Raw genomic sequence first — 72,089 nt, forward strand, 5'->3', positions numbered from 1 at the left:
TCTTACCCGTTTTCACTGGACCAAAGATCGATTTTTTTTTGTCAGTGGAAACGGGGTCTTACTTTTCGTACACAAAGTTTAGTGAAGCAGTTGGTAGCATTTACGTACTATTCAACATGTTAAGCGAAAATTTAGAATTGTAAGCCTGGCAAATGTTCTAAATTAATAATTTCTATGCTAACAAACATACATATTACCTATGTATTTCGTAATGTAAAACATTGGAACATAATTTTTATTTTGATATCGAACGGGATGCATGTTTTTTTCGTTTTTGTGAGAGTTGTTCAGGTACGTTTGTCTCACTTGTGAACATGTTTTCTTATTTGCTGGCAGGAAGGTTTTGAATTTTGAAAACAAAATATTTAAACTATGCAAATTGCAAAAATGGACGCGCACCTTTTTTTTTAAATTTGAATCCTGATTTATGCATCTTATACATTTTACCTCGTTTTTCGCAGTCGGTGAAACATTCTTGTTTGGTTTTGAAGTTGTTTTCGTTGCCGTCACAGCCGCCATAGAAAAACTGTTTACACTCCCCAGAATCTACGTCATAATGATATCTACTCATCCGGGCATTACATGGACCGACATCTTTCTTTAGGTCGCATACATTGTCTACTAGTTGTGCATCACTTATTTGCTAAATCAAAAATAAAGACGATTAAACCATTTATTTAACTTACGTATACCTTATAGATGGTGGTGATTTATATTAATTTTCCATTGTGATCAATTGTTATAATAACATTTAATCGTTAATATCAATTTTGAATATTTTCCGCCTTCTTTCAGATCTTGCTGGAGACTTCGAACTTGAAAAGCGTCTTGCTAAAACCTGATTGAATAAGCAATACCTGAACACGATTCTTTGTCTACCTTCATTAGAAACACTCAAAGCCAAATGGCTAAAAGTTGACGACGCGGGAGTATCTACAAAGTTGAAGAAGACCTAAACATATGTAAGGTCTGGTTCGTTTGAACCAATATCTTGTTCAATAAACAAAATGACCTTAAAATATAAATAGCTGGATGCATTAAACCACACTGTTTGATTCACATCAGTTGAAAAACTATATCAATATTCTGCAATTGTACACAAGTCTGCAATACACATGTTAAATTCATGCTCTAAAAAGTACATAAATCGACCATGAGGTACTATGAATTCTCTCATGCAAATAACAAAAGAACGAATTGTGGTATGCCGTCAAAATTAAACCACTGCTTACTACGTCGCTATAGATCAAATGAATGCTGCTTTCTTGGTAAATCCATCTATCGTTTGGAATATATAAAGAATTTATTAAACTATATGTTATGGACATTGACAACACCTATACTCATTGATGGCATTTATCAATTAGCTTCCGTCTTATCGTCTGGTTATTCATTCTAGATTTTATTATAAATTGCAGTACATTTTTCTTCCATGAAAAGGAGTTTATTTAAAAGTCCTTCTATATTTCAGTCGCTATGCATATTTGTTATTACACCTAATGCAGTTAAACATCTTTAAATTTTGACAGAATACAATAAAAACAACTTAAGCTACGTTAGGGTTGACGAAAATATGTTCTTGTTAACAGGTAAATTATGTAAAAACTGTAAAAAACTATAAATGTATCAACACATTATGCTGACATACTGTCATAAAGTTACGTTGAACGTTGCAATCACACTAAGGGGGATACTAATATTTTGGATAGTTTCAAAGTGTTAGGCTTTTTCAGAGAATATCCAGAAAACTTTATTATAGAAATTTGATCAACGAAGAACTGAGATCAAACGAACCACATGTTTATTAAATAAAGATATTCAATAGGTCAGAAAAGGTATACATCAGGAATATATTACTTTAGCTGTATTTGGCAAAAGTTTAAGGAATTTTTGTCCTCGATGGTCTTCAACTTCTTACTTTATTTGGCCTTTTTTACTTTTTAGGATAAGAGTGTCAATGATGAGTCTTTTGTAGACGAAACACGCGTCTGGCGTAAATACAAAATTCAATTCTGGTATCTATGATGAGTTTATTTGGGTTAGAATTAGATGAATTTTATTATGTCAGAGACCTTCATTATAGTACAACCTTTTATTACACATTATAATGTTGTATGATAACCTTGAAGTCGTCACAGATTTTTTAAGGTTACAAATGTAACCATACTTACATATAACTTATATTAACCAGTAGACATGTACATATTATACAAATATTATAATTTTTTTTGGAGACTTTGTTCTACTTAAAATAAATCTTATATATACTGATACAATTATTACAAATGACAATTAATGGTTAAGCCGAATCTGTCAACAAAACGATTTTCCGAATGGCTGCCTATGACCATTTTTGCGTTTTTTTAAAGTCTTGTATTTGTAGTAACTCAACACTCTAAGCACTTGCTTATCTGTGTCCCATTAAGGTCCATTTAAACTAGAGGCTCTACAGAGCCTGTGTCGCTCACCTTGGTCTATGTGAATACTAAACAAAGGACACAGATGGATTCAAGACAAAATTGTGGTTTGGTGATGGTGATGTGTTTGTAGATCTTACTTTACTGAACATTCTTGCTGCTTACAATTATCTCTATCTATAATGAACTTGACCCAGTAGTTACAGTGGAAAATGTTAGTAAAATTTTACAAATTTTGTGAAAATTGTTAAAAAAAATGACTATATAAAGGGCAATAACTCCTTAGGGGTCAATTGACCATTTTGGTCATGTTGACTTCTTTTTAGGTCTTACTTTGCTGTACATTATTGCTGTTTTCAGTTTATCTCTATCTATAATAATATTCAAGATAATAACCAAAAAACAGCAAAATTTCCTTAAAATTACCAATTCAGGGGCAGCAACCAAACAACAGGTTGTCTAATTCATTTGAAAATGTCAGGGCAGATAGATCTTGACCCGATAATTTTTTTTACCGATGTCAGATTTGCTCTAAATGCTTTGGTTTTTGAGTTATAAGCCAAAAACTGTATTTTACCCTTATGTTCTATTTTTAGGCGTGGCGGCCATCTTGGTTAGTTGGCCGGGTCACCGGACACATTTTTGAAACTAAATACCCCAATGATGATTTAGGCCAAGTCTGGATTAATTTGGCTCAGTAGTTTCAGAGGAGAAGATTTTTGTAAAAGATTACTAAGATTTACGAAAAATGGTTAAAAATTTACTATAAAGGGCAATAACTCCTAAATTGGTCAACTGACCATTTTGGTCATGTTGACTTATTTGTAAATCTTACTTTGCTGAACATTATTGCTGTTTACAGTTTATCTCTATCTATAATAATATTCAAGATAATAACCAAAAACAGTAAAATTTCCTTAAAATTACCAATTCAGTGGCAGCAACCCAACAACAGGTTGTCCAATTCATCTGAAAATTTCAGGGCAGATAGATTTTGACCTGATGAATAATTTTACTCAGATTTGCTCTAAATGCTTTGGTTTTTGAGTTATAAGCCAAAAACTGCATTTTACCCCCATGTTCTATTTTTAGCCATGGTGGCCATCTTGGTTGGTTGAACGGGTCACCGGACACATTTTTAAAACTAGATACCCCAATAATGATTGTGGCCATGTTTGGTTTAATTTGGCCCATTAGTTTCAGAGGAGAAGATTTTTCTAAAAGATGACTTAAGATTTACGAAAAATGGTTAAAAATTGACTATAAAGGGCAATAACTCCTAAAGGGGTCAATTGACCATTTCGGTCATGTTGACTTATTTGTAAATCTTACTTTGCTGAACATTATTGCTGTTTACAGTTTATCTTTATCTATAATAATATTCAAGATAATAACCAAAAACAGCAAAATTTCCTTAAAATTACATATTCAGGGGGAGCAACCCAACAACGGGTTGTCTGATTCATCTGAAAATTTCAGGGCAGATAGATCTTGACCTGATAAACAATTTTACCCATGTCAGATTTGCTCTAAATGCTTTGGTTTTTGAGTTATAAGCCAAAAACTGCATTTTACCCCTATGTTCTATTTTTAGCCATGGTGGCCATCTTGGTTAGTTGGCCGGGTCACGCCACACATTTTTTGAACAAGATACCCCAATGATGATTGTGGCCAAGTTTGGATTAATTTGGCCCAGTAGTTTCAGAGGAGAAGATTTTTGTAAAAGTTAACGACGACGGACGACGACGGACGACGACGGACGACGACGAACGACGACGGACGACGGACGCCGGACGCCGGACGCAAAGTGATGGGAAAAGCTCACTTGGCCCTTGGGGCCAGGTGAGCTAAAAAGGTAGTCAATATATATATTGTCTCCTTGGATTTATAATTGGAACATATAGGATTTTTCCACATTCATAGGAGGTCAATGACTTCTAAGTGCACGCGAAAAATTTCATAAAATCCAAAATAACCAGCCTTAAGACTATTTTAAATTTTAATATTTAGTTATATGACAGATAGCAAAAAATAGCAGAATAAAGAAAGTTAATTGTATAATTACAACAACAACACAATGATTTATGATGCGTCATATATTATTTACATGTAAGCTTACCAACGTAATGTAAATTAGAAACGCTAACGGTTTTCCTATATGCATCCTGAATGTACAAATTATATAATGGATAATTAACAATATTCAAATATGTATATTGTCTGTGCACACAATTAATCCTATTGTGCCATATGTCGAACCAATAAATGAATGCAGAAGAGGGCGTTTTTATTTTATAAATACATATTATGTTTTATATGTAATACGTAATGTGGTTAAGTAGATTAATGCGTTAATGTCATATTTTTTTCAGTGCTTCCGTGTTTAAACTTACCTAACTTAAAGTGCTGATATATTTTTTCTCAATTCCAAGGGTTTCCTTGATGGAAGTTGGCATGCAATCAGATGCTGCCATGTGATTTTTCTAAAAAGTGAAATGATATTCTTTAAAAAAAATCATTATTCCTTTTTTTGACAATTTTCAAAACTTTTTTTTTATTTTAGGAATTTGAACAGGAAAAAAATTCCCATAGACAATTTATTCAGGTTTGGTATTTGTTGTTTTTACCGCATTTGATATTGAGTTCGAATATACAGACTCGTTGTCAACAATTAGAAGGGTGAAATTAAAGAATATATGCATAGTTACAAATGTAGATATAAATATAAGTTTTGGAATTTATGTTGTGATGAATCGATTTCATTTACCTACTATAAGAAATTGAACTTCTACATTTTGCAGCTTTCGCACAATCTACAGTGGTTCACTGGTTCTACATTCCTTCATCATGTATGTTTGTTTATTTTACTGAATTTCAAAAGTGTAATTGAAATAAGGGAGTTCCATAAATTTCTGCAAAGACGAATCACTTCCGTTAGGGTTTGTTGTATTTTCTCTGTGTACTTTATCGAGAATATAAGTAATAAAAAGTATAACCTTTAGTAAATTCTTCTAACCAAGAAACAAAACATAATCAGTATTGAATTAGTCTTACTGTGTCGAATACGTGTACACATTGATATGATTGATTAATTGGTTGGTGTTTAACGCCAGTTTCGGCACTAGTGTACTTTTCCATGGTGGGAAGTGCCTATTGGAGGAGGAAGCTGGAGTGCCTGGAGAAAAAATGTCACATGTATTTATACATCAATGTTATTTGTTCTGTAGTGGATACGTGAAATTTGGTGACTTAATTGATACAAGTTAACCGCATCTATTTACTGGTGCCTGCCTTCCTTTTCTTTAGATTCAAATTCAAATACTCTCAAGTGAAGCAAAGTCTTTTAAATCAATCTAGACTATTTGCATCAGGCGATCACTATTGTGCATGAATTGTTAACTTAAAAACGTTTTTGAAAGTGTGCATAGCTTCTTTTAAGAAGACGACTTCTACAGCTTCATTTGTACAGATTACATTAATTACTTTAAAAGAGGGGCGAAATATACCAGAGGGACAGTCAAACTCATATATCGAAAATAAACCAACAATGCCATGGCTAAAAATGAAAAAAAGACAAACAGACAAATAACAGTACACATAACACAACATAAAAAACTTAAGACTAGGCAACACGAATCCAACCAAAACTGGGGTTGATCTTAAGTAATCTGGAAATAAAGTCATCATTGATACCAGGACTAAATTTAGTATATACGCCAGACGCGCGTTTCGTCTACAAAAGACTCATCAGTGACGCTCGAATCCAAAAAAGTTAAAAAGGCCAAATAAAGTACGAAGTTGAAGAGCATTGAGGGCCAAAATTCCTAAAAGTTTTGCCAAATACAGATAAGGTAATATATGCCTGGAAGGTTATCAGATCCTGCTCCACATGTGGCACCTCTTTTATTGCTCATGTTATTAAAACCTGGCAAATAGTCTAATTCGATAGGTCACATTAATGAAAAGGAAAAGGGATTGTAGTAACGATGTAAGGAACAGATCCGATATCACGTGTCAAACGGTATGACTTCCGTAAAATTTACGAAGGAATGATTGCAACTGCACCATTAGAACTCTTGGTTCAATAGCTTTCTTTAGAGCAGCAATCCTCTATCAAAGAAATCATGATAGGAAAGACAATCACGGGAATATCGTATCAATTGGGAGATATATACTCCATATGCAGGCGCTGCTGGAATGTTACTACTTAAAAATTAAAAAAATCTCAATTGGGGAGCTGGCATCATCTCTTTTGTCGTAAAGTTTTGTTTTCAACCAACCCTTATTTTCAATTTTTAGAGGTAAGTCAAGATATGATGCCGACTTAATTATAGCTGTTGTATCTTATATCTCTAGTTATATGAGATAGATGCGTTCAACATAGTCACCAAATTTTGAATTATTTAAGGTTTAGTTTGAGTGCTGTATGTTTATTGCTCCATATCACTTTCAATGACGTTGATTAGATTCATTAATATGATTACAAAAATATTGACTTAATTGTAAAGCGTTAACAAAATATGAGTGTATAACTTTTTTTATTTAATTGTCAGGGTCTACACAGAAATTCCTACACGAGAACCGGCAGCACTTCCGTTTACCTTCACACTGGGTGTCACGTTCACATTCAGATTTTCTTAGATAACATGTACGTTGTACGGTTAATTGGCCTGGATCGTTTGGACATTTTCCAGGCTTAGGATCTATGGTAAAATAACAACAACATTAAACTAAATCATTTATTTTAGAAAAATATTGAAAATCGTGTGTGTTGTGCTTGTGATTAATATTTGTGCTAGTCAGCTTTTTGTGTTTTATATTTTTATTTGATTAATATATAATTTAACATATTAAGCAGAGCCTTATCACAATGTCTTTAATTGAACAAACAACACAAACGTCGATTCATGAAAAAACTAAAACTGCTTTCTCTACCTGTGGAACTCGGCGAACCTCTAAATTTTGTTAAAAAGGGGGAAACGATGTTGTTTGTTGTCCTCACCTGCCATCACTACTGCGTTATAGTTATTGTTAAATTGCCTTGTTTTGTCCAACTGATCATTATCATCATATATCATAAATGTACGATTTATACATCTTACTGTGCATACGAAGGAGGCTAGAAACTGTAAGACACTTCACGTGTTTCTATAGAGATGTTAAATACCCTAGTCCTTCTAGCAAGCGCTGCATACGATGAACATAAATAATTAAGTGTTCAGTAATTAAAACCTACTTATTTTTATTCAATGAAAATAACATTTAATATATAATATTGTAATGTTAAATTGTTTGGCACTTGAATTTGTTGAATACACATAACTTATAATTTGTATGCTTTTTTTTTGAAAATATTCGGAATGTTGAGAAGACAAATTTGGCATAATGATTTTTTTAACGTCGTCATTTTACCGATTTGTTAGTATTTGTATTTCCCATGCAATATGAGCGAGGAAAAAACCGCTGATTTTTTTTTTCATAAATCAAGTGCGACGATATATGTGACCATGTATTTAACCTTAGTAATATCATCAAATTGTTACACATCTAAATTTTACCAGTGTATTCCCTTTTTCCGGTAATATTCATATTGTATCCCTTCCACATAAGAAAGATCTTACCTACCTATCACTGGATCTCGGCAGCATCCGGAGCAACATATTTTGTCCCCACTACATTTATCGCCTATCTCCGGAATACAAGATATACATGATTCTAATGGATCTTTCGGACAGGGTTTCTAGAAAAACAAATGCATGTCATTGACTACAAACTAACTATATCTCTCTTCAACAACTCTTTATTATAATTATAAGTCGTTTTATATAAAAATGCTAAAGGCTAGTTGTGTTTCTTTATTTTCTAGGTGGGTTATCTGATATTTAATAAAACTATTTATTAGAATTATTTGCTAAATAAAATCTATTGTTTGTTGATATTTTACTGCACCAGTGTTTCAATGCAGAGTTTCAACGTGACCACCGCTAGTAAAAACAAATCAACAGATACTGACACAAGAGACCAACTCAAAACATGTTTCTCAATGTTCAGACCGCGGTAAATTTGAGAGGATGATCAGCAGGGAACGCGTTGCTCTTGCTTTTGTTTTTATCATTTTGAGTAACGTCGGTAATTGTGTGTCATAGTTTGACACTGAACCATTTCTTTTTTAATGAAGATATTACCTGCGGGCAACCAAAACTACAACCTGATATGCATTTCACACCATTTATGATGTAATAGGTGAAACCAAAACAAGAGCCAAATGGAGGACGAGGACATGATGGTAACGGTCCACAGGGATCTTTCTCTGTAATAACAATACATAGTTTTAAAAAAGTCATTCAATATGCTGCAAGTTTTGTTATTGCATTATATATATACGTTGTTTATTTTGTCTTTAATTCTATTTAACCGTTTTCATAAAATTCAGTGTGTAAGTCCGTACAATGTTAAGCCTGTGGTATATTTGATTAGATTGGCTTATACTGTACTGATTGGATTAAAATGTCTTGCAAAACCAGAATACATGAATATTTTGACTCTTTGGCTTTATCTGTATATATCATGCATATAAAACAATTATTCAACTATATTGTGTTCAGCATTTGCTTAATAGAGGATACGCATTCACCATAAGAAGCCTATACTATTAACATTATATAAACATGAATTTAATAACACAAATATGAAAAAAAATTTAAAAGAGCATATCTAGACGAAATATGTTATGTGGTATTTTAAACTTAAACTTTCTTATTGCATTATACTAAATATTGCACAGATAGGAAGTGTTCAATGTGTTGAACTAACCTGATGGAGAATTGTCTCATTGACACTCACACCACATCTTCCTATATCTAATTATCAATTCAAATAATGTGAATTTTACATGTTTAGAACGTATGAATTATTCCAGCGTTAAAGTCTTGTTTTTTGACTTGGGACCAGAGTTTCATTTTTTTCGGAATTATGGCGGTGAACCATTGCATGAAAGCACATTTTTACACGTTTATGTACACTTTATGTATAAATTTTATGTGTGAAATAAAGAGAACAGTTATTGAATTACATAACAGTATTTGTGTACAGTGTTTACTTAAAACTAACAGAAACCCAAAAGACTTACTGACGCCGTTACATAGTCCCTCGCATTCTGTTTTTGTTTTGAAGTTATTCTTGTTACCATTCGATCCACCATATGAAAACGTTTCACACTTCATCGTGTCAGAATTGTAGAACCATCTTTGAATAGCTACTCCACCAGGCCCTTTAACATGCGGCAAAGTGCATACTTAATAAAGAATACAACATATTAGGAATAATATTGATCAAAGGTACCAGGATTATAATTTAGAACGTCAGACGCTCGTTTCGTCTACATAAAATATTTATATAGCCAAACAAGTACAAAGTGGAAGAGCATCATAATATGCGTTTGAAGCACTGTTCTGGATGTTTCTAAGCCGATCAGCCGAAAACCCTGCTTTATAAAAACACAATGATCTTTTAAATTTAACCTATTCTTTTTAGTGAACAAGGTGAGTTTTGCTATTAATACAGAAATTCATCTTACTCGTTATTTCTATTTAATCATATCCGGAGAAAATCAGATGCGTATACAACTTCCTGTAGGGATCAAGTGTTGTATACAAAATATCATCAGTAATGAGCCATGAGACGCTAAAAAACAAATATTTAAGAATTTTGATGGGCTACTAACCAGTTTGAATAAACCTATTTGTTATAGGTTGCACTTTGTAAATACAGCTGTTCCTCAAACCACGCTTCTTTTGGGGCGAAAGAGAATAATCATAGAAAATTTATTTCGTTTACGTACTGGTTACCATTTCTGATCTGTAGAATGCATACCATAGAGACATAACTTGGGAATGTTACCAGTAAATTAAATGTGAATATTGTTCATATTGAAATTTGTGTAAACCCTACAGTCGAGGTAGGGGTAGTGAAGACATTTAGTGTTAGTTTAAACTCTTAGAAGTTCGGGCATGTAAACGTTATAAATATGCCACACAGCCCTATACTTTGACCTTGGAAAACAATAGTAATGCATATAAACTTTCCATTCTGTGATATGATTTTTTTTCAAAACTTCATAGTAAAATTTGTACAGTTTTAGCCGTTAAGGGAGTTCCTATTGGAAAATGCACTGTCAATATTTACAGAAATGCAACCTTAAGGGGTAAAGTCGACCTTTCAATACCTGTGAAAAAATGCGTGCAAAAACAGGCCCCCGTTAGCTATTACTGGTTTGTTACGACATTAAATAGATGTGTCATTTCAGAACTTATCCGGATTGAAATAATAGCAATCAGACTATATATGCAATATTTGACGAAAAATGTTTCATTTTCTTAAAGCATGATATATATTCTTACTTCGTTTATTGCAGACGGTTTTACATTCTTCAATTGTTTTGAAGTTGTTTTCGTTGTCGTCACATCCACCATAGTAAAACTCTCCACAAATTCCAGAATTTACGTCAAAATAGAACCTTTTAATCCGGGCATTACATGGTCCTGCTACTTTTGGTAGGTCGCATAAATTATCTGACTGTTGTGCTTCCGCTGTCTGTTATTCAAAAAAAAAGATATAATAATGAACAAAATATAAAGTTATGAGTTTATTAATGTTTTTCTTGTCACAAGTGATTAAGCGAAACGATTCACCACTAAATAGTTATAAAAACATCCATTTATTACCTTTCACCGGCGATGTGTAATGATGTTTGCGCGCAACAAAATAGAAGTACATTACTCAGATGCATAGCGAAAACAAATTCAATAGAATTCATTGCCGACTTATGGCAAATTAGAGTATAAGCCTGGTACCTTTGAAAGACAACATACACTTCTAGGTCGAAGCCAATGCTCTTGGACGTTTCGCCCCTAAGGTTATCACCAGCCCTTCGGTGTTGATAAGAATATCAATTATATGGTCATTGTTATACTAAAATCTCATCTCAGACATACATTACCTTAGCCGTTGTAAAAGAGGGACGAAAGATACCAAAGGGACAGTCAAACTCGTAAATCTAAAACAAACTGACAACGCCATGGCTAAAAATGAAAAAGACAAACAGAAAAACAATAGTACACATGACACAACATAGAAAACTAAAGAATAAACAACACGAACCCCACCAAAAACTAGGGGTGATCTCAGGTGCTCCGGAAGGGTAAGCAGATTCTGTTCCACATGTGGCACCCGTCGTGTTGCTTATGTGATTACAAATCCGGTAAATAGTCTAATTCGGTAGGTCACATTCATGAAAGGGAAGGGGATTGTAGTTACGACGTAAGGAACATATCCGATATCATTTGTGAAACGGTTATTCCATAACGGTCAACCAACTCGTGATGCCGTCCGTAAAATTTACGAAGGGATGTAACTGATGGATGTTTTTGTACCGAGGGTTTCACCAGCTCAGTAGTCAGCACTTCGGTGTAGATATGAATATCAATTATATTGTCATTTTCATACTACATGTACGCATGTTCGTATTTAGCATAGATTTATAAGCCTGGTACCTTTGATAACTATTCATTCCACTGGGTCGATGCAACTGCTGGTGAACGTTTCGTCCCCGAGGGTATCACAAGCACAGTAGTCAGCACTTCGGTTTGACATGAATATCAATTATACCATGTGTACGGTCATTTTTATAGATTTATCGTTTGCAAATGAATGAATTACTCGAAATACTACAGATTTTCTTATCCTAGGCATTTATTACATAAGCCGTATTTGGCACAATTACTTGGAATTTTAGGTCTGTAATGTTCTTAAACACCGTACTCATTTGTCTTTTTAACTATTTTGATCTGAGAGTCAATGATTAGTCTTACTGGATGAAGACAAAACGCGCGTATGTCGTATTTAATTTTAAAGAAGCCTGGTACCTTTGATAACTTATACATTTTACCGCTATTTTGTTCAATCCTAGAAAAAAGTAATTAAGACAACTTCCTGTTTGAATCCACAGGCCCCCACAAAAAAAGGGTATCAGTAACGAGCTGAAGGAGGCGAAAATTAGAAAGTGATCACTAGGAAGCTTTGATAGATTATAATATACTTTCAAAAATCGAATTATAGTCAAAAAATATTTTGTTTGAAGTATTTACGATGATTTAAACGGGACTCATTACTAAGTATCATGAATGGTGCATTGTTTGAACAGGGCCCCAGATAGAATAAACGGGATGCTAAAGTTGTGAAATTTTAGAACTAACTTACCTTGTATGGAATAAATAGCGATAAGGTGTATTACAGTCTTATGAAACTTCAAAGTTAAAAACATAGTTAAACATGATTAATATACTTGGATTTATTAACGCTACAAAAAAGAGAACGCGAACTTTAAAAAAAAATCCTTTATTTTATTAAAATTTTCATAAATGTACCGATATTTAATTATGAAATTCTCAGAGACTTTGTCTTCAGGACATATAGTTAAAACTTCGAGCACCGCAGGGCGCTACCAACGCATAATTAAGCTTGTCAAAACATGATGTAAACTACAATAGTATAGTTACGCCTGAATCAGATGTCCAATTTTATAATTACGCTTTGTTTTTTCACCCAAAATGTGTTTACATTGACAAGGTATGAATATCATTTACATTATGATGAAAATCATACAAAGACAGCTTTGCAACGTTTAAACTTACCAGAGCTAGGAGCAGGACGATCATTAATGATCCAATATACATTCCTGATAGACCAATATACAATACCAATTCAAAATTTATATTCACGTGCACGTTATAACAAACTTCTTAATAATCAATTTTACACAAAGTTAATCCCTTTTGCAATGTGTTGTGCCAATATGAATAAGTTAAACAACTAATGTGTATTTGTAATTATTACGTATTTGTTTGTGTTTGTACGTAGTAGTGGTTGTATAGATTGATGATCTCAGTTTTTTAATGGTTTTATTGTTTTGTTTCTGTTTATTAACCATAACTTCAATTGTAATTTGACGTAACGACAATAAGTAAAGATACTTTCAAATAAATAAATAGATGTTTAATAAGCTGTGATTTTTTATTGTATATAGACGATTGAAGATATTTATGAAATATTTATGTTTTAGGGGACTTTTAATTGTTTCTATTTAATTTTTATAGACTCTAGCCGGACTTAATCGTGACATGTTGTATACTTATTGACTGGGTATGCGTTGAATAGTAAGTGTATTGTCCTGAGGAGCAACTATCGTCCTGAGGCATAGCCGAGGGCAATAGTGGTATTTCGAGGGATAATTAACTTACTATTCCACGAATATTCAGTCAGTAAGTGTTTTATTATATCACAAAAGACAACAGACAGTAAATGGCAGTGATAAATAAACTATCGTAAAAAAAAAGCAGATACCCACACCATAACGTTGACTTTATGAATATGCTCAAATGCTAAGGCTACGTCTTGCACTGACGTCAATTCCAGATAAAAAAAAGTAAACACGACGTTGTTACTCTCGCGGTATTTTCAAAATCATCCAATCGTGTGGCTGCATTGAAAATTCTGCGAAATATAATGACACGTGCGGTCAAATAGTTTCATCGAGGTCCAATAGTTTGAAACTATTGACCGGTCCAAAAGTTCAACGCTTACAATTTGAAAAAAAAAGTTGTCAAAACATTGTATACTTATTTTATATAGAAAATGATAACTGAGGTATAATAATGCAAACTTTAAGATGACTGTCTATCGTATGTATGTTTTCATAAGACTGAGATTGCCTATTCTTAATAATGAGTCATAACATGGTTATTTTTCGAAGTATGTTTATGCGTTAACCAGTATTTTGAAATTTATTAAGTTTTTTATTTGAGTAGAACTAGCTAACACACCAAATAACTCATTAGAAGCTATAATTATGAAATCAATCTATATTTGATATATGTAAAAACAAAACCATAAAGAACAGCAATGTGATTTGGTGTCTGTTGGAAATATTTCTCAATGGCAATCATATCATTCCTTCTATGTTGTCATTTTTTTTTATCTGAAAGCAATTTGGAAGCCTTTTCATAACTCGACATATGAGCCGAAGTTTTTTGAAAAGTATTGACTACATCGTTATCAGAGATTTAACAGAATGTTGAATTATCATGTTTAGAGAAAATAAACGACAAGACTCCATTACATAGAAGTCACAATGGATTGTCTACAACGTGTAAAAGCTGTATACCTCCACCATGAAACAGTGTAGACATTTTTTGAGCTGTGTAATGGAAGAAGGGAAATGAGAACATCCAGTTACAAAATGTAAGCTGTGGTGAATGAATAGATATCACACATCCTGTTATCTGATAACTGTGTGCATTTTCAACAGCATACAAGGTGTAAAGGACATTGACGAAACATATGACATATTCAATATGCATTTTAATGCTGTTTTTATTTGTAAATTAAAGAAAATTGACTGGTACTGTTCGATATTTTATTATATTTCTTTTCTGCCTCGTACATTTTAATTTGTTGTTTGTGTCTCTATAAAGGAAACATTAGTATACCACTGTTCGAAATTCATAAATCGATTGAATAAAAACCAAATCCTCGTTACAAATTAAAACTGAGGGAAACTCATGCAGTTATAATCCAGTTTCGACAATTGGGATTATAGGAAGGAAACGGAAACAAACTTTATCACTAATAATTGAATACAAAGTACTAATTCGTTAACGTAGAGTGAAGCATAAACAAATTAACATAACTAACCATACAACAAGACAACAACCCACGATGTGTATCACACACATTAACCACTTTAAAAGAGGGCCAAAAGATACCAGAGGGACAGTCAAACTCATAAATAGAAAAAAAAACTGACAACGCCATGGCTAAAAATGAAAAGGACAAACAAATAATAGTACACACGACACAACATAGAAAACTAAAGAATAAACAACACGAACCCCACCAAAAACTAGGGGTGATCTCAGGTGCTCCGGAAGGGTTAGCAGATCCTGCTCCACATGTGGCACCCGTCGTGTTGCTTATGAGATAACGATTCGCTCCTCAAATTTTGAATTTCAAAATGGATTATGATGTGTGTATATGTGGTTTTGACAAAAACTTTTAGTTCATTCTGGTGGAAAATAAAAAGACAGTCTTTATGAATCCAAAGAAAGGTGATAAACCAAAAAGGAAAAGGAATAAATCAAACAGACAGAACACAAGTGGTGATATCTAATCGTTTGATGTGTTTTAGCTTTTGTTTTGACATTTGACAAAGGGACTTTTTGTTTTTAATTTTCCTCAGCGTTCGGTATTTTTGTGATTTACTTTTTGTAGAACATAGTTTATAAAGAGATATGTTTATTTTACTTTGTATTCAACATGTTCAAACCAAGTATTTTTCAGGGATTCTGTCCGAAAGATCCACAAGTAACATGTGCATCTAAGTGCATTAGTGACAGAGATTGTAATGGAAAAAAACTGTGTTGCTCTAAATGTTGCCGAGATCCAGCAGGTAATTAATATCTTCCTTATGACGAATAGAAAATCAACATGAACCACTTACAAACAAAACTACAGTTGACTTCTAATAATATGGGAAAATAAGCAACTCCTGTTCCACATTGGCTGGTGGTGTTGTTATTGCATTGTGGGTGGTGGTGCTATTACATTGCGGGTGCAGTGCAGATGATGATTCTTCGTTTTTAATGGCGTCTTACATTATAATCCTGGTACCTTTGATAACTATATAGGTCAAAGTACAGCCTTCAGTATCGAACAGAAAGCTATAAAGCACCCCACAATGACGAGTGTTTTTCGTGTATTGATTGCTTAAAACAAACAGAAACAAAGAACAGACTTACTGACGCCTTTACATAGTCGCTCGCATTCTGTTTTTGTTTTGAAGTTATTCATGTTACCATTCAATCCACCATATGTAAACGTTTCACACTTCATAGTGTCAGAATTGTAGAACCATCTTTAGATAACTACTCCACCTGCTGGTCCTCCAACTTGCGGCAAAGTGCATATATACTTAGTAAATGAAAACAAAACATTTTAAATCCAATGCATTTGAAGTGCTTTTAAAGGTTAATCTCCATGATGAACATTCCAAGCCAAATAGTATACTCTTTCCCTGGTACAACTTACCGGTGAAGTATTTTGTTTATTAGACATATTTTATGGCATTAAGTCTTGTTTCATCGTCATTCGATGGCTAACAGATGTGGTAAAAGCTAAAATTATCTTAGAATACTAGCAATGTGATTTAATGTGTATCAAAAAATATTTTCTAAGGATGCCATGCATATCAAAAAATATTTTCTAAGGATGCCATGCATATCAAAAAATATTTTCTGAGGATGCCATGCATATCAAAAAATATTTTCTAAGGATGCCATGCAGTTGTGTAGGGGTATGCTGAACTATAAACCCAATGCGGAACGATTGCGTGTTTGAATATCAATGCCGGAATATGAAAAATTATTTCCTATAATAAATGTATTTTACTGAACTTTCCTTTCAATTGCAAAACCACGAAATAGGTTTGTTTGTTTTACAAAAGAATTTGTGTGCCCAATTGCCCCCCTCTTTTTTCCTGTGTAACATTTGGATTCGGACCAGGGTACACCATATCAGATTATATTTGGTAATTCAGTGAATTTACCTTGTAAAGAACACATTTGGTTTACTGCTTTTTTTAAAAAGATTTAGACAAAAAAAACCAGATTTTTTATTCATTTAAAATTGCCACCTCTATTCTTTTAAAAACTACCATAAAATTAAAAGGATTTTATAAAATTAACAAATATGACTTTTGAAACTATATGCAATAAAATATTTGTAAAATGTTTAAAAGAAAAGTAAGGGATATCGGGCAAATTGTTTGCATGGCAATACATGGATAAAACCAGAGGATTCCGAATTTCTGGCAAAAATTCAAAAAACAAGAAGAGCGAACTTCCTTAAGGTGTTAACGATGGCTTAAAAGTATCTCATTGAAAATTTTTATAATATTATACACAAAACATTGTTCAAACAGGGCCCTATATATCTATAATTGGTTTATTACAAATGTACGTCATGAAAAAGTTGTGTAATCTCAAAACTTATCCGGACTTGAATGATTAGCAAACATCGCGGTCTATACACAATATTTCAATTGTAACGACACAAAATATAATATATTTATACTAACCTCGTTTATTGCAGACGGTTTTACATTCTTCTTTCGTTCTGAATTTATTTTTATTGCCGTCACATCCGTTATAGTAAAACGTGCCAGAATGTACGTCATAATGGAATCTTTTAATCCTGGCATTACAGGTTAAAATGAAGTAATTATTTGCATTGCCGACAATGTTAACATTTCCCCTTCTCACTCACTTACCCTAGCATTAAGGAGGAATTTGTCTTTTGAATCACAGAGTATCATACCTTTGGGTGTTGTTCAGTACCAAAAAAACCATATGGTGCCGCAGCTTTTTTTACTTTAAATTTTGGTTCTTAACAACTACCGTCTGGCTTGAACCTAATTTTTGTGTCAAAAATTGGGACGTTCACCTCTACAACAGATAGGTTAAGAAAATTATTGCTGATTCAATAAAATTATTTAAATGCATACATAATGTTGCATAAATACATACCTTTCTTCCACCAAAGTCATTTCTTTAAATATCATACATATTCATAAAAAAAAAATTATATTTACTTCTGGGCTTTATGTTGGATTAAAAACCAGGTGGCGCACAGAACTGTATTTACTTCCTTGTAACCTACAAGTTCCCACAACTTTCGGTAGGTCACACACATTAACTGGTGGTGGTGCTTCAGCTGTCTGGGATATATATAAAATAAATGAAAATAAAGATTTGTTTTGTATTTCAATTTATATCATAATCGAGTTGCTGAAACTTTTAAAGAGAACCAAAATAAGCCCTCTGAAAATGTGTACCCACGTCACTTTACCCAATGAATTGAAGGTCAATTATAGTTTATGATAGCTTAGTTAGAAATAGGAACATATGGTAAGAGTATTAATGAGACAACTCTCAATCAAAGTCACAATTTTTAAAAGTAAACCATTATAGGTCAAAGGACTGAATCAACACGGAGCCATACCGGGCATTTGAAATTTGAATCAATAAAAAATGGAAATATAGACCTGATTTTTAATTACACAATATGCCAACAGACAACAGTATGTTATTGACTTTAAACATGCAGAAAAATAATTTTGATGGATTCAATATATAGATAAAGGAAGATGTGGTATGAGTGCCAATGAGACAACTCTCCAATCAAATAACAATTTATAAAAGTAAACCATTATTATAGGTCAATGTACGGCCTTCACAACGAACAACAAGCTATAAAGGGCCCCAAAATTACTAGTGTAAAACCATTCAAACGGGAAAACCAACGGTCTAATTTATATGAAAAATGAGAAACGAGAAACACGTATAAATTACATAAACAAACGACAACTACTGTACATCAGATTCCTGACACTTATGACAGGTGCAAACATTTGCAGCGGGATTAAACGTTTTAATGGTACCAAACCTTCTCCCTTTTTCTGAATTATAGTATAACATCACAACATAGAAAACACACACGGTAAAATATCAATTGAAAGGCTTAACTCAATTAAAAAACGTAAATTAACACACTATGAACGAATAAATGTGATCTGCGATACCTGAATGCAAGTACATAGTTAATAAAATATTAGGGACAAACATTCAAGGCCAAAAAGCAAACAAACAAGTCTAAACAAAGTCATGGAAAGACACCATCGCGAAATATTTATGTTTGTTATCACTCGTATCCTTACAACGGACAGTGGTGTACATAATGTACCAGCATAACATAACACACTGTACACCTTAGTTCGAAATGACTTGTTTTCGCATGCTTCTGTTGTTTCAACAATACCTGGAAAGCTAGCCACATGAAATTAAGCTTGAACAAAAAAATGCAAACAAATACATGCACGGTGCACTATAAATTTAGTATAGTTTAGTCTTTAATAGCTACATTGTACATAGGATATGCGTAAATATGTAATCAGATTTTCAATCGTATTTTAAGACGCCTTGTATATCTCACCAACATGTTATGCATTATGATTATCGCTTATCTTATGGATTGAAACAAATTGAGCTTTACAATTTTCAAACTTACCGAAGCGAAGAAAATAAAAATCACTATTAAAGGTCCTCTTAGCATCTTGATTGACCAGTAAACAATAGCAAATGTAGATAAAATTTAATATCCACGTACGTTTCAATCAGTTTCAAAGTGAATCCCCCTTTTCAAAATAATGTTTCAATGAAATGCATCCGTGTAAACAACATATGTTTATTTGAAATAGTGACAGGTACACACTTGTGTATGTTATAATGTATATATTATGTATTGCCATAGCATGTTCTATATGCTTTTGTAAATAAAATATTCATTCATTCATTCATTCAATCAAAATTAAATTAATAGAACGCAGAAGTTGTTAATTGATGACCTGTTTGTCTTTCAATTGTTTTTATATGTTTTGTTTGTGTTTATTAATCATTACATTCGTTACAAGTTTAGACGAAAATAAAATAGGTTAATACATGTATATACATTTCAACATGAAATAATTTATAAATATGTAATATGTAACGCACCTGTCCTAATTCAGGAACCTGATGGTCAATGATATTCGTTTGCTAATGAGATTCATAAATGTTTCTCGTTTTTTAAAACATTCCTCATTTCCATTCTCAGTTTCATGTATTACATGTCAGATTCTCGAATCTTAGGGACGTTAGCCCTGATGATATGTTACGGTAACATCTGATTAACATAGAAGTGATAAATAAATATGTCACATATTTTCTTTTCTTCTGAAAAGAGTTATTAACTTTATTTAATTTTTCATGTGCTAACATTTGTCTATATCCGTAAAAATGGTGTCTATTGGTCAACTTTACTTCAGTTTTTCCTAGAGGACACTGATTTTTCTTGAATATAAACCATTATGGTCAGATTTGTAATTTTCGTGTGGTATTATATTCTTTCTACTATGATGATATATGAACTGACCATACATAAAAATAATGGGAAACAATACATGTGTCGATGAGCAGCAAATAATAGATGAGGGTCTGCAAGGGGATCCTTTTATTCTGTATTTATGATCAATTAAGCCGTTATTCTCTATTCAGTTTCTATTCATTTGTTTTATTTTAGCATCCCGTTATTATCTAACAATTTTGCCTATTTTTCTTGATTCTTTTCTTTATAGTTTTTGTCCTCTATTCTGCGCTATAATTAAATATTTTCTATTCTGTAACTCCAGTCCACACCCTTATAAATCTGCTCTAAATTGTCACAGTGGATACCTGCGAATTTGGATATGGTATTACATGCACTGATCACTAGTTGGGTCAATTACTTATTGCAACATAATGTGTTACCAGTACTTTAGTTAGTACATCGCCTTCTTATCAGGATAAATATCGTCTCATTTCGTCAATTGACATAATCTTATAGTAAGACGTCTAACTTACTTGGGGAATATAGGTTAAAAATGTTTAGTTTTCTCAATGTATTTTGTCTTTTGGCTTTGAGCTTCCTTACCGATGGTTCAATTGAAAGCGATCAACACCAAAGGGAAACGACGGATCAAAATAGCAGTCGAGAATTAACTGAAGGTATATTAGAACAGTAAAGTGTAAGGAAAAGATATAGTGGTTTGATATTTATAAGATTGAGTAGCATATTTACATTCTTGTTACCGTTCTTTTGATATGTTTGGACCAAATCAATAGATCATTTTAACTCAAACATTTGAGCGTAATAAATTTCGGTGTTCGCAATATAAATATAAGAAGATGTGGTATGTTTACCAATGAAACAACTCTCCAAATGAAACACAATAACATGTATGTTAATAACTACAGCTCATCGTATGAGCCTTCAACAATGACCAAAACTAATAACGCAAATTCAGCTATACAAGCAACTTCCAAGCAAGGACCGAAGCTCATAAACTCGGCAATCGCAGGACTTCGGGAATGTCCGGAGAGCCGACAACCTTGCTTCGGAAGTTGCTATACAACTACAAGGCCCTGAAATGACAAATGTAAAACAATTCAACAGCAAAAAACTAACGACATGATTTATATACAAAATAATGAACGAAAAACAAACAACAAAAAACAAATTTATGTTGTGACCTTTGAATTTTCATTCGAAAACCCGAGTATCCTTACGGTACACACATATGGTCATCATTTCTCCGACCAGAAATAAAACACTTGCAAAAAAAGGGTCACCCCTTTAGCCGTGCCAAATGTATAATTTCACAGTCACTTCCAGTTAGACTGTTTACATTCAATGGGCTGTTTATACAAATCAGGTCGTTAGTTTTCTCGTTTGAATTGTTTTACATTGTCATATCGGGGCCTTTTCAGCTGACTTTGTGGCTTTGTTCATTGTTGAAAGCCGTACGGTGACCTATAGTTATTAATGTCAGTGTCATTTTGGTCTCTTGTGGACTGAAACGTTCATTAGAAAATTGGCATTTTTTTTAAAGCAATAATTGAGAACAACAATGAAAACTTACCTTAAGACATGCTTTTATTCAAGAGTAGAAAAAACGTATATTCTGCACTAATTTTCTACGCTGGGAGTAGCGTAGTGGCGTCAATGCGTAGTTGCCACGTATGTTAAGTTCAAACACAAATATCGAACGAACTAACAAGTTGACCGATTTTAGACTACGGTGTGATACTCCATGTTCTAGATTCACCACTGTAACTCTTTCTTAAAAAGAGATAAGTTTAGCACATATTATTGATCCAAATTGAAAGAAACCACGTTTTATCCCTCCTGCCTCCTGCTATAACCACCCAATTAAGAATCATTCATTGTTTGTATTTCATTTGTATCATGACGTTGAAATGTTTTTTTTGCTTGACTTATCTTAGCTTACAACTTTAGTGAAATGTTGTTTGCCTTTTATTTTTAAAATTTTCAAAATTACTTTTACCTTTATAGGTGATTGTGGTGTTCAGTTTTTATATGACATATTGTTGAACATAACATTGTTTCTTTATGCGTGTTTGCATATTTATATTTTGTATGCGTATTTGCATTTAATTTATTAAACACCATCTTTGAATGCCAGCACATACTTCAGTTTTATATAGCCACTCTGAAAGTACAGTACAAATTAAAAACGAAAAATAGGCATTAGAGACATAATAAGTTTTAAATAGCTTTAAATATCAAACACTACAGAAGAACAAAAAAAAACGCCCAGGTTTACCTGACAAACGGAAGAGGAATACATTAAAAAAAATGCGGAAATGTAAAAAAATTTAACCAAAGCAATGTAAAAATAAATGCGGAAAAGAGAGTACTACAAAAATGCGGAAACGTAGTGCCAATTTGCGGAATCGTAAAACGCCGGTTGTCTCATTGGCAATCATAGTCAATCTTCTTTTTTATATCGTATAGAGTATTAGCACTGCTACACATTAATAACCCTTACAAAAGGTCTGTAGGTGTTGTCTGTTCTCATGCTAAATATAAAATTATGTCCTTATCAAACATACGCTCATTTCCCAATTGTACCAGTCATCCCGCTCAACCACTGTGTTAATCAATATTGTTAATTTGTTATCGTCCTGAACATTTCTGAAATATTTATAAAATGGACGTAAAACAAACAACCACCAATCAATCAATCAGATCAGATCAGATCAGCGCATTTGTAGTTTGTGCCTCCCTTTGTTGTTACTTTCACTTACTAAATGCAGTCTGTTAACTTTTCTTATTCCAAATTCAAAACGTTCATAGAAAATTGAAATGTTTTCAAAACATTGACAAAAACTAATTTATTTCTTCTGAAATGAAACAAATTAATAATAAGAACTATGTTTTAGCATGCACACAACTACTATGTTTATTTCAACATGTTTGGGATACTAGTAAATTTGTATTTCTAATTAATTATTAAATTGTAAAAGATACCCATTATTTTTTTTCACTTCAGAAGCTATTTTACCACCGAAGACTATTAGATCTGTGACGGCATTTAGAGATGACTTTAACAGTTGGAATCCCAACAACTATCATGTGGCTTGCACTGCTTGGGGAGGAGGGGTAAGATGGCTTTGCTTATTCCAATTACATATAAATAGATAGATAGGGTATGAGTGACAATGAGACAACTCTTCATCCAAGTTTCGATGTATAAAACAAAGTACGACCTTCAACACAATGCATTGGATCTTACCAAAAAGCAAGCACCAAAAGGCCCAAAATGACTGGTGTAAAAAATTTCAAATAGGAGAACCAACGTTTTTATAACAAGTGTCTCATTTATATCAAATAACATTGAGAATGGAAATGGGGAATGTGTCAAAGAGACAACAACCCGACCAAATAAAAAAACAACAGCAGAGGGTCACCAACAGGTCTTCAATGTAGCGATAAATTCCCGCACCCGGAGGCGTCCTTCAGCTGGCCCCTAAACAAATATATACTAGTCCAATGATAATGAACGCCATACTAATTTCCAAATTGTACACAAGAAACTAAAATTAAAATAATACAAGACTAACAAAAAGTAAAATCACAAAAATACTGAACCTAGAGGAAGATCAATTGGGAAAGTCCATAATCACATGGCAAAATCAAATAACAAAACGCATCAAAAACGAATGGACAAGAACTGTCATATTCCTGACTTGGTACAGGCATTTTCAAATGTAGAAAATGGTGGATTAAACCTGGTTCTATAGCGCTAACCCTCTCACTTTTGTAATGACAGTCTCATCAATTTCCGATATTTTTACATTGATGCGTTAAATAAACAGACACAATAAATATAATAGTCAAAATATGGGTACATCAGTCATCATCGTTTAACAATTTTAAAAGGCTAGAGGCTTCTGACTTGGGACATGCGCAAAAATGCGGCGGGGTTAAACATGTTTGTGAGATCTCAACCCTCCCCCTATACCTCTAACCAATGTAGAAAAGTAAACGCATAACAATACGCACATTAAAATTCAGTTCAAGAGAAGTCCGAGTCTGATGTCAGAAGATGTAACCAAAGAAAATAAACAAAATGACAATAATACATAAATAACAACAGACTACTAGCAGTTAACTGACATGCCAGCTCCAGACTTCAATTAAACTGACTGAAAGGTTATGATTTATAAAACGATAAAGGAGAAACACTTTTGAACCATGCACATCAACAAACGACACCAACTGAACAACATACTCCTGACAGGTGTACACACATGCAGCTGGTTTAGAAATGTGTTGTATTGTATGATTTATTTTGTAGAAGAAAAAGAAATGAGTTAAATACTACTAGATATGGTATCAATAACCGGGATTCATTAGAACTATTATGCTTTGAATTACGATTATTCATATTTACTGTTATTGATCAACTACGACAACAATCATAGATCACTGAAATTGGTTGATTTTTCAAAATGTTGTTGAACATGATTATGTATATGTTTCGGAGTTAGTGTGACGTCCATTGTCCCTGAACTAAAACACATTTCTAATAAATGGGCCAGATGAAGCCCGCATCTGCGACAAATATTACATGCATATTCAGACGAGAGATTAACGTCCAGAGACAAATAGCACATGCATATACAGACAAGAGATTAACGTCCAGCGACAAATATCAAATTCATTTTCATACGAGACATTAACGTCCAGCGACACATATCACATGCATTTTCATACGAGAAATTAACGGCCAGCGACAAATGGCACATGCATGTACAGGAAGGACTCGGAGGTGCGATGGGGACGATGAAGTAAGATAGTCACGCTGAAGTGCGATGGTCCGCGCCGAAGTACGATGGTCCTTTCGCTGAAGTGCGATGGTTTTACTTGACGTTTGAATATTGTGACGTTTTCAAATATGTAACGTTACATCAAATACAACAGAATACAGAATAAAATAAGATTCACAGGCAGGAGAATACGATTTTGTTGATAAAAATTTCATGCGAGTAGATGAAAGTTGCATGCAAACAAGTAAACTAAGGATAATAAAGTAACGAACGATTCTAGTCTCGAACAGTTTTCAGCAATGCAGGTGGATATTACATGCAAAAAAAGTTTAAATCTATGCCAGGGGTCAAACCATGGGGAACATAGCGACACAAGATAAACTTGGTTTGCATATGAGCTTTTCTATGTTTGCTGCAAACTGTTCGTATTACAAATGAAATGTCTTGAGCTTAACATTAATTTTGACTCCTCTTCAAGTATGTTTCACACGATTTTGTAAGGACAAATTGATAAAGAACTTATACTTAATAGCATTAGCAATGTTTTTGCTATATCAAGTTGATACATGTAGAATGATCTTTTAGTTCCGAGATAAACCCTGGTTTGTAAGAACACCGTCACTCTAGCCTTATTTTATTGTGGTTAGTTACAGTATTTAAGTTTTCTACAACATGTTAGGCCGAAAGTTACCGGACTGGTGCCTATACGTGTAATTCCCAATTTAATATATTCTCCTCAGCGGCGAATCAGCTTATTTCAAAATATTTGGTGGAAAACGTTACAATTACTATTTATTTTATATAGTTCTACATGCACTCTGAATCTTTATTTTTTTCAATCTTCTACACCATATTTTCTGACTCCATATTAATCGGAAAATTGGCAAATTATAAATTAGATTAAAACAAATTAAGATTGTAAAGTCTTTGGTTGGAACTGAACAGAAATTAAAAGATATTTCAAATGCAAGGGTAGCAGCTACTTTTGTAAATTTTTAATGATGTAATTTCATTTAAACATTTTTTTTACTCAATGTCACATGCAGACAGACCATCGCACTTCAGCGTAATCACCATCGCACATCAGCGTAGTTATCAACAAGTTAGCGTCACAATATCACCATCGCACTTCAGCGTGTTACCCAACGCACTTCAGCGTAGACAATCGCACTTCAGCGTAGACAATCGCACTTCAGCGTGACCATCACGGTTCGGAGTACCATAGCACCTCCGAGTCCTGCATACAGACAAGAGATTAACGTTCAGCGACAAATTGCACATGCATATTCATACGAAAAATTAACGGCCAGCGACAAATGACACATGCATATTGAGACTAGTACTTAACGTGTAGCGACAAATATCACATGCATATTCAGACGATTGCTTTGCATCTGGCGACAAATATCATATCCATATTCAAACGAGTGTTTAACGTCCAGTGGAAAATATCAAATGCATTTGCAGACGATTCATTAACGTCCAGCGACAAATATTACAATCATATTCAGACAACATGTCACTCGGATTTGGATATAGATCGATTGTACGCAACCGTTTGCCGTATCGTAATTTAAGTTTAATAGCTCTCAAGTCATATCTTAAAATTTGGACATTTTATTCTGACTCTTAGTTTACCTGAGTGTCTTTTCTTTCACTCTTAATGATTCATGACAAAAGAAGATAGTAACAATGTTGAGGACTCTTGTGTTGATCATGCCCTGATATGAAGGCATGAACTCTAGCGCGGCACTATAGAATCAGTTCGCTTTGTAAAAAAATCAAAGTTAACAAACGGGAATTCGAATTTTCGATGAATCATGCAAATGAAAGAAAATCGCATTTGAATTATCATGTCTTGATACTTGTATATAAGTTTTAAAATTGAGAATGAAAATGGGCAATGTGTCAAAGAGACAACAACCCGACCATAGAACAGACAACATTATTAGACCGGAGCAAAGACTATGAACTAGCATACAATAAATTAAATTATGTAAAAATGATAAATCTGCGGTTTGTCTATTTTATACCTTTTTAGAATGAATGTACTGCAGAGGACAGATCTTAACAATAATTGCAAAAATAAATTGAAAATGTAAAAAAAAAGTAGGTTGATTTTAAAAGCGTACATTGTTAAAGACGATAATCGTTAAAATTAATTTTGAATGCGTAAAATTGAACAAAAATGGTTAACTTTTTAATCACTATATATATAATCACAGTTGATATTTCAAACATAAATAGAAATTAGCACTACGAGTGCTTTTAAACGTTGACCTATAGTTGTGAATTTATGTGTCATTGGGTCTCATCTGGAGAGTTGACGCATTGTTAATCATACCACATCTTCTTTTATAAACATTGTAATTATTATAACGGTCCGTAGCGTATCTAGCCATTTTTAAAAAGGGTTCTAAAGTAGGTTAAAGATGGTGTTAACCCCATTTTTTGAGGTCCTTCGCTGACGTTATATGTAATAATTGTTTTGTTTCTTTCAGAATAACGAGTTACAGGTTTATACTCCGGGACAATCAAATCTATTCACAAAGAATGGTCATTTGTACATCAAACCTGTAAGTGTACCGTAAAATTGTTACACGTACACAGATATGATTGGTTAAAGTCAGTGAAAGCAAATCCGCGAAAAAAAACACCCTACCAAATAAATGGTATGTCCGTTAGTTACAAAACAATATACACAATACTTATATTTAGCATATCACACTATATCATAAACGGTAAAGAGCAATGAGTAACCCCATCTGTATTTTATATCGCTAATACGTAAATTGATATCATCAGTTCAACAAGTCGAAGTTGTATACTGCAAAATGTTACCAAATAGGTAGAAGATATATATCTATGTAATTTTATTAGTATCAGCAAACAAATTGTACGTCAGTTTTATCTATATATAATAAAAGTTCATTTCGATAATAAGACTGTTAAATTCACAATGTAAAAAGAAATGAATTTCATCTTCATTGTTCGGACTTTTATCTATTTATCAGACGTTGACAGTAAATCATCCAGATTTTAACGAAGGGAAGCTGTACCACGGACAAATGGATCTAAATGGTAGTTTATTTTTTAGCTGTATATAGTCCGTTTTGTGTATCTTTTTTTTTTCTACAAGAGTTTTGCCTTCGTGTTCATAAATGTTGTTTCTTATCTCTGAATTGTTTAAGGGTTGTATCATCTGGCCTCACGGTCATAAAACTTTCGAGTATGATTTTTGTACTCATACTCCAAAATAAACCAATCAACATGTTGTATTTCATGTTTCGAGCATGGTTTTTGTGCTCCAAACACTGAGCAAAGTTTTATGAATTCAAGCGCTGTTGTACTGCAATTTTTACCATTTTTGTTATACATTTGTCATTCAATGATTCTACTTTGTCCGAATTTTTTATGGTATACGTTGATTTCACTTTTTTGATGCTCAGTTTACTTTTGCTGTCAACAAAAGACAACACATTGTCCTTTAAACACATGTTTGTTGGTACTTGCAAATGTATTTTATGGTAGATGCTTGCTTTTAAAGTAACTATTAAAAATGACAAAATTAAAATTTCCCCGATTTTCAAATTATCTTATTGATAATATGAGTGTTTTTGTTTCTAAATGAATAAAAAAATTGCTGAATTTAAGCTATTAAGCATACACCAATGTGGTTAACTTGTATATATGTTGATACAAAAAGTTCAACGTTGTCTTTCTAAAGTCAGGAGCCTGTTGGTCAATGGTTGCCGTTTGTTGAAGTGGCTCATAAGTGATTCTCGTTTTCTATATAGATTAGACCTTTGGTTTTCTTATCTAAACCATTTTATTCTAGTTAGTTTGGGACCCTTTATAACTATATAAAACTTGGTAGGCTCAGTCTTTAGTTTTATTTGTTCTGTTTTGTGTACAGATGTTTGTCTTGTAGTGGTTTTTTTATGCCATAGTATTGATGTTCATTTTTGACTTGAGAGTTTTTATATCCCATTGGTATGCTGTTCGGTGTGAGCTTAGACTTAAATGCTCCGTGGTGAAGGTCGTACTTTTAACTTTAATTGTTTACTTTTTACACATTATGACTTGGGTGGAAAGCTACACATATATCTCTTTCGCACTCACACCAAATCTTTTTTTTATTTGCTAAGGACTATGGGGGTATTGTACACAGGGGAGTAACAGCGGATGTAACAAACATGGCGGCCAGGATATTCTACCACCAGTAATGTCAGGATATATAACTACTAAAGCGGCCATCAAATACGGACGAATGAACATCAGGGCAAAGCTCCCAAAAGCAGATTGGACATGGCCAGGTAAATAAATTAGGCGTAATGTTTCAAATTTACAAAGCACATTTTGAAATGCAAATTACAATTAGAACCGTAGTTTCTATTAAATTTGATACTATTCTAAAGAGCACGATTGGCATTTATTGAAAATGTGAAACAAAATATGTATGAACTTTGACCTATAATTGTTAACTTTTTACACATTGTGACTTTGATCGAAAATTGTCCCATTGGCACTGATCAATTTTTTTTTATATGTTTTTGTTGTTGTAAATATTTTTGTTGTTTTAAATATTTTTGTTGTTGTAAATATTGTTAGGACATCATATGGGAATGGAACAAAATAATAATGAAATTACAATTAGTATCATCAAAATTGTAGCAATATGGACGTTACCACGTAATAATACGTATGGTGGCTGGCCTCAGTCTGGCGCTATGGATATCATGGAATCGAGAGGTAAACTTTGGTTAAGATACATTTTACTTCGTCTTATACATACAGTTATATGTGACTTTCTCGATTGTGTCACATTAATTACACCACGTTTAAAAAAACAACATTGAAATTCCGCGATCATATGTTACTTTTAAAGGGCATCTGTCCAGCAGCCACGATATCTCCAACTATATGCTAAACAATATAAATGGGTTTTCAAATGTGGTATTCAAGAGATGATCGACAATTTGTATCTTATATTCCGGCATTTCTGGTATCATTCTATTATTCTCTATTCGAAATTCTATTCGACATGTTTTCCTCTTGTCAATGTAGTCCACCGATTGTTTTCTACTCTACAAACCCTATTTCTACCAACATTCATGTAACTATGCTAAACAAACATTTCAAATAGAATGTTAAGATAAGTCGACCTCAAGCGATCGGAACTCTTAATCCCCTTATATAGATAAAGGAAGATGTGGTGTGAGTGCCAATGAGACAACTCTCCATCCAAATAACAATTTATAAAAGTAAACCATTATAGGTCAATGTACGGCCTCCAATACGGATCCTTGGCTCACACCGAACAACAAGCTATAAAGGGCCCCAAAATTACTAGTGTAAAACCATTCAAACGGGAAAACAAACTGTCTAATCTATATAAAAAAAAACCGAGAAACGAGAAATTATACCTTAATATCAGACATGTCTGTTCTTTTTCTTGTCATTTTTGTTTATACATGTACGTACAGGTAACGCCGTTGCAATGGGTGGCGGCGTTAATCATGGAGTTAATGAAGTAATGTCCAAACTAGATTGGGGTCCATCTGGAGATACAAGTCAATTTTACAAAACGCAGGTATTCAAGTAAGTAAATAATTTTAGTACAAAAACACGCGGCTCTTGGAAAAAAAACTGTAAAACAAATTCCGGAATGTGTATACTAGTATATGAACGAATGATATGATTGACATTTTTTGAATTTTAATTTAGAAGACTATCTCTGTGTGTGCTTGTGATTGTCTCTTTAGTGCTTGTCAAGCAGTCGTACCTTTAAATGATGTTGACTCGACATACGAAAATGCGGATTTGTGAACAAGGCTGTAAAATAATATGAAATGTTGAAATGTTACATATTATGGTCCATAAAACAACTTTCCGTCACAGTAACAATGAAGCAGATGTAAGCTATTATAGGCAAGCATACGGTCTTCAACAATGAGAAAAGACCAATACCGTATAGTAAATATGCATTGAGAGAAACTACAATTTAGTTTAGAAGTGCAGGGTTGCGTTCAATATCATAGCGGCTACATAGGGCTACGTAGATTTATGACTATTGAACGTGTAGCTAGCCTAGCTGCTACATAACTATTGATTACAGCCAGGCTAGCTACTCGTTCAGTAGACGGAATAACGTAGCCGCTACGATATTAAACGCAACCCGTGACAGTTGAGACATCGATTATATACATGTGTACGTATTTTAACTATTCCACGGATCGAATAAGGTTTACATTTTATAATCCAAGGTTTACAATTCGAGTACTCGTACGATAAACGGTGTGACACATATCGAATCACCATTCGTTTTTGATGCGTTTTGTTATTTGATTTTGCCATGTGATTATGGACTTTCCCAATAGATCTTCCTCTAAGTTCAGTATTTTTGTGATTTTACTTTTTACATCGGTAAAACGAACTTGTGAATCTTATTTCAAAAGTAGACATAAATTGTATATAGACCGTTTTGATCGAATTGTTTTTTTTAATAATACTGCAATAGACACATTGTCATCTTAACAGAAAAAACAAAAAAACAAGATTATTCATTGTCTAAACGAAAAGAAGTTTAAAGATATCTATAATACTAAAATTACGAGGTCCAATTTGTCAGCCGTCATCACGTAAAAACGACGAATAACAGAATTCAACTTTATATATAACTAATATAGTACAAAGGTGTAGATTAAAAATTACACCACTCCAGGCCCTTTTGTTTTCCACGTAATTAATATTGCCAATAATTAAGAAGTTCCAGGTCGAGTGCGCTACCGATACCAATAGTATAGTTACCTGTTACCTATTACCTTATCTGTACGTTCCGCATCTGACAGGCGCACCACCAAACGTTGTATTCAGGATTAATATGCTATATACACGGGTCATAACCACAGGGTTGACACTACTAAATTGTCAAATTGTTACCTATTGTAGTATTTTAATCAGTAACACTTTCTAAGATAACAATACGAATACTAAAAATCTGGACTAAAAATAAGGCGTATAGGTACAGTTTTCAATTTGTTAGTGGGCATGACGTAAAACAGCGAAGCAAAGAATTCAACTTTATTTATAACTTATATGGGACAATGCTGTTTATTAAAAAAAACTCCATTCCAGGACCTTTTCTTTTCCAAATAATTAATATTATTGTTTCAGTTCGACGGGTTCAAACAGAAAGATTTGAAAGCAGAGAAAAACTGTGTATCTTAAAATCGGCATGACTTTATCAGATGACAATACTAATACTAAAATAAGGCTTGCGCATAGTTATATACTTTAATTCAGTCACGGACCCGTGATATCACGGGTGTGTTCTAGTGTTTTTTAAATTTCAGACGAAAATCTAGTGGTGACTGGCATGATGATTTCCATATATATACTTTAGAGTGGACAGCTGACCATTTATAGTTAGTATTTTACATGTGTACAACACAAATCAGCAGAAGCACACGATGCAATTACAGTTGTACATAGCTTTAACGTTATTCCACGGAATCTTTATAGATTTACACATCTAAAAAGTAAAATTACAAAAAAAAAAAACTCCGATTAAAAGTCAAAACGGTAAGTCCCTAATCAAATGACAAAACAAAGAGGTCAAACACATCAAACAAGTGGATAACAACTGTCTGCCATGACTTGGTACAGACAAAATAGTAGCAGTTAGATCATGCGAAGATCGGGCTTATTGCATATTAGACCTACATGTATGTGTTAAGATACATGTAGTATGAATCCACAGACAAATTTTTTTTTCTCTAAATTTCAATATAAAAATTGACTTTCAAAGAACGTATAGTGTGAATAAAGGTTGTTTTTTTTTACCTCGAGAAGCTGCATTACGAAAGGCTTGCATACAACTTTTTGTTTACAGGAAACCAATCTAATCATTAATTGTATTACTGGTACAGTATTAATGTTTTCTTATCCTTTTTAGTACCTATGTTGACAATGAAATTATTTTGAGGGCTGACACACCTAGTAATAGTTATTGGTCATATGGAGGTTTCTCGGGGGACAACATCTGGAAACATGGCGGCAAAGATGCTCCATTCGATCAATACGTAAGTTTGGTTTGAGTTGTTCTTATATGTCAGGCATTTTTCGACTTTTTTTTTATATATATATAGATATAGGAAGATGTGGTTTGAATGATACAACTCTCCATCCAAGTAACAGTTTTTTAATGTGAACCATCATGTAGGTCAAGGTACGGTCTTCAACACGGAGCATTGGCTCACACCGAATAGCCAGCTACAAAGGGCTATAAAAGTAAACCATTATAGGTCAAAGTACGGCCTTCAACACGGAGCCTTGGCTCACACCGAACAGCCAGCTATAAAAGGCTATAAAAGTAAACCATTATAGGTCAAAGTACGGCCTTCAACCCGGAGCCTAGGCTCACACCGAACAGCAAACTACATATAGTATGTTTTGTGTTGTCCTATTACACTACTTTCCAAGGTTAGATGAATAGTAAAGGACTCGCATGCATGTTTCCTCGGTCATATTCCGATTGATCAATTGATATTTGGTTCCTTAATGTCCAGTGGCAAATATTGCATGGATGTTCAGGTCGAGAACAAATTAACAATAGATACAAAAGGTAGGTTCTATAATAGAAAGGACTGGGATTAAGGTCGGAGAAATTTAGACTGCCACGAAAAAACGAGGGTTTATCGGACAGAAAAATTTGAGCTCCGCAACATGTCACCTAGTTACCACTCCAAGAGTTGTTGGTACGGTTCTTAACTTACAAAGAGCGCGGAACTCCCTTTTTCACGAAACATCTGATTTAACATCCCCATTCTTACCGAACATGTCTGCAAATTTGTTCATCCTTAATAGGCAAATGGACGCCGGACTTTGACAATTGTTTTACTGCCGGTCGGGGGACGATCAATGGTGACCATACTTCTATTTCTAAATCATCCTTGGGGACGATATATTTTGTATGTGTTTAACAGTAGACTGTAAGCCGCATTTTTGCGCCTGTCCCAAGTCAGGAGCCTCTGGCCTTTGTTAGTCTTGTATCATTTTAACTTTTAGTTTCTTGTGTACAATTTGGAGTTTAGTATGGTGTTCATTATCACTGAACCAGTATATATTTTTCTATATATTTTATATATAGAATTTCTCGTTGCATTGAAGACCTTCTGCTGTTGTCTGCTCTATGGTCGGGTTGTTGTGTCTATGGCACATTCCCCATTTCCATTTTCAATTTTATGTAATTCAGTAGTCATGTTAGTTGACGTTGGTTGCTGTCATTATGGTATGACGTCTAAAGCAGGTTGTTAATTTTCTTGTTTTACATTTTGTGATATCGCGCATTTCCTATCTTTCTATTAGAGATGTGGTTGTTTGAATATTATTTGAGGAAATTTTGTAACTTTTTCTTTCTAAAATTTGCATTTCGTTGATAGCTGTCTCTTCAAATTGGCAAAAAGCAAAGAAAGAATACATTTCGTATGCATATGCCTTTTTCGTGTATAGAAAACCAAACGAAAAATCATAACAGCTAGACACCGGATCAAAGTTGAAATCCTTTGAAAACCAAAACATTAAACCAATAAGACTTTAGAAATCTAGACAAATTAAGGTTTGCAAATATTTAAATACATGTTATTAACAGTAACATTTGCCGTTAATGGGCGAAAACACTGTTATTTCTTGGTGACAAAACGTCCACCACTATCAGTATCGGTCCAGGGGTTGTACGATCCCTCAAAAGATAATAGGCTTATGCTTTGGTACGTAATATATATTTTTGACTACATACTACTGTTCAGTGAGTGGCACCGAATGAAAACAATTCCTAGTTGAAGGAACAATCAACTATACGACAGGCAAATGTAATAGTTATGACTTTATACAGTAGGACATTATTTCTGATCAGAAAAAGTGCGTTTTAATAGATATTATTTTATTTCTTAGTTTCAGCTAGTACTTAATGTTGCTGTGGGGGGCAATTGGTTTAAAAACGATTATCAGTATGCTTATACACGTCCATGGACAGACTCGTCTCGCCATGCAAAGAGAGATTTTTGGGAGCACCGAAACCAATGGCAAAATTCATGGCAAGGTGATAATGCTGCAATGATTGTTGATTACGTTGAGATGATCCAATATTAATATACATGGAAGAGTACCTGTGTTAATTGTAAAATATATCGTTCTTTTTTGTAATTTGAACTGTTTTTACTCTTCATAAAGTGTGTCTTTAGTTGATAAATCTTTGTTGTAATAAATCTCAGTCGTTCTGTTTTCGTTTTTGCATGATTTTACCTTTTGTTAGACTGAAAACCTGTATAGCCTGTTATATAGTATGATGCTAACATGTAGAAATCGACAACTACAATGTAGTTGGTAATTTTCTAAAAACTGAATAGTCCGAGATGCAGCACGCCCAAGGGTGGAGAATTTTCTCGCTGTATCGAAGGCCAAATTGATGGCTTTCGGTTGTTTTTTTCGTTCTTTGGTCGGATTGTTGTTCCTTGTACACATTCCTCATTTCTATTCTCAATTTTATAACATGTATAAACACATAAAATCATGAGAAAAAAATTGTATATACTTATGTTAATCAATAACAATATGGGCTCTATCATTATCATCATAAATTTTTCTTATTTTATTTTAAATCAAAGACAATTGATGCTAATAATTTAGACATGGACACACATTTGGCATTTTACTAAAAACTGAAACAACACTTTAACACATACGATTACAAAAAAGAAGAAATTTTACAAAATTGGTATATTAGTATTAGATATTAAATCTACGAATATGTTCGTTAATGTAAGTCGTTAGTCTAACTAGCGTTAAACCTACTTTAAATTGCAAAAGTATTCGAATTAGCTCTCGCCGCGATTTAGCCTTTTTGGGCTAATGTGGCGTAAAACAACCAACAATCAATCAGTTAAACCTACTTTATTTTTCTATTAAAAGCGGATATATTGTATAGGAACATATAAGATATCACATTTATTCACGATATAAAGTCTCTACTTGCAGTTTTAAAATTAAAAGTTAAAGAAACACCACTTGTACTGCTGTTCCAAATATGTATATCTCGGTAAACCATTTTGCTAAGTTTCATGCTTTTACCATAAAGTGATCAATTTGGACAATATATTAGACTTAGCCGCTGGACTATAAACACACATACTAATATTTTGTTTTCTTTAAAGTGTTTTATTTGCGCATCGTGCAAACATTTCAAATTTGTGTTTTGAACGTTTTTTAAACATTACACGAAACGCAACCATCATTGTCTTGTAAGCATTTTGAGTAAAAATGCCACTCGTAATGCTCATCTTTTATAACGAGTTGTCCTCCTTCAACAAGTTCACAGTTCAATATGCCTTCATACCGGAAGTTGAATCCAAGGCAGTCATTCGACTTTTGACATTCTATTGCGCAATATGCGCGCGTCTTTTGTGTTGTTATTGATATAAGATATCCTGTTGCATAAGTATACGACATTCTGCAGTAGTATCCTGTTGGATTTGCTAGAAGGTGAATATGCATATATTTAGTATTGTAATTTAAGTAAAAATATGTTTGTACAAGTATGTTGTACATGTATCATCCGTAAAAGTATCGCTTGAAACAATACATATCATATACATGTTGTGTACAAGTTATAATTTGTACAGATTTTTTGTACAAGTTATTAGTGTTTTAGGAACTGCTTAACACTAATGGATGATGCAAACACACAGTCTTTTATTTTGCAGATTTCTGTCACATTTTCACAACTTCATCATAACTTCTAATATTGAGCATTATTACAAAAAAAATATAAGACCACAAAAAACCTTTCTATGGGTACGAATATGGTATAAGGAGAAAAATGAAATTAGAACTTAAACCTATGTCCAGTTTGAGGACAAAGAGACAAGCACTAACTGTTAGGTTGAGGTCTATAAATTTGAATTCAAAACATTAAACTAGTACATTCTAGAAGATGAACCTGTATCAATTGGTGCAAAAAGGTATGTGTCAAAAAACTTATAATTTGTACAAAACCCTGTACAAATTATAATTTGTACAAACTTACATCTTGTACACAACATATACATGGGGAAAATACAACTTGTTAACTAGGAGTATTGTCATGCAACGTTTTTGGCCTTTTTATTTAACGTGTTTTCGTGTTTAGACGTTTTCCCGTGTTAGATTCGATGTGGGTGCTTCGTATTTCCCGGGATTTATATTCCGTGTTCATGTCGTTACTTTTAATTTTATCGTGCTTGTCCCGCATTTTATTAAAAAGTAAACCGTTACAAATTCAAAGTCAGCACGGATGCAGTTTTTGACTGAACTGGTGCCCAGGGTCTTAATTGCTTTCTTCATTACTAGGAATATTTTTTTTTTCAAATCAGACTCAACTAGCGAACGCTTACATGTGACTGCATGACCTTCATTTCCATTAATAATGACTTAAATGATCTCTAAGAACGGCTGGCTACATGTAACACAAACATGACAAAGGTTCCTGATTCGAACCCCGCTCCGCGGGGAGAATAATTCGTGAACTGAATTTGCGGCTCTTCCTTGGCACTATTTGCGAGTATGGTCATGAAAAACAATGATAGTCCGTCGGAAGGGGACGATAAATGGCATTTGTTAAACATTTTCTGATGTAAAAGTCTTAATATAACTGAATCATAGACGTGTTAAAAAAATATTTGCAAAAACTACGTAAAACCAAGCCGATTTTCAAAAAGAAACATTTATGAGAAATTTTATTTTCAATTCATTATTTTAATTAAAGTTTATTCATATACTTATATTATTACCTTTGATAATGAATTTCCATACACCAAGGGTTATAGACGCAACGCCAACACCTTGAATATTAAAGGGTCTGTCATCTATTGCTGATAGAACTCCATTGCTTTCTGGATTTCCGGTACCAAACGTTATCACACCGCTATCCCATGTTACCCAGACTACAGTCATTTCAGAACAAGATAGAAGGTTCGGAACAGCTTTTCTGGCAAGTTCAACTGATTCCCCGTCTGATATCTTCCACATTATAATCAAATCACCGTAAAATGCAAAACAAACCTCATATAATTCGGTTCCGGTTAGATCCGCATTCTGAGTAAGTAATATACAACCACCAAAGCAAGCAAATTCCAAGATGATTATATTTTCTGAAACTGGCGGAACTAATCCAAAAGGTGTAAGGTTTGTGTAGCCTTTGTACGTGTCTTTTATATCAACGTTTATTGTATCATTTAAAAACGTTTCAATGTATACTTCATTTATACGATCACCTAAAATAACATGGATTTATATTGTTAATCGAAAAATGTAAAATTTTACACGTCAATTGAAAATGTGTTGCAATCTGGGGTTTAACTATGAATCTACAGATACAAATTGAAAGCTTCAATAACCATGATAACATTTTAGATAATTAAATCATTATCAATCGATCGGCAAATTTGTTTCTGTGATACATTGACCCGTAACTTAAATAAAAAAGAAGGTTTATCAATACTAAATATATAGTTTACTAGGAAATGTGTCGTTTTTAATAAGTCAAGTGTTGCACATCATAAGGATGGCAAAATCATATAACACAAAAATACATGTTACATGCAATGCAAAGTGGGGATCACGTAAAAGAGTAAACAAACCGACCAAAAGACAGAACGTAGCCCAAGGCTACCAATGGGTTTAAACACAGCGAAAAAATCCCTAACCAAAATGGCAGCTTCAGCTTGACTAATCTGTTTACTATTTCATCGAATATGGAACTCCAAAACACAAGAATGAACCACAATTAAGAAAGAAAAAAACAATGGTTCTCAACGTATAAATAGCGTTGTACACTTTCTATACGAGATATAGTATTTAACGTCACCATTCTGACCAGACGGGGCTCGAACTTAATACATCTTGTACAGCCAAACGTACGCCCTACTTTGGCGAGGGTTCTACTACCGGTCGTAGGAAGAGCAATCGTGACCACTTTTATATTCCCCACTCACCCTTTGGGCATAGGTAACAGAAAAAAGTAAAATCACAAAAATACTGAACTTAGAAGAAAATCAATACGGAAATTCCATAATCACATGGCAAAATCAAATAACAAAACACATCAAAAACGAATATACCAGAACTGTCATATTCCTGACATGGAACAGGGATTTTCAAATGTAGAAAATGGTGGATTTAACCTGGTTTTATAGCGCTAACCCTCTCACAACAGAAGAAACTTAGCAAACTGACCAATATGCAGTAAAATTAACAAAGAACTACAAACAATTACTGACATGCCAGCTCCAGACGTCAATTAAATTGAATGAAAGATTATGTCTTCCATCTGATGACCAGTATACACAAAACTAACAAAGTACTACAAACAATTATTCTTATGCAACAACGTTTGTAACGTTCATTTTGATTGGATAACGTCACTTATTTACATGGCATCAATTGACAATTGATGCTATGGGACGTACGCGCAAGCGCAGACGGCATATGACAGATTTTAAATACATGTTTTAACGTTGTTTTCTGTCAGTTTCATTAGAATGGAGATAACTGTATTGTATTTTAAGCTCCGATGGCATCAATTGGGGATTTGATGGTCGCAAATACCCGTTTACTGTCTCCGCTAACGAGTCGCCAATAAACTTAATTTGCGACCATCAAATCCCCAATTGATGCCGTCGGAGCTTAAAATACGATACAGTTATATATATCTCCTAACTGACATGCCAGCTCGAGAGGTAAATTAAATTGAATGAAAGATTATGTCTTTCATCTGATGACACGTTTAAAAAAAGATTGTTTTTTTGTGTTTTCAAATGTCTACGTCAGGGGTGCTTCGTGGTTTTAGTTCTGAGTTTACTATGTATTATTACAATCGGAGCTTCTGTCTACACAACGCCAGAAAAAAACCCTTGAAAGTTGAAAATACATAGATGACATTTAAAACTACCACTGTCAACATCGAAGGTGAACTCGTTTGTTCTGGAAAAGAATAATTTCATATTGAGTTATTTTGTGAATGTCTCCTCAAACTTCACGTGGTATTAATGAATATGCATTAGGGTCTGTGTTACTCAATTGTAGTGTTCTATGGTTTGTTTTTTGTGCAGTTTTTGTCCTTTTGTCTAGTTCCCTTTTTTGCCATAATGTTGTCATTTTATTTTCGACTTATTAGTAAGAATGTCCGTCAAGTATCTTTAACTGCTTTGTTTGTAAAAGTTTGTAGTAGTTATAATATCAAAAGAATAATAAGATACTTATATGACTGATAGTGTCTTACCTAAAACGCCTTTATGATAGTTGGTACAACAACAACATATCACCAGCACATATATGTACACCATTCTAATGTTCTATGTGAGGTTAACGAAAATTAAGTTACATTACTTGTAATTTGTTTTCGACATAACTGTATGACCTTGTAATTTTTTAAATATGTTTTGTCCTTTTTCTTTTGAACCATGAATTCCAGTTTTTTTTTTATATATATATATATGTATTGAAGAAATATCACATTTACCTTATCGATGATAGCAGACTTAACAAATTTAGTCTCTTAAAAAATAATACCAAATCTTGTTTGATATGTAAGAAATATTTAATTTTTTTGGAAATCCGATATAAAAAAAAGAAACGCCATATCTTTTGTGGTAAGAAATAATTGATAGTTTGTCTAAATAATAAAGTAGCTTGAAAAAGATGAAATATGAAGGTAACTGTATCTATAAAACTATTGTTTTTATTGTAAGAATTTTAAAAAGGCATCTAAAAAGTATTCTAGTTTTACTGTTTTCTTTTTATAAAATTTTAAATTGGTTGCATTGACATATTGTGATTTCTCCGTTTAATGTAATTGATTAGTAACTGCTCTGACCTCGTAATCGTGTTCAAAGGATTGACAATGACGTAGCATCAAAACAAGTTGGAACGCGATGAAAAACAACAAATGTTCTTGTCTATTCATCTTTAATTACGTTGATGCGCGAATTAGTTGCTTCGTGTGTTGTGTTGTATTTTTGTACGCTAACACATTGCAACATTTTGAACAATCCTGGTTGATTTGAATAATTTAAATGTTCACTGAGTCGTTTGTATACATCCATATTTATCAAACAAGAACTAGTATTTCGATTGCTTTCTGGTCAATTTTTTGTGCATTTAAATGTTTACCTCAGGGACACTTTCCTGTTTTTCAATTTTTTAGCTTTCTATGAAGTGTTGAAATCGAAGCTTCTTTCTATCCCCCCCCCGCCCTGAAAACTATGTGAAAAAAGACATAGATGAAATTTGAAACTCACAGTCTCAACATCATTTTGTGTTCCAGAATTTTTTTTTCATAATGAGTTATTTTGCGTATGTCTCCTCAAAATTCACGTGGTAATAAGGAATATGGGTTGGGGTTTGTATTGCTCAATTGTGGTGTTCTATGTTTTACGTTTGAACAGTTTTTTCTTTTGTCCAGTTTCCCTTTTTTGCCATAGCGTTGTCATTTTATTTTCGACTTATTAGTTAGACTGTCCGTCGGGTATCTTTAATGCTTTGTTTTCAAAAGTTTTAAGCATGTTAGAATATCAAAAGAAATACTTAGATGGCTGATAGTGTCTTACCTAGACAGCCTTTAAGGTAGTTGGTACAACAACAATAAATCACCAGCACATGTATGTATAGCATTCTAATGTTCTATGTGAGGTTAACGAAAATTAAGTTACTTTACTTATAATTAGATTGATAAATATATTTTTTCGTTATCTTTTTTACCATGATTTTTGTTATCATTTGTATTAAAGAGATATCACATTTACCTTATCAATGATAGTAGAATTAACGAATTCAGTCACTTAAAAATAAAAACTTTATCTTTGTTGATTTATAAGTATATTTTTTTTTTTAAATCCGATATTGAAAAAAAAACCTTATTCACGGCATAACATACTTTGATAAAAAAAAAAACATTGATCGTTTGTCATAGTACGTTATTAAAAAAAAATATTTTCAGACAAAATGCATATTACTATATTATTATTGTTCGATTCTTACAAAGGCATTTGAAATGAAGTCCAGTTTTACTGTCTCAATTTATAAAAGTATTAAAATGATTGAATTAAATTCATGTGATTTCACATTTGAATCAAAATCAATATTTTACTAACTACAACATAATTATTAAAAACCTGTTATTGACTGCTCTGACCTTGTAGTCATATTCAAATGATCAACAATGGCGTGCAGGAAAAAAAGTTTAAACGCGAAGAAAAAAAGATCTCCATGTCTTTTCAATTGTGTTTACATTGAAGTGCAAACTCGTTGTTTCGTGTGTTGTGTGTGTTGTGTGCTTTATCTGTTTAATGCATACACCTTGCAACGTTTAGTAAGACCCGGATTGAATATAATGAGTTTGGTGTTCAATTGAACAAAATAGCATGCTTTTAAAATTTAATTTTCTGCTTTTACGATAATATTCTCTCACCAAATAAACTATACATATAGGAAGATGTGGTAGGAGTGTCAATGAGACCAATCTCCATCCAAATAGCAATTTATAAAAGTAAACCATTATAATTCAAGGTACGGCCTTCAACACGGAGCCTTGGCTCACACTGAACAACAAGGTATAAAGGGCCCAAAATTACCAGTGTAAAACCATTCAAACGGGAAAACCAACGGTCTTACCTATATAAAAAATATGTGTACCTCATTATCATCACTTAACAAAATCTCACTAAAATTGAAATATAGAATATTGCATATACATTTGAGGTTGCATTTTACATTTACTTATATCACGCAATTGACTATGAGTGCCATCAATAATAAGTTGGAACAGTTTTGTCAGAGATGATATACTGTAAATTGCTGACCTCTTTTCAAATTTTACAGGGGTGACGGTTTCAAAATAGTAATAGTAGTATCACATTGAATCACCCTTGTTTTCTTTTCTAATTTTTTATGTCAATCTGTAGTTGTGTATGAAGTGCTTAGAAAGATTTTATATACTTATGATTTATAATAATCTAATATGATAATTACTGTAAAATATTTTCTAATTTTTAGCAATTGTAATCATTAAATCGGAAAGTAACTCTTCTTGATCACCTTAGATCAACCCTGTTTATTTAAAAGGTGCACATCCTTTTTGTTGTTGGTATGAACAACTATCCGGTCACGTCCCCGTGTTTTTGTTATATGTATTTCTAATTGTATCCTTTGTAAGCCTTTTTCAACTGATTTTAAAGTCCGTTCTTATGTTGTACTGTTACGCCACTGTCCCATGATAGGAGAGAGGGTTTGGAATTCGCTTACATATTCTGTATGTATGTGCCTGTCAGGAGCCTGTATTTCAGTGGTTGTCGTTTGTTGCTGTGTTGAATTTTTTTTTCGTTCATTGTTTTGTACATTTATCAGGCCGTTAGTTTTCATTTGTGATTTTGGGCCCTTTTATAAAAGTGATATGCGCTGTGCGTTGTTGTTGAAGGCCGTACGGTGACCCTCAGCTGTTAATGTCTGTGTCACTTGGTCCCTTGTGGAGAGTTGTCTCATTCATGTCATTGGCAATCAAACCACATCTTCTATTTTATATGGAGTGTTTAGTAAACCGTTATTTGTTTTTTATACTTTCATGTTGCTGTTTTGAATTATTATCAACAATTGCAAAAAGAAGGGTGATTCTTTTTGACGTATTTGTTTTGATTCTCTTCGTACTATATGCCGCCTCTTTTTTTTGTCACGCAATACAACTATAGTCTTGCTGGTGCAATCATATCGCTTATTTTGGTATCCCTACGATATGCTATCTTTTTAAACATTGATACCTACAAACAGACGGTTCTTCTGTCATTACATTTCGAATTTGTCTCGTAAAGATTTGATATGATAATTATTATAAAATTAGATTTTTATTTTATTTTAACATTATTTATCACTGAATTGCATTTTGAATTCTGCCATATTTTGGAAAAGGATGCAAATCCATATGTGGCACACGTCATATTGTTATGTTATATTACACATTTAATGACACGAATTTTGCAGTGCTTACTGGTCATATAGCAGAATGATACTCTCAAAGGTGTAGTGCCATGAATTTTGCGTTTTACCAAGAAAGTAATCAAATAATGTGGTACCAAACACCTTGAATCCAATCAATTTGTCGCGTATAATTTAAAAAAAAATAAGAAATAAACAAAATATTTACATTGTCCTTTGTACAAATATATATTATTTTCAAATACTTGAACCTTACACTTTATCGGAAAAAATGGATAGAAAGCAGCTTCAGAAACGATAATTTTGATCATTGAGAAGCTTAAATTTCCTTAAGAATAGAACTTAATGGAAACGTTCTGCGGGTTTTAACAGAGTTATCCCCCTGTAATGTAATTTTGCACCTTGATTATCTATATTGTTAACACTTTGATTCATCTGATGCAGTAGTATCAAAGTAAATAGGACAAGTTTGACTCGACCAATCATTGAATTAAATACCTACACATGTTTGAATATATAAACAAAAATATAGTTACAGTAGAAATTAGAATTCATGCATGCAATGTTTGGTTAAAATTCGTTTATTCATAGAATTATGCACTTCAGGAGTTTAGTGATCCTTGTCATCATTAAGGTCAAATCTATGAAAATTAGAGAAATTTGGAAATGGACAAAAGTGAATAGAAGAATGAAGTTATAATGTAACAGCATCGCCAGTCTAAAATACTTATAAATGTTGACATATACACGGCAATATTGTAGAATATATGATCTGGACAACCATCCTCAGAGGTTGCACATTGTAAAACAGATGTTTTCCTAATCATGCCTCTTTTTGGGAGATATATATTATTGATAGGGATTTTTCGTTTTGTTTACCCCAGGAGTAGATTACCTTAGCCATATTTGGCAGAACTTTTAGGAATTTTTGATCCTCATTGCTCTTCAACTTTGTATTTATTTGGCTTTTTAACTATTTTGATCTGAGCGTCACTGATGAGTCTTATGTAGACTAAACGCGCGTCTGGCGTATCAAATTATAATCCTGGTACTTTTGATAACTATTTACGTACTGGTTTCCAAATATGATCTCTATGATTCATCTCATAGATACTTAACTTGGGAATGCTACCAGTATAAAACATACTGTTGCAGTGAAAATTAAATTCTGAAGTAGGGACAAAGAGAAGGGAGGAGTAGTACAGAATTTCAGTAAAAGTTTAAACTCAAACAAATCATGGGCATATAAATGTTGAAAATATGCACAGCCTTGTGGTGTCACTTTTGAATTAAATAGTAATGCATATCAGCTTTGAATTCAAGGATATGTAGTACCTCAGGGTCATTGGTGGTGCTCCACTGATGGAGAGGCAGATCCGGAAGACGAGAGAGCCTCGTTTCGGATCTGCCGGCAGTCGTAACCTAGAGCCAGAAGTACTTACAGCACGCTGATCTAGCCGATTCCAAACAAGAGAGATACTTAGTGTTTTACTTGCAAGTAACCACGGTAAGTTTAGAGAAACTTACATTGGCGCTGCGAGCAGTCGTTTTCGAACAAATTCACTCGGGGAGTCGAATTTTACATCGAAATTACAAATTTCAAGGGGCCAAAAACAGCACCTCCATTTTGTTTTTAGGGATCCCTGACAGGTCACCTATTTTCAGTTTTCGCTAACCATAGCTTTGCTAGGTTAGTTTTATTGGGAGGGAAAAGTTAAAGCACCGGGAAGGGAACCTTGTGTGGCTAAGTTTAAGTCACCGTTTGTTATTTTTGAGGGAGTTTTTCATACTTGGCCGTTTGCGGAGCCCTTGTAGGAACAAGTGTGAACCCCTTACTCGTTCTGTAAAACCCTTGTAGGGAATTTTGTAAACCCCAATCCAGTTCCGCCGCGTATTGCACTCAATTGACCTACGCAGCTCAACTTCCATTTGCAACCATAATTTGCAAATCTTCCAGTTGTAAACAGAAAGAAGAAATTGTAAGTGTCAATTTAAACAACCCACACACATACACTTGCCCTTTACATATATACCTCTGGGGTCAACTTATAAGCTTGATCCCCAGTTAAAAAGTTTGTTGTTGTAAAACCATACAAAACAGTTTGATAGTATAAACACCCCTTTTCAGTAGATACCCTTGCCTAAGCCCTAATTTAATCCTAAATTGTTTATTAATTGTGTTTCAAGGGTGACCATGGCTAGAGTCCACATAAACTCTGCCACTTTTGAGGAGTTGTTATCAATTCCAGGGGTGGGGTCTAAGATTGCAGCTAAAATCTGGGAATTGAGGGAGGAGAAGGGGATTCTAGAGTTGGAGGACCTACGGGAGGTACCTTATATGAGGATAACGGAAGCAGCTCTAGAATCTATAGATTTCAGTACCTCTTTGCCACCCAACAGGGGATCTAATAAATTTTGCAAAGAGGAGATGGGGCATCAAGAAAAGGTGCAGCGGATTGATAGCCTCATACAGGCAAGGGGTAGGGGCCAAAATGCAAATGAGTATCCCAGTCAATCAGTAGAGGCACCCAGAGCCAGGGAGGCGTGGCCCACATCTCCATCCCAGCATCTCAATTTTCAAGATGGTGGGGAACTTAACCGTGGGTTCAGGGAAGACATGGGGACCCACCAGGACCAATGGGACAGGCCTATGATGGCTTCTGGGGTTACAAAAGATTACAGGTATGAAGGGGAAACACCTAGATCTCGATATAACAATGCCGGGGATACTGGTATACTGATAATGAGGGCCCAAGGCTTAGAGATGCCCCTGTGGAGAGTGAGGCTCCAGCATCCAGGCACGCCAGCAGCCTGGGGTACCCCACCGGGTCAGGGGAACCGAGACAGGGATATGGGGACCATAGAAGCTCTCGTCGGGATGCATATGACCACCAGGGGAACATGGGAGGGTCAGATAGCCAAAGACAGAGGGGGTCTATGGGGGTTAGACCTCCAATCCTACAAAAGAGCTTAAAGTATGATGGGAAAACTAATTGGCAGGCTTTCTATGCCAAATTTTCCCGATTATGCCAGGTCAGTGGGTGGTCTTCAGGGGAGTGCAAGGATCAATTGTGCTGGTCCCTTGATGGGAAACCCAGTGAGTTTTATGCCTTGCTCGTGGAAAGAAGGCATGACTTGTCTTATGAGGACTTGGTGGGTAAGTTGGCCAAACGACCTTGGAACATGGCATTGACACCGGGAATCACCCCCATTAAACAGCGAATGCGGCGCACACCCTTAGGTTTTGCCCAAGAAGAGGAGGCTCATTTGGAAAAAATGTTACAATCTGGGGTAATTCAGCCATCCGTATCGGAGTGGGCTTCTGCCCCAGTCCTCATACGGAAAAGGGATGGTAGCGTTAGGTGGTGCGTGGACTATAGGAGGGTCAATTGGGCCGGTTCCCGCCAAATCTTTGCACTCCCCTTAGTAGAAAAGTGCCTAGACACCCTAGCAGGAAATGTGTGGTACTCCAAGTTGGATGCCAATTCGGCGTATTGGCGAGTCAAAGTAAAAGAGGAGGACCGGCCAAAAACGGCTTTTATCACCAAATATGGGCTGTTTGAGTTTGCACGCATGCCTTTCGGGCTATGCAATGCCACAGCCACATACGCCCGGGTCATAAGCCTTGTACTCCGGGGGTTAACATGGCGGGTAGTGTTGGCTTTTTTGGATGACATATTACATTTGTAGTCTTGGGAAGGGATTTTGGGGACCACTTGGCAAACCTGAGGGTGGTATTTGAAAGGTTTAGGACGTACGGGCTCAAACTAAAACCCAGGAAGTGCGATTTATTTAGGAAAAAGGTAGAATTTTTAGGGAGGGTGGTAGGTCCCGAAGGGATGGAAATTGGGCCGGGATATGTAAAAGATGTAAAAAACTGGCCAAAACCCCGGAACTCAAAGGAAGTTGAACGGTTTTTGGGATTCGCAAACTATCACAGGGCCTTTATAAAAGACTATACTAATATAGCCTTACCCCTTCAAGCCTTAACCGGAAAACGCCCCTATTTCTGGGGAAACGAGCAACAACAGTCTTTCGATAGACTCAGGGAAGCCATGGTGTCAGCCCCTGTTCTGTCATTACCCAATGCCATTGATCCTTTTATCTTAGACACGGATGCTTCCGACAAGGCTATTGGGCAGAATTATTGCAGGTCCAGGGGGGACAGGAACGGGCCACGTCCTATGCTAGCTTTACCCTAACCCCAGAACAGCAGAAATATTGTACGACCCGAAAGGAGCTGTTAGCCATTGTCAGGTTCACCAGGCTATTCAGACATTACTTGCTTGGGCGGAGGTTTACGGTTCGAACAAATGATAGTAGCCTCACTTGGTTAACGAATTTCAAGGAACCCCAGGGACAATTAGCCCGGTGGCTGGAAGAAATCAGTCAGTTTGATATGGAAATCAAACACCGGCCAGGGGCTAAACATCCTAATGCAGACGCTTTGTCTCGATTGCCTCAATATGGACCTTGTCCCGAGTTTCAAGTAGACAAGGTTCTAGCAAATTTGCCCTGTGGGGGATGTACCTACTGTGCCCGAGCTCAACAAAATTGGGGACAGTTCACAGAAAATGTTGATGATACCATACCCTTGGCAAAGAGACCCTATGGTAGTGCACAACCCAAAGACACACGAGAACCAGTGGTGCAAATATCCCGGGTGTCTGTGTCAAAGAGGGGGGACGAATTAGCCATATGGTCAGAGGGGGAGGGTGACATCTGGGTGCAGGAAGTAGGAGGGGACCTAGGGATTAACTTGGGATACAGTCAGGAAGAGTTAAAAGAAAACCAAAGTAAGGACCCAGACTTAAAATGGGTGGTTCAATGGAGGAAAACAAAAGGGGAACCCTCTGAGGAGGAAATCTTCCTTAGCGGTCCCGCCCCCAAGTACTACTGGTTAAATCGGGAATTATTTGTCCTTAGTGGGGATAATATACTGTACAAGAAGGGGGTGAAAGGAGAGGCAGTCAGGGTGGTCATTCCCCAAGTATCAAGGAAGGAACTCATGGAGTTGTGTCACGATATTCCTGCAGCGGGCCACCAAGGGGGGGACCGAACCTACCAAAGGATCAAGCCAAGGTATTATTGGAGAGGGATGAAGAAAGAGATTGAACAGTATGTAGCAAGTTGTGCTTTGTGTAGCCAAAACAAAAGGCTACTCGCCCAAACCGTCACCCTATGGTAAAACATCACGCCGGGGCGCCAATGGAAAGGGTTCATCTAGATTTTGTGGGGCCCCTCCCAAAAACAGAACGAGGAAATGAACATATCCTCATGATGATCGATCAGTTTACCAAATGGGTGGAATGTGTCCCTCTCCCCGCCCAGGGCGCAGAACTAACAGCCCGTACAGCAGTGAATGAGTTCTTCTCCCGTTTCTGGAGTCCCTTTCAGGTATTCACTGATCAGAGGAGGAACTTTGAATCCCATCTGTTTAAAGCCATGTGTGACCTGCTTCAAATACACAAAAGTAGAACCACCCCATACCGCCCCTCCTTCAATGGTCAAGTAGAGCGTTGCAATCGAACGCTGATGGCTTCAGTGCGGTGCTTTGTGGGAAAAAATCAAAAGTCCTGGGATCTATTCCTTCCGCAATTAGCTGGTGCGTTCCGTGCTCCAGTCAGTAAAAGCACCTGGTTTACTCCTAATCATCTCATGTTGGGCAGAGAAGTCAATCAGCCTGCTGAGTTGATGTTCAGGGGGCCACAGGGGGAGGAAATTCAGGATAGAGAAAAATATGTTTCAGACTTAGAGGAGGCCATCCAAGGGGCACACGAGCTGGCCAAGGCCAATCTAAAAACGGCACAAGAACGCCTCAAAAGGGATTACGATCTCAAGGTGGTAGTCAAAAGGTTTAAGGTGGGGGATCTAGTGTATCAATTGGTCACGGCCACCATCAAGGGAAAATGTCGGAAACTGACACCATCCTGGAAGGGCCCCGGGGTGGTGGTGGAAAGTCTCACTCCATATCTTTACAGGGTCAAAATGAAAACAACAATGGTGGTGGCCCATCATGACCGGATTAAGTTGTGTAAAGATAGGGAGGTCCCAAATTGGTGTAAAAAACTACAAGCCCAAGTTTTAAGTAGAAATTGGAAGGAAATAGAGGAGTTGGAACCCAAGGGAAAAAGGGGTAAAAACATTTATTGCTCATGCAGGGGACCAGATGATGGGGGTCTCATGATTAGATGTGACGAGTGCAGGGAATGGTTCCATGGACGATGCGTGGACATCACTCCTGGGGAGGCGGACAGAATGGACGCCTATCAGTGTCCTGGATGTTCGGTCTCCACAGGGGTGCACGTGTCCAGGATCTCCCTGCACTCTAAGGTAAATCTATTTCAGATGAATAATAACCAGGACAGTATGGACAAGCCAGGGGATGGAAGCCAGCCACCTTCTCCAGTGCAGTCCTCCGTCACAGAGGTGACGGAGGAACTGGTGGTTTGTGTGTCGGAGGAGGAGCTGAGACAGCTGGACCCTGAGGTCCAGGGGAGCCCAGGGGCTGCCTTAGAGGTATGTGGGGGGTCCGAAGGGGGGTCTGAAGGGGTTGAGGGGAAGGGGGAGGTGAAGAAGACCAAGAAGAAGAGGAAGTCCAGGACCAACAAGAAGAGTAGAGCTGCCAAGAAGAAGGCCACGGCAGCAACCTCACCTCTCCTGACAACCTCACCTCAGGGGATGGCTCAGGGTCAGGAGGTGTGTCGGGGCCAGTCTGGTTCCCCAGCTTCCGGTGAGGTGGCAACACCTCACTATGGAGTTCAGGGTGAAGCAGTTGGTACTGGACTGTCTTGTCCAGTGTCTGGCTGTGAAGCCCGGGGACCAGGCCTGGAAGGGCACATTCTCGCGGAGCACGTGGCCGAGGTGTTCCGTGACCTGGTAGTCTCCGACCCAGGGTTAGCCCGGGTGCGCCTCACATCGCTGAGCACACTCTTCAGGGCCCTGGGGGGAGGGGGGCTGCTGTTGGGGACCCCATCCATTGGGTGATAAGCCAACTGGAGACTGTGGGGCTGACTCCAGAGGACTTGACCGCTGAGTGGGGAGCCATGGCAGCAGTGTGCCAATTGGCGCGGTGGGAGGTTCCGCGAACCTTCACGCTGTCGCCAATCAACTCACCTGCAGTCCTCATGCATTGGAGGGCGCAGGTGGAGTTGATGGCTCTCCTACAGGGACATCAGCGTCAGGCCTTTCTGGGGAAGGTTAACCTCAGCTCCAGTGAGCCGTCCCAGGCGAGCTCCTCTAGTGAGTAGGGGAGTCCACCAGCCAAGGCAGGAGTTTTTAACAGGCTGGGGCTCCGGTTTGCACACAGGGGACTCCCAGGCCCATGGGGCAGGTTGGGGCGTTCAGTTCCACGGGGCCCTCTCCCAGGTTCATTCCCTCCCTCATGTCCCTCCCCACCCGGCCTGTACCCTCCCTCATGTCTCTCCCACGTCCTGGTCCCAGCAGGTCACTTCCGAGTCTAGGGTCACGAGGCTCATCCTCATCTGCGGGGGCACAGGGATCAAAGCACCCGGGGAATCCCTCAGGGAGTAGGGGAGTGGAGTCCCAATTGTGCAGGGATCTTCCGGAGGCGTTTGACAGCCATATGCATCTGGATAGGTCCCTGACCAAGATGGGGCTGCCTTCTCGGACATCTCTGGGTGATTTCCTAAGGGTGCGGTTGGACCCTGTCCCTGTGGATCCAGTCAAGCTGGCTGGAGGGGTTGCAGTTTTCTGTGACCCAAAGACTTGGCCCAGTGTGCCTTTGAGGCTGGAGCCAGGGTGGGTTGGAGCAGTGGGAATCCACCCAAAGAGTGCTGGGCAGTTTGAGGACGCCACTCAGCACCGGTTCCACCAACTGGTGTCTCACCCGAGTGTGTCCGCCCTTGGAGAGGTGGGAGTGGATTTCGCTGTGGAGGAAAAACTACACGCCCGTCAGATATCGACCTTGCGATGGGCACTCCAGTCCTGCCGTTTTGACCAGCCTGTGGTCCTGCACATTCGGGGTGGCAGACTGGATAGGGTTCACGCCCGAGCCCATCGCGAGGTCTTAGAGGTCCTGAAGAGCGTGGCAGTTAATCCATTACAGCTGATTCATCTCCACTGTTTCCAGGGGGGGATTGCTCAGGTGCGGGAGTGGCAGGACTCATACCGCAATGCTTACTTCGGGTTTGGGATGGGTGTCAGGTCCTTTAACTCTGAGCAGAAGGAGGCCTTGAGGTCGGTGCCCCCATACAGGATTCTCTTGGAGAGTGATGCCCCTTACTTCCCCCCACCGAATGCACGGCATGGCCACCCTCATTACCTTTATGAGGTGGCAAAGGTGGCGGGGACAGTGAGGGCAGCCTCACCGAGGGAAATTGTACGGGTGGCCCACCTCAATGGTAGCCGTCTGTACGGAGTTAACCCGTAGGTGGGCAACTCCCAATACATGTAAATAGCAACAGAAAGGCCCGTTGGCCAGTTACAATTGTTTGATAAAATAGTTATAGCCAGTTGGCTTCCAGCAAATGAATTTACAGCCCGTTGGATCCTAAATTAATCATAGTTATAGCCAGTTGGCTCTTAGTAATGAATTTGAGGGCCCGTTGGCCAAAAGGGAATGATGTATATATGCGTAATCCTGGGGTGTGTGTCATGGGGATCCCGAGGGTGAGGGGAATGGGGGTGGCCAACTGTAGTTCAGTCTCCATAGGGCATGGGTGGGGGCGGGTCTACTGTGTTTCTGATCCTGTTTTTAGTATATCCCCTACTGATATTCTCCTAGCATGATCTTTTGTTTTTACCCGGGGGTTACTCCTTTTGTATAAAGTTGGGGGGAGTGTAGTACCTCAGGGTCATTGGTGGTGCTCCACTGATGGGGAGGCAGATCCGGAAGACGAGAGAGCCTCGTTTCGGATCTGCCGGCAGTCGTAACCTAGAGCCAGAAGTACTTACAGCACGCTGATCTAGCCGATTCCAAACAAGAGAGATACTTAGTGTTTTACTTGCAAGTAACAACGGTAAGTTTAGAGAAACTTACAGATATATGCTTTTAAGAAACTTCATAGTAAAATAAGCACAGTTTTAGCCACATAGGAATTTCCTATGGGAAAACACTTTGTCCATATCTACAATAATTGGACCTATACCAGCTTAGTCTCACAAATAACCTATATTTTCATATAAATAATACTTTGATAATGATCATTTACATGTGGGTGTAGGAATATATTGATGCGATGTTAAGAAAAAAATGCAGACATTTTGATCGAAATATGTCTAAAAATGGTGCGGTGATTAAACGTTTCACTATCTATTTATTTTATTATCACGTCTAGAGTTATCTCATTGGCAACCATTTCACATTCGTTTCTTAATAAGTACCTTTTGAATCTCGTCCCAAGAGTGGTGAATATATCTCATTTGCTGCATTTTAGATATTTGAACAAAACTCTTGATGAGCCGAGAAAGCCGAAGAAACATACAATATAGCCAAATCTTGTAAAGGAATCATATGTTTTATAGATTGCTACCAAAACAAACATTCCAAATTTACACATAATCTTTATCTATCAGAAGAGGTGATAAGGTTTTCAAAGCACAAATAAAGTTAACTTACCAATGTATGGTCCCTACATGATCTAGGAAATAAAGAATTTACATACTGCATATAGTCGACTATGAAAGTGTCCGACAATATGTTAGACAAGTCAAACCAGACAAAACGGGCTTGCATACAACTAATCCCAAAACTGAGGTCATGGATATTACAGGTAGAATAACAAACAAATCTAAAACATACTATGAAAAGGGACGAAGTATACCACAGGGATATTCACACTCGTCAATCGAAAATAAACTGACAATGCCATTGCTAAACAGAAAAAGACAAACAGACAAACAGAAGTTCACAAAACACAACGTAAAGAACTAAAGACTAAGTAACACGAACCCAACCAAAGCAGGGGGTGATATCAGGTGCAAAGCAGATCCTTCACCACTAATTGCACTCATCGTGCTAGTATGGTAGTACAAAACCGGTAAATTATCTAATTCGGTAATTCACACATATCAGTATGACCTTGAAAACTATTTACCATAGCAGTATATATATCATGAGAATTTCCAACAGTATAAGCAAACGTATAAAAACTAAATATTGATATATTATTTTATAAATGAAAATGTCTTACCTAATACCGCTGTAAGAATAAAGACAAAGTCTAAAGTCACAATGAAACATTTTGTCATCATTATTAAATTCATAAAATTCTATATGACCAATAATAATGTATTTCCCTGATATTCTTTGTTCTTGCACTTTTTATGTTAAAATACGTCATTCCCACTAATTATCAATTGCATAAAGATTAAAAATTCAATCAATAACATAACGAAATTCTGGCTATCCATATGTTTTATATATTACAAACGCTTTTCTTTAAAATCCAATATTTCCATCTGCGAGAAAAAAATGTGTTAAATTGACAGGGTTGATTGTATGCCTTTAATCATGCGTCGCAAAAACAATGATATTGGTCAAGTGTTCAGCATAATGTAATTTTGATTATTCTTAATCCTAGTATACCCTTCAAACGGATTTATTATGAAAAGATATTCAGTTATTTTAAGACTATTGTAGAGAAGTTTCAGTAAACTCTACATCTTTTAAATTAATTGAAGGACATTTTTGAAGACGTCGATGAGATAGCATACCGATAATGCAAAAAAGGACACCTAGAGACTCCACATTTTGTAATGTCCTATTTATTTATACTGAGTTATGCAATAACACCACTGTCCCAGACAAGGGAGTGTTGGGATTCCGCTTACATTTTTTACCCCGACACGTTCTGTATGTATGTACCTCTCCAAAGTAGGGAGTCTGTAATTCAGTAGTTGTCATTTGTTGTTGCATTATATATTTTATTTTCTTTTATAACTGACCATGCGGTATGGAGTTTTTTCATTGTTGACGGTCGAACGGTGGCTTATAGCTGTTCATTTTTGTGTTATGTGGTATCGTGTGGAGAGATGTCTCATACGCAATCATTCAAGAACAATTGACATTTTAATTTTTCTATTTTTTTTCGTTTGCTGTCATAATTTATTTCGAATCTCTATGACATACGCGTTCTCTTTCCATTTTATGCCGCCTCTTTTTCTTTTGCCAAGCAAGAGACGATAGTCTTGATGTTGTAATTGTATCGCATATATTGAGATCGATAAAGTGTGCTATCCTTTAAGGCATAGATACATACGAACATACGGTTTTCAAGTCTGAAATTATCTCGGAAAGATTTCATATGATAATAGTTATAAAACTAGATTTTTTCTGCTTTTTTAACAGTACTTACATGTATCACTGAATTGCATTTTGATTTCTGTCATAGTATGTATTAAAAATAGTGTAATTGTGGACAGCTGAAAATATATACAACACTATCTGAGGCGACGTATAGAAGTCTTTCAATAATTTACATAATGTAGAAGACATATGTAAAGCCTCGGTCACACATTTACGGATAGCTCGAACGGATGCCTAACTGACAACTTTTTTTCAATTCGTTCATGTCCGTTAGACGTCCGTTCTTATCCGTAAGACATCCATTCATATCCGTTTCATGTCCGTTTAGCGTACGTTTTATCCGTCGACGTCCGTTCTGTCCGGTGAAACATTTTTAGCATGTTCAAAACTTTGAAAGGACGTTCAACGGATGAAGTGTCCGTTGAACGTCCGGTAGGAATCCGTTTCGTATGGTAATCGTCCGTTTCGTTTCCGTTTTGCATCCGTTACTTGTCCGTTATACATCCATTGGAGATCTGGTAAACAAATAAACCAACGGACTTCTACCAGACGTTTAAATGATAAATAAAGGCAACAGTAGCATACCGTTGTTCGAAATTGTTAAACCTACAGAGAAAAAAACAAATCCGAGTCACAAACTAAAACCAAGGGAAACGCATCAAATATAAGAGAACCACCCCACAACAGAAACACAACATTAAAACGGATGTTGAACGAATGTGGAACAGACTTCTACCGGACGTATAACGGACAAAACAGATGTTGAACGGATCTGAAACGGATATTCGCGTCAGGAATGCTAATTATTGCTATGCCAGATTTCTTAAGATTTTTATTTTCATTCGTTAGGCGTCCGTTCGTGATATCTTGTAAGTTGTGACCAAAGCTTCATGAAATGAGAGGGCGTAACTGCAATGTCATTGTAAATTCCATAAAGATACACACTGATCCCGTATTACTGCGGAGGCCTCGGTGGCAGAGTGGTTTAAGTATTTAGTACTGTAAACCCAGCTCGCGCGGATGCACTCGGCTCCAATCTTAATTGACTAGGATTGTTAGTTTTTCTATCGAAGGTCGGTGTTTTTTTTTCTCGGAAACTCTGGCTTCCGCTACCAATACAAACTGGCCGCCACGAAATAGCCTAAACGCAGTGCTCAAAAGTGTCGTTAAAACACCAAAACAAATATGAGACCGTATTAATGCAAGAACGCATTTTGATTTTGTTTATGATGATACCAAAAAAGTATTTTAATCATACATTGAGGAGAAACAGCAAAAAATACCTCCAAAGAAAACATAACAACCCAAACAAACATAAAAAAGATCTACAATTTAACTCTCCTTTTATTTCAAATTTGTATTAATTTTATTTGTAATGTTTTATGTTGACACAGACATATCACACGTACAAAACCTCCACAAAGGTCGTTAATTTGAAAAATGATCCTTCAAGCATGCAATGTTAACTTGAGAGTTTTAAATTTTAACGGCACTTAAGACAAGCAGTCTTGTCTTGCAAGCATTTTGCATAGTAATGCCATTCATAATCATCTTCAGTTTCTATTTTATTTCCACCCTCAATCAGTTCACAGTTCAAACTTCTTCCATATCGATAATTGAATCCAACGCAGTCGTTAGATTTCTGACATTCTGATGCACAATATGTTCTGATCTTTTGAGTTGATACTGACAATAATTTTGTGTAGCAATATGTGTAAGTCATCGCGCAGTAATATCCGGTTGGGATTGCTAAAAGATAGTTAACAATTATTAAAAAACACATGTGATGTATTTGCTAAAAGTTAGATAATACTTATTTGAAAACACAGGATAGTAATAGTAGGTTGTATTGGCTAAGAGATATTCTACAATAATAAGAAAGCACATGATTTTTTGTATAGTACTAGATTTTGTATTGGATAAAAGATAGATTCTTTGTTACATATTTGTTTGTTTTCATAATGATCGCAATACAATTTTGACGATTGTACTCCTGTTTTAGACATATTTGAGGCTGTTTGTTTTGTTTATACATCGTTGTTAATATGATGAAATTGTAAGCGTCCGTCAAAAAAGTGTCGAATGAGCTTTAAACCCAGAACTAAACCGCCAGTTGCTAAATAAGATAAGGCCTTTACCAAGTTAGGAAGATGACAGTTGTTATCCATTCGTTTAATGTATTTGTGCTTTTGATTTCGGCTTTTGATTAGGGTCGTCCCGTTTTTTATTTTCCAAAGTATTAGGTATTTTACTTTTTCCTATATAAACCCATATTCGGCACAACTGTAGAGATATTTTATGCTTCGAATGCTCAACTTTTTCGCTTTTGAAAATGTTTTTTTAACTTTAGGCTACTGCTAGTATTATGTAACGAGAACACACGATTGATATATTTTACGAGCTCAATTGTTATTGAAATTTTAAACACAAGATGTTATAAATATACTGAGATAATTATACCTTTAATATTAACTCTCCAAACACCAAGATAGAAGGACGTGACACCAACGCCGTAAACACGGAACGGTTTGGAGTCTGTTGTAGTTATTTTCTCATTCAAACCTATACTTCCGGTTCCAAATCCAATTACCCCATCTTTCCATGTAACCCAAACCTGTGTGTAATCATCACAAATGGTTAGTATCTCCGGTTTATCAACAGTTTTTAACACCACTGAATCATCGCCTGACATTCTGGCAATGTATATCAAATTATGAAAAGCATTAAAACAAATCTCATATGAATTGTTTCCTTCCAAGTTGGCGACATCATTGAGTAAGATACAACCACCTTGGCATCCAGCGTTCATTTCAAAACTGGTTACATTTTCTGAGATTGGAGGCACCTGCCCAAACGGTGTTAAGCTTGTGTAGTAAATGTATTTATCATGCACAGATGCACTACTATAATTGTCTCTATTCGTGAGGGTTTCAATTACAATTTCATCGATGCGGTTTCCTAGAATTTAATAAATAAAATATAGTTATTATGAAACATAAATACAAATGGTCATCTGTCATATGAACGTCAATACATGTTAATTCATTAAGCAATATTTTGATACTGTTAAAAGACTATGCACAGCATGTTTATTGTTACAAGAAAAAATACATCAAAGAATGCACATGTATTTTTTATAGAATAGAGACGGAAGATTTAAATAGATATTCAAACTCGTAAGCCAAAGATAAACTGACAACGTCATGACATGGAGAAAAAACGATCAAAAGACGAACAAGAGTTCACAGAAAAAGCTAAATAGAAAATAGAAACAACACGTAGCCCATTAATACCAATCATTTATTTCGGAAAGGTATGCAGATCCTGCTCCATATGTGTTGCTCAAGTGAAATATACTCTTACATGTAGAAATAAGAATTGTTGGTGCTTACCTGTCATATACATGTAGGTTTGTAAAGTTTGTAATGACAATGTATCCGTCGAGGACGAAACACATTTTTTAGTTAAATGTCATTTATATTTGTGTGAAAAAAACAATGCATTTGTTGACCTTCTGCAACGTAACAACATAGACCTTTCTGTTTTTTTCTGATAATGAAATACTCATTGAATTGCTAACTACAGACTGTAAACTAGTATTAAACTATATATTCAAAATTTCAAAAATTAGAACTCAGTTACTTTCTCATTGTGATATTTAAATAATCTTGTTTTTAAATGTTCTTGAAGTATTAATTTCATATTTTCAATATAAGCGCAAATTATAGATATTAATTGACAGTGCTTCGTAAGTCTTTGAAGGCTGGCTGAGTGACTTTGTAATAATGTATGTAAAAATGTTATATCAGGTTGCACTATAAATAAAATTATATATATATATATAGGAGATAGCGGTACGCTCACAACTGTTTTGGAATCGTTTTTGCGTTTAACCAAGGAAGTCATTGGAACAGTGATTAAGCATTCATATTGTTAACATTTTGATTTATATAATGCAACAATTATACAAGTGAAAATGGGAAAAGTTTTACTCGACCAATCATTACATTAAGGACTAGCACATGTTTGAAAAAAAAATCTTATAACAGCTGAAACTATTTTTCGTGTATTCAATATTTCTAATTAAATGCGTTGATACATATAAGTATGTGCTTAAGAAGTTTGGTGATCCTTGACATCATTTCAGTCAAATCTGTGAAAATTAGAGAAATTGGGGAAAAGGAAAAAAGTGAAGGGAAAAAAAGTTATAATATAATAGCATTGCCAGTCTAAGATACATGTAAATGTTCAAATACAATCGGCAATATAGTAGAATTTATTATCTAAACAACCATCCTTGTAGGTTGCTCTTTGTAAAGACAGCTGTATCGATATCTCAAATAATGACTCTTTTTGGGAAATATATGATATTGATAAATATTTCGATTTGTTTATGTACTGGTTCTCAAATATGATTTCTATGTTTTATATCATAGAGACATAATTTTGTGAATGTAACCGGTATAAAAATATAAAGTGAAGGTAGGTGTATGTGATTTTTAGAATACATATAAAACTCTAACAATTTCGGGGAATATAAATGTTGAAAATATGCCGGAAAGGCCCATGTTTTGACATTTGAATTCAATAGTAGTGCATATCAACTTGCATTCAAGTATATAATTATTTCTTGTAGCCGCAAAATCAGTTCCTATGGGAAATAACATTGTCCATATTTACAGAAATGCAACCTAATCAAGCTTTGTCTTACAAATAACATATGTATCATAACAATAATACTTTGATAAAGATCAAGGGCATTTCGGTGTAGGAATAAGTTGATGCGATATAAACAAAACACTATGACACTTATTGATCGAAGTCTGCATTAAAATTGTAAACGTTGTTACCATCCATGACTTTTATACTCTAATGCAGAGTTTTCCTATTGGCAGTCGTACCACCTTCGTATTTTAAATACGTTCTTTTATATTTTCACAAGTAATTCGCCCTAAGAGTACAAACTCATTTACTGCATTGTAGATATTTGAAAAACGGAGGATTATAAAAAAAAAATTTATGTAGCCGAACAAGAACAAAATATAGCCAAATTGAGACAAGGAATCAAAGGGTGTCAGGATGGCTAACAAAACATACATTACACTATTTATCTTTTAGGAGATGCTTTATAATTGTCAGAGTGCAAATAAAGTATATCTTTGCAATGTTTTATCACCATATGGTCTGCAAAAAGGACGAAAGTACAAACCGCATATAGCCGACTATGAAAAGGTCCGACATGACACAATCACAACCTAAACAGAGTGTCATTCACACTCATTAATGAAAAAAAATGAACTGAAAACGCCATTACTAAATAGAAAAAAGACAAACAGACAAACAGTAGTATAAAACACAACTTAGAGTACTAAAGACTCAGTAACACGAACCCAACCAAAACAGGGAATGATCTCAGGTGCTAAGCAGATCCTGCACCATTAATTGCACTCATCTTGTCAGTACAAAACCGGTAACACATCTAATGCGGCTCTTGGGCTGATATTGAACCTAGGGCTGATAATACATGCGATTTGAAAAATGCCATGTTATGATCTTTTTTATCATATGCTTCACCAATGGAGAAAAATAACAGATTCATATATATATCATTTAACGTGGTTCCAAAATAGAAGTTCAAAGATTGACACGTTGACGGACGTCGGACCCCAGTACATTCGATATGGAATCTTTCTATCATCTGCCACAACAGAGAAGAAAAGTACTTTAATATGGACGAATCTGCATAAATAATTCAATAATATACATAATGAACACTGTTTTGGCAAAGTCAACTTTTTTTTAAGTAACTTTCTAAATTATGTTTGAAACTTTTTAAAAAGCGTTTTATTAATAATTTTTTTATTATAATATGTTACACAATATACTTTCAGTATCCAAATAATTGTTTTGTATACTATTTTGTAATGTTTTTCACTGAAAACGTAGCATTGAGGTGTATTTTACAGAATTTGCCGAGTATCACCGGAATGCAATGCGATAACGTTACGGAAAGGCATGTGATAACAATCGAAGCATGTGATAAACTTTTCGTATCAGCCCGCTTAGCACCAATTCGAAAAATATAGAGTTTACATTAATTTAATGTTATTATCATACAGTAAAAGTCATATGTTATTTAGTCTAAGTATATGATAATGATAAATTATTTCATAAATGAAAAATGTCTTACCTAATACCACTATAAGAATAAAGACACATTCGAAAGTCACAATGAAACATTTTTTCATCATTACTGAGTTCATAAAATTCGATATGACCACTAATAATGTACTGCCCTTATATTCTTTGCTCTTGATATAAAGGCGTCTGCGTGAATGATTCTTTTTGCAGAATATTTAAAATTTTGTGTCTATCCCTGGAAAACATTAAAGAGAAGATATCGTCTTTTTGCACTTTTTATGTTAAAATACGTCATTCCCACTGAATGACTAATTATCAATTGCATAAATATTTAAAATTCAATCCATAACATAACGAAATTTTTGCTATCTATTTGTTTTATATACTGCAAACGTTTTTCTTTAAAATCAAATATTTTCATCCGCGAGAAAAAAAAAGTGTTAAATTGAAAGGGGTGATCGTATGCCTTTAATCATGCGTTGCAAAAACAATGATATTGGTCAAGTGTTTAGCATAATGTAATTTTGATTATTTTAAATTCTAGTATACCTTTCAAATGGATTAATTATAAAAAGATATGCAGTAATTTTAAGACTTTTGTAGAGAAGTTTCAGTAAACTCTACATCTTTTAAATTAATTGAAGGACATTTTTGAAGACGTCGATGAGATAGCGTACCGACATTTCCAAAAAAGACATCTAGAGACTCCACATCTTATCTTATTTTATTTTAAGTCCGTTTCGCCTACGTTGTATTCTTCGATGTTGGAAAATTTTGAGCATGTTCAAAACTTTGAACGGACGTCCAACGGATGAAGTGTCCGTTGAACGTCCGGTAGGCGTCGGTTTTGTACGGTACTCGTCCGTTTCGTTTCCGTTTTGTATCCGTTACTTGTCCGTTTTACATTCGTTGGAAGTCTGGTTGACAAATTCACCAACGGATTTCTACCGGACGTTTAACGGATAAAATGGATGTTGGACGAAATTCTTATTATTCATCATCGATCTTAGAGAGTAAGGGCACGTCTTCACTATCAAGCAGCTCTTATTCAGGCCAGAAACTGCCCTTTGGCAGGATTTTGAAGAACAAACCAAAACCAGTTACATTTTAAATATTTATTCGATTTACATGTATTATTATAGTCGTCTAAAATTCTAACATATATCTTGTTCATCCGTTTTATCCGATACGCTTCCGTTAGGTGACCGTTTTTGCGGTACTCGTCTGTTAGATGTACGTTCGACATCCGTTCTGTCTGGAATGTTTCCATTTCTCGTACGTTGCATACCCGATGTATATCCATTATTCATTCGTTACGCGTCCGTTTTATTTTGTCAGTACATCAACGGACTCCCAACGGATAACAGTTTTGTCAACGGACAACTTTAATTTTCATCCGTTAGGAGTCCATTTGTGCTATCTTATAAGGTGTGATCACAGCTCAATGTAATGAGATGGCGTAAGTGCGATGTCATTGTGAATTCCAAAAAGAAACACACTGAATCCCGTATTACTGTGGAGGCCTCGGTGGCCGAGTGGTCTAAGTAGTTACTACTGTAATCACTAGCCAGTCAACACTGAGGTTGTGAGTTTGAACCCCGCTCGTTCGGATGCACTCGGCTCAAATTTTATTTGAATAGGATTGTCAATTTTCTTATCGAAGATCGGTGGGTTTTTTTTCGGACACTCTTGCTTCCTTTACCAATAAAAACTAGCCGCCACGAAATAGCCTAAATGCGGTGCTTAAAAGTGGCGCTGAAACACAAAAAAAAAAAAACCAAATCAAACCGATTTACTACAAGAACGCATTTTGATTTTGTTCATGATGATCCTAAAAAAATATTTTAACCATAAGATAACGAGAAACAGCATAAAAAACCTCCAAAAACAATAAAAACCCAAACAAACAAAGAGAAAAATCTACAATTTAACTTTTATTTCAAATTTGTATTAATTCTATTTGTATGTTGACACAGACATATCACACGTACGCAGTCTCCACTATGGTCGTTAATTTGACAAATTATCCTTCAAGCATGCAATGTTAACTTGAGAGTTTTAAATTTTAACGACACTTAAGACAAGCACTTTTGTCTTGCAAGCATTTTGCATAGTAATGCCATTCATAATCATCTTCAGTTTCTATTATTTGTCCACCCTCAATCAGTTCACAGTTCATGCTTCCTCCATATCGATAGTTGAATCCAACGCAGTCGTTAGATTTCTTACATTCTAATGCACAATATAATCTGATCTTTTGAGTTGATACTGACAATAACTTAGTGTAGCAATATGTGTCAGTCATTGCGCAGTAATATCCGGTTGGTATGGCTAAAAGAAAGATAACACTAATTGGAAAACACATGTGCGGCAATAGTCGTTTGTATTGGATAAAAGATAGATAACACTTATTGCAAAATCTCCAGTGCTGTACAACTTTGTACTTTTTTCACTTTCGATCTTTTATATCTGGGCGTCACTTGTAAGTCCTGTGTGGACAAGGCGCGTTTTTGGCGTATTGAATTTTAAACCTGATGCTTTTTGTTATCTATTAATCATGTTTTTCTTTGTCTAATATGTTCTCCTATTTATTTGTATTGTAGTCCTGTAACTTTGCCATTAAAGTGCGAGGTTTGGCATGCCACAAAACCAGGTTCAACCCACCACTTGTATTCCCCTTTAAAAGTGTCCTGTACCAAGTCAGGAAGATGGCCATTGTTATATTATTGTTCGTTTCTGTGTGTGTTGCATTTTAACGTTGAGTCGTTTGTGTTTTCTCTTATTTTTGAGATATTGAGACCAGACGGTACTTGTCTATCCCAAATTCATGTATTTGGTTTTCATGTTATATTTGTTAGTCTCGTGGTGTTTTGTCTGATGCTTGGTCCGTTTCTGTGTGTGTTACGTTTCGGTGTTATGTCGTTGTTCTCCTCTTATATTTAATGCGTTTCCCTCGGTTTTAGTTTGTTACCCCGATTTTGTTTTTTGTCCCTGGATTTATGAGTTTTGAACAGCGGTATACTACTGTTGCCTTTATTGCAAACACATGTGATGTATTTGCTAAAAGTCAGATCACACTAATTAGAAAACACAGGATAGTTATAGTCGGTTGTATTGGCTAAGAAATATTTTACACTAATAAGAAATCACATGTTTTTTTGTATACTACTAGTCTATTGTATTGGATAAATGATAGATTACACTAACTAGAAAACATATTAAATTTACACTGTTGTCATTAATCATTGGATAATATACTATCGTTTCAGCAGACCAACTTAAGCAAAGAGACTGTTACAAACCATTGTCACATGCTATGTCTGTGTTTGGTTTCTTTGTTACATATTTGTTTGTTCTTATAATGATCGCAATACAATTTTGATTGTTGTACCCTTGTTTTAGACATGTTTGTGGCTGTTTGTTTTGTTCACACATCAATGTCAGTATGATGAAATTGTATGCGTCCGTCAAAAAAGTGTCGAATAAGCTTTAAACCCAGAACTAAACGGCCAGTTTCTAAAAAAGATAATGCCTTTACCAAGTTAGGAAGATGACAGTTGTTATCCATTCGTTTAATGTATTTGTACTTTTGATTTCGACTGTTGATTAGGGTCTTCCCGTGTTTTATTTTCCAAAGTATACGGTATTCTTGTCTTTTTACTTTTTCCTATATAAACCGATATTCGGCACAATTGTACAGATATTTTATGTTTCGAATGCTCAACTTTTTCGCTTATGAAAATATTTTTTTATTAACTTAAGGCTACTGCTAGTATTATGTAACGAGCTCTATTGTTATTGAAGTTTTAAACACAAGATTTTATAATTATACTAAGATAATTATACCTTTAATATTAACTTTCCAAACACCAAGTTGGAAGGACGTGACACCAACGCCGTAAACACGGAACGGTTTTGAGTCTGTTGTGGTTATGTGCTCATTCAAACCTATACTCCCAGTTCCAAATCCAATAACATCATCATTCTTTCTAACCCAGACCTGTTTGTAGTCATCACAAGAGAGAATCAACGTCTTTATAGCAACAGTTTAACAACATAATCATCGCCTGACATTCTGGCAATGATTATCAAATGATTAATAGTAATAAAACAAATCACATATGAATTGTTTCTTGCCAAGTTGGAGTAAGATACAACCACCTTGGCACTCAGCGTTCATTTCAAAACTGGTTACATTTTCTGAGATTGGAGGCACCAGCCCAAACGGTGTTAAGCTTGTGCAGTCAATGTATTTATCATGCACAGCTGCACTACTATAGTTGTCTCTATTCGTGAGGGTTTCAATTACAATTTCATCGATGCGGTTTCCTAGAATTTAATAAATAAAATATAGTTGTTATGAAACATAAATACAAATGGTCATCTGTCATATGAACGTCAATAAATGTTAATTCATTAAGCAATATTTTTATAATGTTAACAAGACTATGCACAGCATAATTATTGTTACAAGAAAAAATACATCAAAGAATGTATTTTTTTTATAGAATAGAGACGGAAGATTTAAATAGATATTCAAACTCGTAAGCCAAAGATAAACTGACAACGTCATGACATGAAGGAAAAACTACTAGAAGACTAACAATAGTTTACAGAAAGCTAATTAGAAAATAGAAACAACACGAAGCCAATTAATACCAATCATTTATTTCGGAAAGGTATGGAGATCCTGTTCCATATGTGTTGCTACATATATATACTCTTACATGTAGAAATAAGAATTTTTTAGTTAAATGTCCTTTACATTTGTGTGAAAGAAACAATGCCTTTGCTGACCTTTAGCAACGTTCCCGATAAAGTTTTAGAATTGTGCTGGTTCTAATCGCACATTATTTTTTTTATATTTAAAGCATATGTGTGAGCTCTCTGTTGTAATAAGCCATATAACCTATGTCATGTTTAACAAATTTTTAGAATGATGCAAGCGTCTTAACTGATGTTCGGTTTGACTTTTTTATTGTATAAATTTCAAGATTTAGTAAAAGTTTAATCTAAGAAGACTTAAAGATGATTCATTTAACATCATAATCTGACTGACGAAGGATATATGTTATCCGAAATATTTCTTAATAATTGCATTTATAGTTACCTTTCGTTGTATTTGGAGTTGTTGTGTACACTTTTTTATGCGTTTATATATATATATATTTCTGTCCAGCTCCAGCAACCGTCAACGATTTACAACTTGAGACAGATGTAGAAGCATTTGCAAGGCGTCTTCGGTTGAAAGAACATTTCAATAGACAACAGAAGAAAAATTTTAAAGAAGCCGGAATGAATGAATCTGATTATGAGAGTGATGAAGGAGACATATGCATCCCAAAATTTAAAAAGAAAAGTAAATGGAATCCCCCTAAAAGAAAAAACGACAATTTGGAATCATTCATTACATCAGTCAAAGCTGAAGTCAGATCTTCAATCAGTGGTAAACAAGTCAGAAATATTTCAAAGTCAGAAAGTCAAGCCATGATAAACTTAAAAGACCGCGACGAAATTGTTATCAAACAAGCTGACAAAGGAAGTGCCGTTGTAGTGATGAACAAGGCAGACTACATCGAAGAAGGAAATCGTCAACTCTCAAACGCTAAATTTAATAAAGAACTAACATGTGATCCAACCAAACAAATCAGCAAAAAAATTAATGACGTCCTCTCAGAAATGAATAAAGATAAACAAATTAATGATGATACGTACGCTTATCTACGCCCAGACGAAACGTGCACAGCCGGTTGATTTTACTTACTTCCAAAACCCCACAATGAAGGGATTCCAGGGAGACCTATAGTATCAGCTAATGGCCATCCCACCGAAAAAAATTCAGAATTTGTTGATTACCACCGCAGACTACATGTTAAACAACTACCATCTCATATTCAAGATACGACTGACTATTTGAAGAAAATGAATTCCTTAAGTCCTTTACCTAACAACACAATTTTGGTTTCAATGGATGTGTGTTTTTTATACACAAATATTCCAAAAGACGAAAGAATTGCCGCGTGTGAAAAAGTATGGAATACTCGAAAGGATAAACATCCCCAAACTGACTGTCTAGTTCAATAGCTCAAGCTAGTGCTTGAAAATAACAACTTTATTTTCAACGACAAGCACTTTTTACAGATTGACGGAACTAGTATGGGAACAAAAATGGCACCTTCTTTTGCCAACAATTTTATGGGGGATCTCGAAGAACGCATCCTTTTGAGTGTGCCATACAAACCCTTGTCATGGCTCCGTTTTATTGAGGATATTGACATGAAATGGAACGATACTGCAGAACATTTGCAAGATTTCCTAGATCATTGTAATCAGTTCCATCACTCAATTAAATTTACATCTGAATTTTCAAGCGAGAAAATTGCTTTTCTCCACTCCACCACATTTGTAAAAAACGGGGTCATGACAACTGATCTCCACACAAAGAAAACTGATAAACACCAGTTCCTTTCTCCAAAAAGTTGTCACCCGAAACACTGCTCCAGGAGTATACCTTAGAGTCAAGCCATCAGACTAAAGCGAATTTGCTCCTCGGAATCCAAACTTAACTATCGTTTGGGACAACTAAAAACACAGCTGAAATCAAGAGGATATAAAACCAAAAACATCACAGACGCTTTTGATAAAGCCCAAGAAAAAGATCGAGCTAGCCTCATGGAATACAAAGATAAGACGACCCATGCAGATATAATTCCGTTTGTTGTAACCTTCCATCCCGATTTGACAAATATTTCATCAACTATCCGAAAGTACTGGCGTCTTATCGAAAATGACTCTTCCTTAAAAGAAATTTTTCCATCACCTCCTGTTATTGCCTATCGCAGACCCAAAAATTTCAAAGACATACTTGCGACATCAAAAGTAAAGAAACAAAAAACTTTTAAATTTGGGTGTTACAAACAATGCGGTAGAAGTAATTGTAAGTGCTGTAGAGCCGCCAACACTGACCACTCTTTCAGCAGCACAGTAACAAAGCAGCGATACAACATCTATGTTACATCTAATTAAAAAACGGAAAATAGTATTTATATTCTTACTTGTGGAACTTGCAAGCTGCAGTATGTTGGTGAAACAGAAACTAAATTCAACATCAGACTTAATAATCACCGGTCGTTCTATACAAAAGGAAGAAAGTGTCCAATTACGAGACACCTCTTAAGAACAGGACATACTTTTGATAATATCACCTTTCATATAATTGAGGTAAACCAAAATTGGGACTCCGAAAGGAGAAAACAGAGATAAAGGTTCTGGATGCATCAGCTACGTACTCTTGAACCTGATTGACTTAATGAGGGGGATGAAAAACAGTTCTACCCAAAACCAAAGGAATAAATCATGAATTTCATTGTATTTAACTAAAACAACTATTTGTTCAGATTTAAAAATTGTTATGTACAATAAACGGCAAAAATATGTTTTATATACCCCATCAATCAATATTGTAACGAAATGGGGGTCTCTTGAAATGGAACTTGTTTTCCCTAAAACTTTTTATTATTCTTGTCCATGTTTTTTACAATCGAAATCCCCTGTGAATTGTTTACTTCAAATGACGTACAGCACAATGACGTCATAACCTATATTGTTATGACGTCGGCTTTGTTAATTTCGGTAAATGGTAAGCCGAAATGGTTAATGGTAAACCATTTCGGTAGATTGGTTTACCTAATTATAAATACAGTGGAGAAAACAGATAAGACTTCAGTACGTCTTTACCCTGGGAAAGTAACACACGCTAATTCCAAGTGATTTAAATATATACATGTACCGAAACCAGTTACCAGACTAAGTAGTAACCAGACTACTTCCGTATAATGTGGGCTTGTTAATTCCTTAACAAGTTGCATTTAGAGACTAACTTCTCGAGATAAACGATATCGTTTGACATTGAATTTGATTTACCATTTGCCGATTACCAAACTATAGTTCGTAAACTTTCGAGGTATATATATTTCCGCTATCCATTTTCTTTACGATATTCTAATAAAGTAAGGTATTTATTTGTTAGACTAGAATACTGTTAAGTTATATACTATTTGTGTGAATTGTAGATATTTAACCATCTTAAAGTTAATACAAGTTGATTTTTATTTAACGAGTCTGTTATTCTTACAAACACCTTAAGAGAACCAAACTAAGATCTACCAGAATACCACTAAGTACCACAAAACCTAGACAGAACTAACCTTAGATCTACCGGAATACCGCAAAGTACCACGATACCAGAGTACCTCAGCGGGATTCGAACTCACATCTTTGATACATTACAGCACCAATCGTTTAGCATCATGTCCAGCGCTCTAGACCACTCGACCGAATCCGCTATATATAAATATAACTTCAATAGTCGTAGTGTTATCTAGAGATAGACATGAGACACGTGTTTTTTTTTAAGCGTGTGTAGATGTTATATTATTATTTTTATACACAATGTATTTTTCATTTGTCAGTAATCTAACTCAACAATTTTTATATATCATATGGGATCATGATGCATTATTATACAGTCGCTAGAAATAAGTATAGCATACAAACAAGTCTAAAGAAGTGACAAACCATACAATATATATGCCCACTGGATCTCAGAGTGATAGAGATACATGGTTAATACAAATATTTATATAAGTCTGAAAATTACTCCAAACAGTACTTGTTAGAGTTAGATTTTCTACTGACAATTTTTTGTTCGTCCCTCAGCGGGATTTGAACTCATACCTTTGATACACTACAGCACCAATCGCTTAGCCTCATGTCCAGCGCTCTAGACCACTCGAGCACATCCGCTATATATAAATATAACTTCAATAGTCGTAGTGTTACCTTGTCACGGAAGGCTAATCTAGAGATAGGCCTTAAAGTGAAGGTAGGTGTATGTGATTGTTGGAATGCATATAAAACTCTAACAATTTCGGGGATTATAAATGTTTAAAATATGCCAGAACGCATTTTGATTTTGTTCATGATGATACCAAAAAAGTATTTTAATCATACATTGACGAGAAACAGCAAAAAATACCTCCAAAGAAAACATAAAAACCCAAACAAACAAAAACAAAAAAGATCTACCATTTAACTCTCCTTTTATTTTAAATTTGTATTAGTTTTATTTGTAATGTTGTATGTTGACGCAGACATATCACACGTACAAAACCTCCACAAAGGTCGTTAATTTGAAAAATGATCTTTCAAGCATGCAATGTTAACTTGAGAGTTTTAAATTTTAACGGCACTTAAGACAAGCAGTCTTGTCTTGCAAGCATTTTGCATAGTAATGCCATTCATAATCATCTTCAGTCTCTATTATATTTCCACCCTCAATCAGTTCACAGTTCATACTTCCTCCATATCGATAATTGAATCCAACGCAGTCGTTAGATTTCTGACATTCTGATGCACAATATGTTTTGATCTTTTGAGTTGATACTGACAATAATTGTGTGTAGCAATATGTGTAAGTCATCGCGCAGTAATATCCGGTTGGGATTGCTAAAAGATAATTAACAATTATTAGAAAACACATGTGATGTATTTGCTAAAAGTTAGATAATACTTATTTGAAAACACAGGATAGTAATAGTAGGTTGTATTGGCTAAGAGATATTCTACAATAATAAGAAAGCACATGATTTTTTGTATAGTACTAGAGTTTTGTATTGGATAAAATATAGATTCTTTGGTTCATATTTGTTTGTTTTGATAATGATCGCAATACAATTTTGACTATTGTACCCCCATTTTAGACAATATTTGTGGCTGTTTGTTTTGTTCACACATCGTTTTCAATATGATGAAATTGTATGCGTCCGTCGAAAAAGTGTCGAATAAGCTTTAAACCCAGAACTAAACCGCCAGTTTCTAAATAAGATAATGCCTTTACCAAGTTAGGAAGATGACAGTTGTTATCCATTCGTTTAATGTATTTGCGCTTTTGATTTCGGCTTTTGATTAGGGTCTTCCCGTTTTTGATTTTCCAAAGTATTAGGTATTTTACTTTTTCCTATATAAACCCATATTCGGCACAACTGTACAGATATTTTATGCTTCGAATGCTTAACTTTTTCGCTTTTGAAAATGTTTTTTTTAACTTTAGGCTACTGCTAGTATTATGTAACGAGAACACACGATTGATATATTTTACGAGCTCAATTGTTATTGAAATTTTAAACACAAGATGTTATAAATATACTGAGATAATTATACCTTTAATATTAACTCTCCAAACACCAAGATAGAAGGACGTGACACCAACGCCGTAAACACGGAACGGTTTGGAGTCTGTTGTAGTTATTTTCTCATTCAAACCTATACTTCCGGTTCCAAATCCAATTACCCCATCTTTCCATGTAACCCAAACCTGTGTGTAATCATCACAAATGGTTAGTATCTCCGGTATATCAACAG

The 72,089-nt window shown here is 35.1% G+C and overlaps 3 protein-coding genes across 8 annotated transcripts in view; 2 read left to right on the forward strand and 1 right to left on the reverse strand.

Annotated features, from left to right (window-relative positions):
- The window catches only part of LOC139495717 (carboxypeptidase inhibitor SmCI-like), a 19,858-nt gene extending 5,592 nt beyond the window's left edge, over positions 1 to 14,266 (reverse strand). The window contains exons 1-9 of one of the 6 annotated variants that reach the window (XM_071284043.1): positions 13,109 to 14,266; positions 10,817 to 11,009; positions 9,547 to 9,711; positions 8,603 to 8,727; positions 8,043 to 8,157; positions 7,019 to 7,120; positions 5,472 to 5,592; positions 4,811 to 4,900; positions 508 to 643 (exon numbers count right to left, since the gene is read on the reverse strand). In XM_071284043.1, coding sequence (XP_071140144.1) covers positions 4,816 to 4,900; positions 5,472 to 5,592; positions 7,019 to 7,120; positions 8,043 to 8,157; positions 8,603 to 8,727; positions 9,547 to 9,711; positions 10,817 to 11,009; positions 13,109 to 13,150 — 948 coding nt within the window. In that variant the 5' untranslated portion in view covers positions 13,151 to 14,266 and the 3' untranslated portion in view covers positions 508 to 643; positions 4,811 to 4,815. Of the gene's footprint in view, positions 1 to 447; positions 644 to 1,166; positions 1,606 to 4,536; positions 4,702 to 4,810; positions 4,901 to 5,471; positions 5,593 to 7,018; positions 7,121 to 8,042; positions 8,158 to 8,602; positions 8,728 to 9,546; positions 9,712 to 10,816; positions 11,010 to 13,108 lie in introns of those variants that run through there. The other 5 variants (XM_071284045.1, XR_011657441.1, XM_071284046.1 and 2 more) reach the window with 5 other exon arrangements.
- Positions 14,267 to 20,943: 6,677 nt separating this feature from the next.
- On the forward strand, positions 20,944 to 35,519 carry LOC139495684 (beta-1,3-glucan-binding protein-like). Its single transcript, XM_071284013.1, has 10 exons — positions 20,944 to 21,109; positions 23,458 to 23,567; positions 27,739 to 27,813; positions 28,252 to 28,318; positions 29,386 to 29,553; positions 29,912 to 29,989; positions 30,724 to 30,838; positions 32,593 to 32,664; positions 33,195 to 33,321; positions 35,192 to 35,519. Exons 1-10 carry the CDS (start codon positions 20,986 to 20,988, stop codon positions 35,387 to 35,389), a joined length of 1,134 nt encoding a protein of 377 aa, XP_071140114.1. The 5' UTR covers positions 20,944 to 20,985; the 3' UTR covers positions 35,390 to 35,519.
- Positions 35,520 to 51,674: 16,155 nt separating this feature from the next.
- On the forward strand, positions 51,675 to 52,649 carry LOC139494316 (putative deoxyribonuclease TATDN2). Its single transcript, XM_071282483.1, has one exon. It carries the CDS (start codon positions 51,675 to 51,677, stop codon positions 52,647 to 52,649), a length of 975 nt encoding a protein of 324 aa, XP_071138584.1.
- The last annotated feature ends 19,440 nt before the right edge of the window (positions 52,650 to 72,089 follow it).

The sequence above is a fragment of the Mytilus edulis genome, chromosome 11, assembly GCF_963676685.1.
Source record: "Mytilus edulis chromosome 11, xbMytEdul2.2, whole genome shotgun sequence".
Classification (NCBI taxonomy): domain Eukaryota; kingdom Metazoa; phylum Mollusca; class Bivalvia; order Mytilida; family Mytilidae; genus Mytilus; species Mytilus edulis.

Excerpts from the sequence above, each read along its gene's own strand:
- LOC139494316 (XM_071282483.1), top strand. The coding sequence starts at position 51,675 with ATGTCTCTCCCACGTCCTGGTCCCAGCAGGTCACTTCCGAGTCTAGGG.
- LOC139495684 (XM_071284013.1), top strand. The coding sequence starts at position 20,986 with ATGTTTAGTTTTCTCAATGTATTTTGTCTTTTGGCTTTGAGCTTCCTT. Across the intron at positions 29,554-29,911 it reads AGCAGATTGGACATGGCCAG|CAATATGGACGTTACCACGT; the intron begins GTAAATAAATTA and ends TCAAAATTGTAG. Across the intron at positions 30,839-32,592 it reads TACAAAACGCAGGTATTCAA|ACGAAAATCTAGTGGTGACT; the intron begins GTAAGTAAATAA and ends TTTAAATTTCAG.